Source organism: Solanum dulcamara, chromosome 3 (genome assembly GCF_947179165.1).
Source record: "Solanum dulcamara chromosome 3, daSolDulc1.2, whole genome shotgun sequence".
Classification (NCBI taxonomy): Eukaryota; Viridiplantae; Streptophyta; class Magnoliopsida; order Solanales; family Solanaceae; genus Solanum; species Solanum dulcamara.
The window spans coordinates 61,663,226-61,735,314 of record NC_077239.1 but is presented as its reverse complement, the minus strand read 5'-3'; the positions used below and the strand labels follow the sequence as shown (position 1 = coordinate 61,735,314).

The 72,089-nt window shown below is 35.1% G+C and overlaps 2 protein-coding genes and 1 pseudogene across 2 annotated transcripts in view; 2 read left to right on the top strand and 1 right to left on the bottom strand.

Annotated features, from left to right (window-relative positions):
• Positions 1-4,985: 4,985 nt before the first annotated feature.
• On the bottom strand, positions 4,986-8,585 carry LOC129882670 (vesicle-associated membrane protein 722). The gene is made up of 5 exons (XM_055957067.1): positions 8,279-8,585; positions 6,393-6,534; positions 6,190-6,310; positions 6,007-6,069; positions 4,986-5,345 (listed from the first exon to the last, which is right to left on the bottom strand). The coding sequence occupies exons 1-5, from the start codon at positions 8,466-8,468 to the stop codon at positions 5,199-5,201; spliced, it is 663 nt and encodes a 220-aa protein (XP_055813042.1). The 5' UTR covers positions 8,469-8,585; the 3' UTR covers positions 4,986-5,198.
• A 12,199-nt stretch (positions 8,586-20,784) lies between these two features.
• Positions 20,785-43,511, top strand: LOC129881672 (uncharacterized; annotated as a pseudogene).
• A 27,453-nt stretch (positions 43,512-70,964) lies between these two features.
• LOC129883597 (uncharacterized) overlaps positions 70,965-72,089 on the top strand; it is a 4,500-nt gene continuing 3,375 nt past the window's right edge. The window contains exon 1 of the mRNA XM_055958226.1: positions 70,965-72,021. Within this exon, the coding sequence (XP_055814201.1) occupies positions 70,965-72,021 (1,057 nt within the window). The remainder of the gene's footprint in view (positions 72,022-72,089) is intronic.

The window sequence follows — 72,089 nt, the reverse complement described above, 5'->3', positions numbered from 1 at the left end:
CATACAAAAAGAAGAAAATTATTAAAACATAGCAATTGACATTAGAATAAAGGCTATAAATAAATATTGTATCTCAAATATGTTATTGTCTATTGTAACATAAATTTAAGCTTTGATTATCCTAAAATTAAAGTTAAGTGCTAATTCTGATTGCTAAAAATATTGGAATCGAAATAATAAGCATGTCACCCTGATTATTCTATAGGCTGTCATGCGCAAGCTAACGAATATGAAAATTGACGACCATAAATTAAATGACAGAAAATTATAATAACAGAAAGATAATATTTAATATAATCTGACCAAGTGACTTTTATATTAAAAAAATAATATTAAAAATACAAAATCTATTGAAAGAATAATCTCCCCTCTAAGCAAAATTTTTAACACTACACTATAGATGTGATTCTATTATTTATAGAAAAAAATCCAAAAAAAACTTTTCTACCAAGAAAGTTAATTTTAATTATGATGAAAAGTTAGAATAAACCCTAACAAAAAGACTCCTAAACTTCAAAACAATTAATTGACCTAAGTCTAAACTTGGAAACCATTAATAAAGGACCTACGTCTAAGTTTCATCCGTAACAAAAAAACTCCTTTTAATTAAATAGTTGTAGCCTAAGTCACAAAGGTAACAATTAAATGACTTTTATTAATTATTAAAAACTGATTAAATTTTTTTTTATAGAAAATAGGAAAAGACATTTTGTTTAAAGAATGGTTTTTTAATGAAGGACAAAAAGTTCAATCAACATTTTAACGGTTTTCATTCTTTTAATATAGTATAGATAGATGAATATGATGATGTTGCTTTATTTGCTTTATTATCTTGCTATTTTGCTTTTATTATTTGGCTTTGATTATAATTCTATTAAGCCAACGATCTGTCAGAAATATTGTCCCTACCCCACAGCAATAACGTCGATAATATCACGATCCGATTCTTCAGGTCATGATGGCACCTACTATAATCCACCAATAGGTAAGCCAACCCATAAATCTAGAACTCCAAGTAATGAGTTTGAGGGAAGAAACTAAACAAGAGTGGCAAATTATAAAAGTAAGCAGAATGAATAGGCAGAAGTAACCCAAAATATGATATAAACAACTAAAGATCCCTCCCAGAATCTGAAAGACATAAGTACAAAGCTGCTATAAAGTAAAAGACGAGTACAAGTCCTAAAAGTGGACCAAAAATATTTACAACAACTGGCTAGTCTCAAAAAGGTAAAAGACGGGTCATCCATACTGAAGGAGACATAAGTGATCCAAAATGCCAAGTGCTCACCCTGGTATTCGAAGCTGACTACAACAGGCACGATCTATCTACTGTGGTAGCTGATGCTCGATCCTGCATCACGAAAGTAGATGCAGAGTGTAGTATGAGTACCAAGACAATAGGTACCCACTAGGCATCATAGGCTGACTGAGCAGAAAAAGTGAAAACAATATGAAAAAGAGGAATAAACCTAAATAGAAATCAACATAAACATCTAAAGTGAAAAGAGTACTATCTACGAGAACTACAGCTAACTATACCCAATTGGGCCCCCATAAGTCCAGTAGGGACATTTGTGCGTAAGTTAAATAAAAACTTGGACGAACCCCCATAAGCCCGCTAAGTACACAGAAGAGCTATAACTACCAAGACTTGGAATGTAGAATCTGTGATGTCAGGAACCAAAGAACTGCATCATTTACAAACCCAAAATCTCCAAGAGACAGTGAACTAGGGGTGCTTTAGGGGTCAAGGCCGAGACTGGGACTCATATAATTGCCCGAATGTCCAACATGGCCAAGGTCGGGACTGGGTATCCAGATATTTGCCATAATACATCGGTGCGGTCGAGACTGAGACAGGGTACCCAGATGCTCGCCGTAACACATCGATATGATTGAGGTCAGGACTAGGTACCCGGATGCTCGTCATACTAGCAAGCCAGCAGAGGCCGGGACTGGATACCCGGATGCTCTCCAATAATTCAAAACGGAGGTCGGGACTAGGTACCCGGATGCTCGCAGATGACTTATACCATGGTTCCGAATATTCTCCTTTCCAACTAAACAACAACAGTACCGAGAATCTCCTTTTCAATGCGCCAACTGATATGCTGTCAAAACTTGAACCGAAGCCGAAGCCAAATGGTCACGAAATCTAGTACTGCTTTCGCATCCCGAAGTCATGATCATATGAGTTATGGATGAGGGTGTTATTAAGAGCAAGGGTGTCACCTAGATAAGGCCAATTATCAAGCACTAGCCCACTACTCCATTCTACAAGGATCTAAGTCCGTCGGAGCGACACCGGAGAAACTAAAACAGGTATACAACCTATACTAAGGCCAACATACTCTACAATATCAAAAATATTCTCATTCAACTCTCCTTACAATACTAACAGATAAAGACAAGATACACATGCTTTAAAATACTCGAGAAATCCGATAAAAAGCCCTAGGCATGATTTCTAATACCTAAGATATACAGATAAGCTATCCAACCCTAATTTCATCGATCTCAACATAATTTCACACATTCCGGCTCAATCTAAAGAAAGGAAAGTCGTAGCCTACCTATAGGCTGAACACGATAGCTCTAAATCACAATGTCGGAGCCTTTTCTTTTCGAGCGATCTCAGAACGTTGTCACACCGTCAAAAATAGAATCACAACGTCGATACGATCGTTTAGACATTAATTTTATAATTTTGGGAGATAGACCAATTTCGTGGTCCAAAATAGAAAATATGGGACCCACATCTAAAAATTCGTATTTGATCCCAAAAATAAGTTCTAAACGTCACACCACACTCACAAATCAATTTGATAATAAATACAGAGTTGGAAAACTACGCAAAACGAGCATGCAACAAAAATTCACAAAATTTGAACTAACAGATAAAAATGACAGTTTCTTGATCAGAGAATCCTGAAAAACCTAGACTCTCCCAATCCAAATAAATTATATCATGACGTTTCTTGCGAAAAACCCCACAATCTAGCCTCAAAAATCACTAAAATGGAGTTCAAATGATCAAAATAAAATCTTCCAAAATTCCACACAATTTCAATCAGAAAATGGACAAAACAGTAGCTAGATTCGTAAATTTACCTCACACGAAGCCTCCCCACAAGATTTTGAGTTTACTAGCGGATTTTTCACGAAATTCTCTTGAACTTAGACCCTTGAATCGTCAAAATCTGATTTATATAGACTAAGAAATAAATTCTTAAACTTCTTCAAAAATTAATTTCGAAAATGGACATTGCAGCAACTAGAATCAAGATTTTACCTTAATCGAATGCCCCAAATCAATTTTTGAGCTCCCCAATGCGTTCTCCTCAAAAACTCTCACAAGTTTACCTTTTGAAACACCCAATTTGGATCTCTATAGCCCAAGATATGGGGTTTTAAAGTTGAGAGCAAATCTAAAAAAGGGTCTGCACTAGATTGCTGGAAAATCTGATTTTGGAAAAATCTAAAATCTCCGACGGGGTACTCGAAATTCGTTCAGAATTCGATAAAAATAAATCAGATATTCTACGCCACTATATTCGACGTTTCGGACTCAATGGTGCATTCAAAATTCCCATACGAGGTCATTTTAATGAAAAGTGGATCTCACACCCAAGTATCATTTTAAGACACATTCCACAACGGACCTCGAGATTAGATCGAAAACCTCAAAAAGAGAACGAAGGGTCGTTCTAGACCAAAATCGACATTACAAAACTAACTGCGCTGTCAGAATTTTCATCCGAGCGTGTATTCCATGAATGTTGACCAAAGTCAACCATAGGCTAACTTTCAAAGTTAAAAGAGTCAAATGGCCCCAAACTCGTATTGATTGCCTCGATACTTGTGCCAACCATGTCTAGAATAATTTGTTTATTTCAGAGCTGATGGAACTATTAAAATTTGAATTTGAGGTCTACTTGACTCGAAACTCAAAAAGTCGCAACTAAACCAACTTACGCCTTCAAAATACTAAAACGAGGCTCGGAACCATTAAAAATTCAACCAACACTTCTTCTAGACCAATAACCATCCCCCGAATCCAACGGAGTCGTCGGAATTCCATTTCGAGCATCGGAACTCTTAAAGTTGACCAAAGTCAAAACTTGGCCTAAAATTCCTCAAATTCTCAACTCAAGACCTCAAATCTTGGTTACAACTCCAAAACTGATTCCGTAAACTCTCCAAGGCCAATTTCAACATTTCGGAGCTGCTGGAATTGACGGAATTCTGTTCTGAGATCGTAGTTCCGATTGGCCCCAAAAACCACTTTTGAACACTTAAAGTTTATGAAAACTCAAAATTTTCAAAGACTTAACTTTTCATAGAATTTCTAAAAACCAACACTCGGTGCCAATCAGAAATGACTTGGGGAAACTAAAGTGACGGTTAAAATGATCATTTTACAAAATTCCAAAAATAACCTTCAAGGTCATTAGAGATAAAGATAAAATTTACCTACATCCTACCCTCACGAGACCCCACTCATAGGATTTGACAACGTTTGTTGTTGTTGTATTGGTTCAAGGATCATCATAAGAACATATTATTTCACCTAATTTAAAAGCTTAACGCAAATTGATTGTATTAACCTTTAATATTCGCAAGTAGATTGTATTAACCTCTAATATTTTGTAGATTCTTCACTCTATGGTACTTTCTTTACACTACCTATGTATCCTAACCTATTTATTTTCATCATTATATAAATGGGAAAAACGACACTCTTTCAGCCATTATGAATTTAGCACAAGAAACCCCACATTGTCCCAGCTTTTAAAATTCAATTATAGCACAAGGATTACAGTAGTGCACATATGAAGGTGCGCAAGAATAAATAGTTAGCAGAAAAAATGAAGCCCTTCCAACATAGAGGCAGAAAAGAAAGATGGAGTAAACACTTTGCCAGTATCTTTTTCCATCCAATTTTGAACCAATCAACCAACTATATCAAGTATGTGGTCTAGTGAACTAGAAGGGTGACTCTTTCAATAATATACTCAAAAGAATTCAGCATTATAAGCTATACAGGAAGTGTCTCATGATACAGAGAGGTTAGAGCAAAAGACATCACAATAAAAGAAGAAAAGAATTATAAGGAACTGACACGCCAGAGCTACAAAGATTTAGGTGTCACAATTTTCAATCAACATCCAGCCTGGTAAGGATGAGGAACCGCACTAATGACAATTGAAACCACCACATACTGACAAAACTATGATCAGAATCAAGGCAATAATAATCCCCAAAACTATAAGCTTGATCTTCATATTCTGCAACCACATCTTCCTCCTCATTGTTGTTCCTTGTGTCCTGAAGTCCTGTGCCTGCGATAAAACAACAATTTCACTTCCATATTTCATGTTCAGATGGAACAAAAGAGGAAAACAATAATACAAGTACAAGTTCAGAAAGTAGGTAGCAGAAAAAGGAAACAAGTAGGTGTGTAGTGATGAAATAACAGGTCACGGGGTCCAGCCCACTGGAGCAAATAAGCCTTTACTTAAAGTTGCCAACAAAGTTAAAGACACTAACCTTTAGGTGTCTAATGGATGGTACGGAAAGTATAGTTATCACTAACCTTTAGGTGTGTAATGGAACCAGAAGTACAATTATCTAAGCAATTGCAAAATATAAACTGTAACACAACATAGACAAATGACTGCTCAATAGTAGTTTCCCGGCTACAATTTTTTACTAATGGCCTGCGCTTAACCATTAGAAATATCTTGCAACAGAAAATATGCAGCAAAATCATTAAACCTTCAAGTTCACTAAGGAAGTAAATTAATTCAAACCACTTTGAATTTGCTGAAACTAGTAGTACATAGTACTCATCATGTGCTACCAGTCAAAAGAGGCGAAAAAAGATGAATCTTCCTGACTGTGGCCCCTATTCATATAACTTGGAATAGAGATTCATCCATCTACGGCTCAAGACTCAAATATTTTAGAAACAGGACATTGAATGAGCATTGCATTACAAACCTGTGAGCGAAGATTCTCAGTCTTATCCACCAAAAGTTCAATCTTCTCCCCACGATCAAGAACCTACAAGGACACAGTTCTCATCAACAAATTAAATCCACTTCCAGATTCTCAATCTTTTTCCAAGACCACAACATAAATATGTCCTCTAGAACAGTACATTCCAATAAATATCTTTTCTACCTTTTCAATGTTTTCCATCATCACACCTTTAACTTCTGAAACCTGAGCCTTCACCTTTGCAAGCTTACTGATTTCCTCTGGATGATCTACACAGTACTGCATCTGCTCCTTCAGTTTGGGCCTGTAAATTATAATTTTGAATGAAGGCATCTATCACTTTCAGCATTACCAATAAAAGAGAATGAAAAGAAAATGAAATTTACCCAAACTCCCTGTTTAAGCTGTTGGCAACAGCTGTAGCAGCCTTGCCTCCACCATATTTCTTGGTAAACTCTTCCTTGGTTCTCTCCAAAAACGCAATTGGGATCTGTCTTCCAACAGATTCCACAGCAACAACACAGTATGCTGTTTGTACAGAGGATATAACAATGTCAGCATTAAAAAAGACACAGAAGAAACGGAGCATTTCATATTATTTGCCAGATAATCAATCATCATCTAATTGGACATAAACAACAACAACAACCACCCAGTGGAATCCCACAAGTGGGGTCTGAGGGAGGGTAGGATGTATACTACTACCTCATGGACATAAAGAGCATAGAAAATTACAAATCAGAGTCTGAAGAAAACAAAAAAATTATATCACAGGCAGAAAGATGTGCAAAAATAGAGGGGGGAGAGTGCACAAACTTCTTCTAGAAACAGGAATAACGATTCAAATCAGATTTGCTTTTCACTTCAATTTGAATAAATATAAATCACTGCTTGAATTTGTTATGTTGAAATGCACCGTACATTTAAATCACTAAGTTGGTAATCCTTTAGTGCTTATTAAGGCATTCCGTAAAAGTTATGCATTTCTCTTCAATGTGCGGAAGTCTTAACAAAGCAGCTTGACAAGTACTTAAGCCTGGAAACCTAGTCAGCATACTACAATAACAGAGAAAATCTAAAAGCAGTGTTTAGTTGCTTCACAATGCAAATGAAAATCCATAAATGAGCAAAATCAGTATTTTACCTTATCAAATTACAATTTATTTAAAGGTACAGTGTCATTTAATCTTGTTAATAAAAAGACTGAAGAAACTATAGGCTCTATTGAAGACACTATCATGATACATCCATAACACAGATGTACAAGAAATTTACACAAAAAAACGAGATCTTCCAAAAGTCTATATCTTCTTTCTCTGCTAATTACAGGGAAATTTTCGCATCTTACTTAAGTTAAAATGACAGTGGTGTGCCGACCAGCTTGAGTGCACCTCAATGCCTGTAGTCCATACCTTCTCCTCTGCTAATTACAGGGAAATGTTCATATCTTACAAAGGTAGGTGTTCTTTTTCAGAATGACAGTGGTGTCCCAAACAGCTGGAGTGCACTCCTACCTGATCAAGTATATGTCCACCAAGGCCTAGGTAGATGGAAAGTGTGTGTTTCTACATGTAAATGAAATCAAACCGATCTAAAGCAAAATTAAGCACTAACTAAACCAATTACCAATATAATACTACTTATCAGCATTCTACTAAGATCTAGACTGCACTATTCAGAAATCAAACACAACCAACAGAACAACAACAACAAAAATACCCAGTGTATGCATACCTTACCCCTACCCTTTGTGGGGTAGAGAGGTTGCTTCTGATAGACAAAACCACCAGGACAAGGAGGAAAGAGGAAGAACAAGCCAAAGATGGAAAAACTTGGCAAAAAAATGAAAGAGATCCAGAGCAAAATTCCTCATTAGCTAAACTAATTACCACGAAAATTAATTGTTACGCAATAAGTATTATATTTAACAAAGATCTATGGTCTAGACTGACTATCCCGAAGTCGAACACATCAACAGAACAAGGAGAATAAGGAAAAAGATGAAATGATAACCGAAATGAGTGGGATCCAAGGGAAAATTCTGTATTAACTAAACTAATTAGCACGAAATTTATCATTACTACCCGGTATTCTAATAAGATCTAGACAGCATCAAACAATCAACAGAACAATGAGAGTAAGCAAAACGAAGAAACGAAAATCGAAGTAAAACAGCCGCGCAACAAGAAAAACAATATTAGATGGATGGATGAGGAAAATGAATTAGCAAAAATATGAGAAGTTGGAGAAAGAGAGAAGGAAAATGACTTACTGAAGCCTTCTTCGACGAGATAGTTGAAAGTATGACCATCGCAGTTATAGGTGAACTTGTTATTGGAAGCAGGAAGTTTCTGGAGGCACTGTGAGGCTATACTTGTGAAATTACCGGTGAACTCAGTGTATTCGGCGAGAATAACAGTTCCTCGTGCAACGAAACTGTAGATCAGCGATTGTTGCCCCATTTTTCTCAAAACCCTAGCTAGTATAGTAAGTAGTAGAGAATTTAAGAGAGAGAGAGAAATAGAAATGCGTATGAAGAGGCAACTGAAAAAGATAAAAAGGGAAGCGTGACGACGATGAATTTTAATTTTTGAGAACGCGGGGCGGGTTACGGCTGCCTCGGTGTGGGCGAAATTTCCTTTCCTAGTAGGCTAGTACTAATATGTTATAGGTTTTACGCCTCCTTTTTAATTTGTTTTGAAATTTTTTTTGTCAATTAAGTATTATTTATTAATCACCAAAATAGAGAATTACATATCAATAACTTGTTACTATTCATCAAACTATATCTCAAATATAAGAAAAACACAATTATAAGCTACCTAAGACTATTGTTGCTGGAAATACATAGCTACGAATAACAGTTTGCAGTTGGATTGGAGCTCTAACACATACCACATATACAATCTTTTTTGCTATTGCTTCGTGTGTGTGACTTTTCTTCTTAAATATTCTACTATTCTTTTCCTTCCACATTGCATGTATAACTTCAGGGTATACCATTTTGAACAATTGAGCTTGAGGAGTTTTGCCTTTGGATAGTTTAATAACCCATTGCAAATGGTGATCCCAATTGATCAAATCATATTGCGTTCATTGCATTCATTTCAGCACTTTATCCCACATAGCTTTAGTGAAAGAACACAGAACAAACAAATATTCTCTAGTCTTATTATGTAGTTGACATAGGCTTCACTTCTCTGTCTCCAAACCCCATTTCAGAAGTCTGTCAACCGTTAATAGTTTCCCTTGTAATTGTAACCATGTATTAAATCTTGCCTGTGATCTTTTTTGGTTGGAATACATTAAATCTTTTCATATTACCTTCGGGTAATCTCCAAGTAGGTGACAGTATACCTCCCTTATAGTATCTTTAACTTGTCTAGATTCTTGTACTTGTGTAGCATAAGCTCTTACTTCTATGATCCTCCTAATCATCCAACAGGCTTGTTTTGGCACCTGCGCATTGCTTACTTGCTGATCTTTTATGTAATAAGTGTGCACTCATCTAATCCACATTTTGTCTGCCTTATGTTCCAAGTTCCAATATTTCTTTATTATAGCAGCTTTATTCTATAGGTTTATGTTGGTAATATTAAGCCCTTCCATATATTTTGGAGTACATACTTTCTCTCAAGCAACTAATGCTTTCCTTGTAATAGTGTTACAGATCAAAGAAAACTTCTACAATATGCTTCAATTAGCTTTACTACTTTTGAAGATAGCATGAATAGTTGAATTTGTTTTGATTTATTTTTTAAAAGAATGATTTTTTTCAATCAACTTTTTAAATTTTAATTTTTTACATAATATATTTAAAATTATAAAATTAAATATTTTAAGATATTTAAATTTAAAATCATAAAACTTTTTTAAAATAATTTTAATTTTATATCAAGCAAATTAAAACCGACAGAGAGTACTTTTTATTTTTCCTTGTGAAGGAAAAAAGAGCGTTGCTTTTGTAGGGGCTGAAACTGAATTGTAGTTTTAACACATCCACTTGCGTGGCCCCATGCATAACCAAAAAAAAGTATTAGAAACAAATAATTATTTTTTTATTTTAATTGAAAGAAGCGGCAAATGAGTTGTTTTTAATGTTATTTTTATATTTAATTTAATTATTTTTTTATATGTAATTTTCTATTTTTATTCTTATAAGTAATTAAAAAAGAGACTTTTTATAATTTTATAAAGAATTAAGAAAATTAGGGTGCAAATTATTAAAAACGACAAAGATGTAAGTCATGAAAAAATATATACACTAAGGATGTACATCGAAAATTACTCTTAAAAATAATAGGATAATATGTAAATCACATTTTAGGGATGCACATGGCAAATTAGTCTATTTAATTTTGTTGCAAAAGTTTGAAACGAAATTCTTTGATATTGATTACACGGCATGTCGTAATTAATTATAATTAAAAGAAGGAAATAGCATTTAATAAATATTATAATCCTACTTTTTCTTCACATTTGTCATTTCCCCACCTTTTCTTCCCGTGGGGAAAAATGAAAAAAATGAGAGCTACTAGAAGATTGGTAGTCAAATATATTGGGATTATTTGTCAAATTTTATAGAGGGAAAAGTATTACTAGTATACTTTTATGTATATTTTCTAGAAGCGTTGTTATTTTCTTCATTGTATTGTTCAACAGTCAATGCCAAATATATACATTTTCATCAAATTATCATTAATTAAATAGTAGTAATAATTTATAATTTTTTGATTACGTAAAACTTACTTATTTAAATAAAGATATATTTGAGAAAACAATTACTTATTTTGTTATATCAAACCAATGTCAAACAACCAACATGGATTGTGATACAGTAGTGAAACTACTTTATACTTAATCAGAGGTCTCGAATTCGAGTCATGGATATGGAAAAAAAATCTTGTTGGGAGCGTCACTCCCAAATGGGCCCTGCAATGAGCTATTCAAATTTAGTCGGAGCTCCGTATACTACCAAAAAATTGGTTCAGATGGTTGTTTTTTCTAAGGAAATTTGGCTATACGTCATTGGAAAGTCAATTTTTCAGAAATATACATTAAAAAAATATAGTTATTTGGAATCGAATTAGATTTTCTTTAACTTTAAATAATTCTACTACTCAACCAAATATGTTTTTTGATGCTAAAGGCAAATCAAGAAAAGCTCAGATTTCAAGATGACATAATACATATATGTAGTGGGTCCATATACTATGTCGATTGAAAATTATAGATCTCAATAATCCCAACAGAGTAGTAATAATTTGTAGGTTAGCATGTAATAGAGTTGTCTTTTTAATTCTCATGCAGGTAGTCATAGTATTAATCTTATTTTTTTATGTTCTGTGATTTTTTTTTATTACTATCTATTATTTTTTTATACATTAATTATATATCATATTATTTTATTGTATTTATTGTTCAACATGCTTTGTTATGCTTTAACATCTATTACTCTTTTTAATCTGGATTGATTTATTTTTTCCTGAGTCGAGAGTTTATAAAAACTAACTTTTTAACCTCTGAAGTAGGGACAAGATTTGCATACACTCTACATTCTCCAAACCCTCACTGTGTGGACTACACTGAATATGTTGTTATCGTTATTGTTCTCTCTCTCCCCGCTTCATATTATATAACATTTTAAACTTTTATATTTAATTATGTTTTCTTGTCTAGTCCTCAGGTCCTCATTTTTCATAGTCACTAATTGTCTGGCTTAGCTTTGGACGAAATGTATAGCTTTAAGAGCATTTTTAACATTTTTTTTTCATTTTTTGTTATACTTAATTTATATTCATTTAATATCAATCTGGTAAGCCAAAAGAAAAAGTTCTCTCTAGAACAGTAACTGCACATTCCACCCCTATGAACCCAACATGAACAATCAATTCCCACCTCTCAAGCCTCCAGATCCTCGGGAGTCGCCGAATACTGAAATTTCAATGGAGGAGGACAGATCAAGGGGGGCCTCATTCAAAGAAACCTCTTAAACAAAGGGAAAGAGCTCAATCTATCATATCTAGACTACGAAGGTCAAAATGACCGTGAGATGGACTCTCCAACTAGCCCCGTCATACTAACAGAAGAGGAAAAACAAGGCTCTACCTTACCTGAAAAAATGCTCTCATTGTCAAGCTATTTGGAAGGAAATTGGCCCACAACTACTTGAAAAATAAATTATCTGACTTGTGGAAGACAACTGAACCCCTAAACCTCATTGATTTGGGTTGAGACTTCTACATAGCCAAATTTAATCAAACGGAAAATATGCAAGACGTTCTTCATGGAGGCCCTTGGTTCGTAGCAGGCAGCTTTCTCTCAGTGAAAAAATAGGAATCCAACTTCTTTCCAGAGGTAGCTACCATAACTCACACTGTAATTTGGATTAAGCTACCCCAACTGCCAACTGAATTCTATGACAGGATGATAATAGAGCGAATTGGGAAAAAACTAAGCAAAGTCTTAAAAATTGATTCATGCACATCCTCGACCCTTCAAGGAAGATATGAAAGAATATGTGTCCTATAAAATCCCCTGAACTTGATAGCCTTCATCCTATATTCTATCAAAAATATTGGGATCTCGTAGGAATCAAAACCAATGAGTTCTGCAGGCTCATCTTTACTAACCATTTTATCCCTGAGCATATTAATGACACTTTGATTTGCCTCATTCCCAAGTGTCAAAATGCTGACACTCTCAAGAAATTCAGGCCTATTGAGCTATGTAACATTGCTTGCAAGCTTGTCACCAAAATCATTGTCAATAGAATCAAACCCTTCCTCCCTATCATCATTGGCCCTACCCAAGCTAACTTCCTGGCCAAGAAAAAGAATTGTTGACAATGCAATTATTGTCCAGGAGTACCTCTCCCACTTCAGAAAGATGAGAGGAAGAAAAACTTGTATGATCCTCAAAATTGACCTTGAAAAGGCCTTTGACAAGATTGAATGGTCTTACATTAGGTCTACCCTCCTCTTTTTCAACTTTCCCCGTGGCCTGACCAAACTTATCGTGTCCTGTGTCAGTATTTCTATCATTTCCATCCTGATTAATAGGGAGAAAACAGAGTTCTTCAAGCCCTCCAGAGGCATAGGAGGGGGGGCTTATCCCCCTACCTCTTCATCCTCTACATGAAAAAACTTTTCAGAAAGATTGACCATGCAGTAGCAATGAAGCATTGGACTCCCATTAGAATTTCTACCTTTGGGCCCAAGCTTTTCCATCTCTTCTTTGTTGATGACCTTATCCTCTTTTCCAAGTCTAACCATATCAACTGCAATATCATCAACTCCACCCTCAATTATTTCTACATAAAATTGAGCCAAAGAATTAATCACAAGTTCAAAGTCATCTTCTCTCTCAACTGTCCCAATTAAATTCCTGCCAGTTGATCTAATCATCTTAACATCAATGCTAGAACTGCTTTTTGCAAATACTTGGGATTCCCTATGTTTGAGAGGAAACCTACCAACAGAGACTTCCATCCCATCATTGATAACATGAATAATAGAGTTACTGGTTGAAAAATCAAATTCCTTAACATGACAGGTAGAATTGCCCTTGCTAAGGCCACTCTCAACAACATTTCCTCTCACATAATGCATTTCATCAAGATTCCTTGCAAAGTTACCAACACTATCAATAAATCCAAAGAGACTTTATATGGGGTTCCACCAATGAAAGGAAAAAAAATTCATCTCCTGAACTAGGACCATTACCACTCCTAAAAGGAATGGGGGTCTTGCTCTTTTGAAGAGTGAAACCAGAAATAGAGTCCTCCATTCTAGTTTAGCCTGGAGACTGTATCACCAGTAGAAAATTCTCTGGAGCAAAGTTCTAATGGGGAAACATTTCAAGCCTCGTAAAAAATGGAGAGAAAACTCATTTTCTAGAATCTGAAAATGTGTAGTTGATGGTTGAAAGGACTGTGAAGAAGGCTATAGATGGTCCATCTTCAATGGCACTAAAGTAGACTTCTTCAATAGGTGGATACTTAACCATAGCTCTGTAAGAAATATGATTCATGGTCCCTTAATAAAGAAGAAGAGAATCAATAGATTATTGAGCAATGGGAGGTGGAAACTAGACAAAATCTCCTTCCACTTACTTGATAATCTGCAGGCAGCCATTAAGTCTATCAATCCTTGCCAAGATGACCAAAGAGATGACAAGTTGTTCTGGTGCCCTTCTAGCTCTGAAAAATTCAGCACTGTCAGTGTTTTCTCCCTTATCCACAACTCCAACCCTTCCAAATACACTGAGGATGCCAATAAGAGCTTTAACTAGATTTGGAATTTGGCTTGCCCCAATAAGTTTAAAACTCCCATCTAGCTCATCCACCATGGCAGACTCCAAACTGCCAAATACCTCCACCATTTAGGAACTGGTCGCAGTCAGCATTGCAACTTATGCACCCACATGGAGGAGGACATCAACCACATCTTTTTTGATTTTACCATTTCCAAATCCTTCTGGCACACTGTTCAATTGAATATCACTTTTAATCCTTCTAACGTCTCTTATGAGTCTTGGGACCAACTTTGGAAGATCACAAAAGGAAAGAGTTACAACTCCCTCATTCCTTAGGAGGTTATGCTCTCTTTCTGCATCTAGAACATTTGGATCCAAAGAAATAACAACCGCTTCAATGCTAAAACTGACCACATTCCTTTCTTCCTAGTATTCAGTTAAGGCACTGAATTTCACATAATCATTAGTCTCCACAACAACGTCAATAAAAGTACTATCACTTCTACCACTAAATGGGAACCACTAGCTAGAGGGAGCTTCAAGCTTAATACTGATGGAGCTACTGATACCACGAACAATGCTGGAGGTCAGGGTGGTGTCATTAGGGACCATTCTGGCAACAGGATAATTGAATTCACTTTCAAAACTCCCCATACCAATCCTGTGCTGGTGGAGCTCCTAGCACTCAGGATGGGTCTCCATGGCGCAAATTGAAGGCATAAATTTATAGGGCATAAGTCTTAGAATTTGGATCGTAAGCCCAAAGAGTAAAAACATAAGTCCTGGACATAAAAATTTACGCCGCGAGTGTTAATTATTTTCTATTGATTTTTAAACCATTTTTTCTTTAAATTATATTTTTTATTATTGGTGTAATGATATTTATATTTTATGTTATCATATTTTTTCAGGTTGTAGTGTTTTTTTTAAAATGTATAAATAAACTCTAACACAAAATGACATTGCTATAAATAATTTTTTAGATAATCGTGTCTAAAATTGATAGGATAGAGCTTTCATAGCATTTGTTCCTGAAATAACTTTATTTATTTTTTGTCATTACTCCTACACTTTTTATCATTCTTCTTCTTTAAAATATATAAATAATAATCAATGCAAATATTAATTGAGGATGGGAAGGACTAGTAAATGTGAAGATGGATGATGATTTCATTTTAAAGATTGTTTTGGCAATATCATTTTTGTATTGTTAGTTGTTACCTTTCTCAAATAGTAATTATAATATTTTTTAATATATTATTGGTTATTAATATCTTTCTCAAATAATTATTATAATATTTTTATCTGTATTATTGGTTATTTATTAAAATTTATTTGTAAAGTCATTGAAAGTTTCTTAGTAATAAAATTATAAGATTGAATATATATGAGATGTAAGCTCCGTAAATCCATGAGACTTACGTACGCCCCCTGTCTAGAGAATTACATCTCGCCTTGCGCCCCCGCCCTTTAAAACACTGACTTGAAAAATCTGATTTAATTTTGAAGGGCACATATTTTTATTTTCTTTCTTGCCCATTGCGTGAAGCCATATCTAATGAACATTAAACTTATATCTCAAACCGGCTAATGTCAAATCAGGTCTAATATCAAATCAACGTCAATATTAAAGTTTAAATTTAAATTTGAGTTATGTATACTGCAGTATAAAATACTTTTACGTTATCAATACAATTTAATTAACTAGTTATAACTTGTTTAGTCTAATTTTTTGGTTATCGTATTAAATGTGCAATGGTTTTTTTTATTGCAGGTAAACATAATTGAATGACGTAAAAGTTTATTTACTGCCAATGCATAGATCATAAACTCGTAATATTTTTTTGTCTTTAGTAAAAAATCTTTGAGTATGATACTTGCATATATTTAGAATAGAGATTAGATGATTCGTAAATGAATGGTATAAATTTTTTGACACAATCAATGTAACAACTCCAGTTTCACAATAGAAACATTCAAATATTATAATCACTAAACTCAAAGTTAAAACGAAAAAATGAAACTAACTAGAAACTGTAGAACAATAATGGAATAGTAAAACAAAGAACTGATTGAAGAAAATAATTAGAAGAGAGATAAGAAGTTTAGACTCAAAGAAAGAGGATGAAAGGACTAGATATTTTTCTCAACAATTTATCTAACTGTTCTTTCTCATCTATCAGGGTTCCAAATCAAATTTTGTAAAAGCCTTCCAATTTTATTACTTTTAATTTTTGATCCAATAACTAATTTTGTGACATTCGTATAGATATCGATATTGAGCCGAGGCTAGTTCATAACAATCAACATCATTATCTCTAACTATCCGATGATGCCCGTTGTCCTTGTTTTTGTCTGCTAAAATAAAATAGTCTTGGCATTCATTTTGACTTCAAATCTGTATAGGCCAGGAGGCATTAATCACGAGGTATATGCGGCAGTGAGTTTATTTTAGTAGTTAATAGTTGTGGAGCGATCATAAAAATCTTATTCCGTTTCTTCTATTTTAGGTGTCATATTTTTCTTTCACACGTCCTCAAGAAATTATAAATAAAAAGTTTTTTTAAAAAATTAATTTATCTTTAAATATTGTATACTTAAAAAACAATTAATTTAAAGGCAAAATAGGAAAAAGTTAATTTTTTAAATTAATATGTATTTTGGGATGAATACTTTTAATAATGTTGACAACTAACATGGATGAAAGAAAATATGTATTTAATTATATGTACTGCAGTTCGAGAGAAAGACGTAGATGGGATCACGGTTGTTTTTGAAATTGTGCCATGGATATGTGTATTAGGTACTTTAAGATCAATCACAAATTGAGAATTTGATGATCATAGGTTTTGAGTTGGAGATTTTACCTTATTCCATTTCATTTATTAAATTCTAAATTTGTTATTTATAAATATTTAATAAATTCTTTTAACATATTTCAAGGTCTGAATAAAGTTATGGACTCTCCACAAACTTGCAAGTTTTATGCTAAGTCTGCCCCAGTTCATTAGTATTGAAACTCTATGAAGCTCATTAATTCTTTTTTCTAAAAAAATCTATAATAGTGACATTCCGATTAGTTTATACCCACATCGATTATTTCACCAAGAAATTAAAGATATTTAATCATCATGTTCCAGTCCTCATTTCCCTGTATTAAAGTTATTATAATCAGCAATTTGATGCTTACTTTCCTAAAAGTTGTGGTATATGGCCCAATTTGCATCAGAAAAAGGTGTGAAGTTTGATTTGATAAAAAGTATTATTTGGTGCAACCACAATGCATGTAACTGCTGAATTGACATATGCTAATTTGATCCTCAAATAACTCCCCCACACCAAAAAAATGACTTAACTTTTAAGTCAAAGAGATATATAGCAAATGAATGTTGATAACTATGGATTAACTAAGGACTGCATGCCTACCTGCACAATTTGGAATTTGGTCCACATTCTTGTACTAATATTATTATTACAATTGTTTTTTCGATGGGAAATACTAGCCGACTTGCTTGACTAAATAATAATCAGCAATTTTCGTTGGGTATGGACACCCATTTAATTATTGGTCTCACTAATAGAATTATAACAAAGGAAAATTACTAGAAAAAATATTTTTTAATAAATAATTACTGATTTTAGCGATATTTTTTATTTATTATCATTTATAGCAATATATAGCAATATTATGATATATCTACTATGTATTAAAAGTGAATTATGCATGCAATATAAATGTATTATAAATGTTTTAAAATATATTATACTTGTTTGGTAAGAAATTGACACAATGTATTATAAGTGGATTAAAGTATGTGATAAATATATTATCCATGAATAAAACTTGTATTATATGAGTTTTATAAATTATTCTCGCTAATATGTATTAAAATTGTATTATAATTATATTATAAGTGTTTAGTGAAAAAAAATATTATTGCTATAAATGGTAAATATTTTCTTAATGTAGTACATTTATGTAAATTTTCCTATAACAAATTTAGACTTTCGTCTTTTTGTTTTTCCTTCTCCTCCGTCTTCCTCTTCCCCCATAAATCCAACCCATTATTTAATTGATGAAAATTGTAGAAGTCATTGTTGGGTTGAGTACTATTACTATTAGGGGTATTCACGGGTTGGTTTGAGTCGATTATTAGTGAAGTCAAAATCAAATCAATTTAATCAGTTTTAAAATTATTAAAACTAAATCAAACCAATTAAAATATACATTCATCGGTTTGGTTGTTATCGATTTTTATTTGATTTGCTTCGATTATTTGGTTATTAACCATACAAAAAAAATAAAAAAACAATTAATTCAAATACAATAATTCATTTTTTTAAAAAAGTCTTTGTGCCATTTTGGATCTTATAATTTTTATACCAGAACTTTAATTATGTTTAATTTTCTGCTTATATTGTTAGCTAATCCAATGTACTAAACAACATAAACTTACTGAATAATGGATAAGCTAATGATATGGTTGTACAAATAAAAGATGTATTACCTTACTATTTTAAATTAGTGTGTTGTATTTTTTGCATAAAAAATTATTCATAAAAAATAATATATTATGTATATATAATTATAAAAGATATGTATATAATTTCTCGGTTCGGTTCGGTTATTTCTTCGGTTTTTTTGAAAAAAATCAAAACCAAACCAAATATTATCGATTTTTAAAAATATAAAACCAAACTAAACCAAATCAAATAAAAATCGATTTATTTAATCGATTGGACTTGGTTTTTCGGTTTGAATCAGTTTTAATTCAAACCGTGAACACCCCTAACTACTATTATCGCTTTTCATGAAATAATAAGTTTATAATGATTGCAAAATTATAATTGAAAATAAATGGATGTTGTTGAAAAAGTTTGAATACAATGTGAAATCATAATGGTACAAAATGAATTTGTTAGAGTTACCGTTGTTTTGATAGATTAATGATTGATGTTTGTTCTTTATAATATGTGAAACTTATGTTTCAAATTTAAACTTATTCGAGGTAGATTTGAATGTTGAATCATGAGTTTGATTGCTGAAATTCAAAATATATATATATTTTTTAAAAATATTGTTTCACCTGAACTTCATGCGTAAAATATGAAATTTAACAATTTTACCAAATATATACCTTGAACCTACCAAATCCCGCTTGAGAGTTAATTGCAAGAGTGAGTAAGTAAGAGATTGAAACGAGGATCATTGGACCTCGCTCTCGGGCCCAAAGGCTGAGGAAAGAAAGTCCTAGATCTTTGCTTGTTTCGTGGATGGACCAAAGCAAGGGTTCTGTTGCTATCTACACCTACTCAATTAATCAAAAGTATAATCGATCGAGACCGAAGCTTATGCAATATTATGAAATTCCGTTTAAATAGAGAGCGTTTTGATAAGTTTAAGATCAGTCATAAGCTATAGAAAAAGATAGTAGAACATCATAAAAAATTTCTATAGTTGCATAAAGGGACATTGGAAACATTCTAGCAGATAGTACGTAATATTCATATCAAAAGGAGCCATACAACAAATAGTTAATTGGATTTTGTGTTACTACAATCTAGTCCAAGATGCATGTGAATTAAACAGCCTGTTGGCTTTTCTCCTACATAGCATGTATGAACACATGCAGGTATCCCAATAGTTTACAAGCCCGATCACTACTAATTAGCCATCAGCCCGAAATCTCATTAGCCACTTTACCAATATTTCCCCTAGAGGATAAATTCACCATATCACTACCCCTCTTGACATTTGACTAGGGGTGTACATGAACCGAGTTGGTTCGGATTTTTTACAAACCAAATCAATAAAAGTCGGGTTTTTCGATATTAATTTTTCTCGGGTTTTTCGGGTTTTTCCGGGTTTCTCGGGTTTTTCATAATATCTAATAAAAAGAACAGAACAATGCTTCTTAAAAAGAATTCTAGTACACAATATCAACATATAAGATGGAGGCAGAATACTGTTTGAAGTTTTAACTTTATAATATAACTTTATAAAATGAGCTTTTTTTGTATATTATTTAGATGGACTTCTCAAGTCCAAATCTAAATGTAAGAAAGAAAACAAAAATTATGAAAAATTTTAAAAAAATATTTATAAATTACATTTTAATAAATATTTTTATGTATAACATAATTTAAAAGTACTATATCTATAATCGGGTCGGTTTGAGTTCGATTTGACTTTTTTTTAGTTAAAACCAAACCAACCCTATAATGGTCGTTTTTTTTTTCAAACACCAAACCAAATCAAACCAAACCACTAGTCGGGTTTTTTTTCCGATTTAGTTCGTTTTGTCGGTTTGGTGCGGTTTACCTGTACAACCCTACATTTGACATCAAACTTTTTCCTTAGGCCTGAATTTAGTGGGCTTATATAACTGGGCCAATCTAAAAAATCCATGTCATTGATCCACATCCATTTTCTCTTCTTCCTTAATCAATACAACCACAAAACCGTATAACAAATGGCGGGAGAAAAATCTGAAATATTTTTTTACTAAATTAGAGCAAAAAATGGAAAACCCAAGTCAAAATGATGTTGATTCTCTTCGCAGGTCCCTTAGTGTTTTTTTTCTTTCTCAATTTCAATTGATAGGCTTATTTTAGTATTATTTTTTTAATTTATGTTTGTTGCTTTTGAATATGGTAATAATAGGAAAATTCAAGAGCTTCGTGATATTCAAACAAGTGTCGAAGACCCAGAAACATTTGGTTTAGAATTGAAGAAATTACTGGATGGTTGTACACTTCAATTTGAGATGAAAAAATAATAATTAAATTGTTGAACTTTGCGGTTTTCCTAATTTTAGTTTAAAAAATGCTCGACTAGTGTTTGTTTTATTTAGCTCTAGAAGTTGGACAAGTTAACTTGAGCACACTCGTTTATCATTTTGATATGGAAAAATTATACTAGTCGTAGTTTCTTACCAAAATATTTTCCATGAAGGAAAATGGATTAATTGCTTTCAGTTGTGTGGAGGAAAATGTTTTCTGTGTTTTTGGATTATCTCGGAGTATTTTTTTTAAAATCACAAGGAATCCGCAATTGCTATCCTAAACCTCCACTCAAGTGTAATAGCTCGCAAACCACACACTAGAGTTAACTGCACTAGGCAAGTCTTGTGCGATAGAGCTTGACTGAGCAGTTGTTAAGGTTGGATATACTTTTGAGTAGTTAAGGTTGAAAGCAATGTCACAAGTAAAATGAGTTCTTTCATTAGATAAAGAAGCCATTTTCCCCTTGTAGGCGGGAATTTTTTTCATTGAAGAGAGCATTTTCACTTTAAGATAATCAAACAACGATAAATGAGTTCATCATAGAATAACATTTTTACCAATTCCAAACAAGTTAGCTCTGGAAATGGTCAAATTGACGCCTGGTTAGGGACAAGGAATAAACAAATTGAATGGATCATTTCACGTTTCCTTTGACGGCTTGTCATGTTCACTATATTTTTCTTTCAAAGTCGAGTTTGTTCACTGGGTATGGTTTTGCAGAGCAAAGTAGAACAGATATTATGTGATGCTTCAGAAATCAGCTTCTCGTCTGATCAGGATTTAGGTAGAAGAAAAGCTGTTCATTTCTTCTTTAACCCACCATGTGTGTGTGTCTGCGTATAACACATGCACACAAACACACATAGGTTCGAGGGGGAGCTTTACATAGACACACACGAGCGCACACATATATGCCTGTAAAGGAACTTTATCTGCCATTTAAATTCTCGTTTTTGTCTCTTCAGATGAATTTTGGAAATATTTGAAGAATGAGCTAAGCGCAGAGGGAATGCAAAAATATCAGATGAAATTGAGAGGCTTTCAAGGGGATATGTTGAAGGTGTTGGGTTTAATTGATAGGTTGAATGGGAAATTGAGGGAAAAAGAAGTGGAGAGGAAATGATATGTTCTCTCTTGCTTTATTAAATAAGCTTTGGTCCCACATAGGTGGTGGAAATGAAAAGTCTCCTACTTAAAAGTAGAAGCACTCCTTCATGTTGCTAAAGGGTCAAGAAGAGGGTCTTCCCTCGCGCCGTCGTCGTCGTCGCTCGCTCGGCTCCGGCTCCGATTGATAATCTTCGGATTCGGCTACGGATTTGGATTTGGATTTGGTCAATTGATATGATTGATTGATAATCTTTTTGGACCAAATTATCTTTAAATTTTTAATTAATTAATATTATTTATTTATTTAATTAATTAAGTGGAAAAAAAAAAATCCTGACCCGCGACCCGTTTCTTTCCCGGATTAATTTAAAATTTCCCTCCGTTTTTTTCAACGAATTTTTGAAAGGTTGCAACCTTGTCCGAAAAGTTGCAAACCTTCTCAACAGGCAAACCTTTTCCCAACAGGTGCCTTTTCTGAAAAGGTGTAAACAGTCTATATATATCTGTTAATCTTCAGAATGTTCAATACGAAATTCTAAACATACCATCTTCTTCTTCTTCTTTCTGCACTTCCTAAAATCGTGTGATATACATCCTTCAAGTAGTTCGCAGTCATCAAAGATTTGCAGTACCTCTACTTTGGTGAGTAAAGCGTTCTATCCTAGGAGGAAAGATTCCAAAACCTCGGGTACTTTGAGGGGAATAATTTCCTTAACCTTAAGGACACACTGTGCATTCAGTGGGCTCGATTCTGTTTCTGCATTAATTTTTCAGATTCTGTGTTTTATTACCTTTACTTGTTGTTACTGGTTTTAATATTTACAATACAGTTTACTAACAATCTTAAGGAAATTATTATTATTATTGTTTTCTAACCAAACTGTATTCTGTCTTTGGAGACTAAAATCTGTGTGGTTTTCTACTCCGTATGAAATAAATATTCTGATTTGAAGAGTATAAAAACTTCATTGGAATATTAAAGTTCATACTTGTACAATGATTTGAAGAGTATAAAAACTTCGTCGTTGTTTTTGTAAAAGGTCTGATATTCTGAAATATTAAGACAATTTGTCTATTTTGACAGTGAAAAGAAATGACAAGTGATACTGCTACTACTTCTGCGACTATTGCTGCAACAAGCCGCACTTCTGTGCCACCGGCAGAAAAACCAGGAAAATTTTCTGGAGCCAACTTCAAAGGATGGCAGCAAAGGGTGTTCTTTTGGCTTACCACTCTTGGTATGCAGAAGTTCACTAACGAAGATCCTCCTGTGCCCGCTGCTGATATGCCGGCCAATGAAAAATTTATGATTACTGAGGCATGGACACAAACAAATTTTCTATGCAAGGGCTACATCCTAAGTGCTTTGGATGATGATTTGTACAATGTCTATAGTGCTGTGAAAACTTCTAAAGAATTATGGGATGCACTTGAGAAGAAGTACAAGACTGAAGACGCATGCTTGAAAAAATTTGTGGTTGCTAAGTTCCTAGACTATAAAATGATAGATAGCAGAACTGTTGGAACCCAAGTTCAAGAACTACAACTTATTTTTCATGACCTTATTGCTGAAGGCATGGTAGTTAATGAAGCATTTCAAGTGGCTGCGATGATAGAAAAATTGCCTCTTTCGTGGAGAGATTTCAAAAATTATCTAAAGCACAAGCGTAAGGAAATGAAGTTGGAAGATCTTGTGATTCGTCTCAAGATTGAGGAAGATAACAAAACAGCAGAAAAGAAGTTGCGTGAAAATTCAGCAATTATGGGAGCGAACATCGTTGAAGATGCTGCTCCAAAGAATAAGAAAAGGAAGCAACCTTTTGGAAAGAATCAGGAGCAGAACAAGAAAAAGTTCAAGGGCAATTGTTATAATTGTGGGAAAGTTGGACACAAAGCTCCAGATTGTCGTCTTCCAAAAAAGGACAAGAGAAAGGGACAAGCCAATATGGTGGAAAATAAAGAAGGTATTGATGATCTGTGTGCAATGCTATCAGAATGCAACCTAGTAGGTAATCCCAAAGAATGGTGGCTTGATTCGGGAGCTACTTCGCATGTGTGTGCAATCCGAGAAGCCTTCTCTACTTATTCCCCTGCAGCACCTGATGCGACGATCTATATGGGAAATTCTGCAACTGCAAAGATTGAAGGATATGGGAGAGTATTTCTGAAAATGACATCCGGCAAGGTGGTGACGCTGAACAAAGTGTATCATGTTCCATAAATGCGAAAGAATTTGGTGTCTGCCGGCCTTCTTATCAAGAATGGATTCAAGTGTGTTCTAGTTTCAGACAAAGTAGTTGTCAGTAAGAATGAAATGTATCTAGGAAAAGGCTACCTCACTGAGGGTCTTTTCAAACTAAATGTAATGATTGTTGATGATAATAAAGTTCAAGCTTCTTCTTACTTACTTGAGTCAAATAATTTATGGCATTCACGTTTAGGACATGTCAATCATAAAACCTTGCAAAAACTGATTAATTTAAATATATTGCCTAACTTTGATTGCAATAAATCAAAATGTCAAGTATGTGTTGAATCTAAGTATGCTAAGCATCCTTATAAATCTATTGAACGGAATTCTAGTCCCTTAGAATTGATTCACACAGACATTTGTGATATGAAGTCTACACCAACTCGTGGTGGAAAGAAGTATTTTATAATTTTTATTGACGATTGCACTCGATATTGTTATGTATATTTGCTTAATAGTAAGGATGAAGCAATTGATGCATTTAAGCAATACAAGAACGAAGTAGAAAATCAATTGAATAAAAAGATAAAAATGATTAGAAGTGATAGGGGTGGAGAATACGAATCTCCTTTTGAAAAGATATGTTTAGAATATAGAATTATTCATCAAACTACTGCCCCCTACACACCTCAATCAAATGGAGTTGCGGAAAGGAAAAACCAAACATTAAAAGAAATGATGAATGCTTTATTAATAAGTTCCGGTTTACCGCAGAACTTGTAGGGGGAAGCTATCCTTACAGCTAATCGAATACTCAACAGAGTACCCCACAGCAAAACACAAACTATTCTATATGAACTATGGAAAAGAAGAAAACCCAACTTGAAATACTTCAAAGTGTGGGGGTGTTTAGCAAAGGTCCAAGTTCCTTTGCCCAAAAGGGTAAAAATCGGACCAAAGACCGTGGATTGTGTTTTTATTGGCTATGCTACAAACAGCAAAGCTTGTCGATTTTTGGTTCACAAATCGGACAATCCTGAAATTAATGTTAATACGGTAATTGAATCAGATAATGCTGAATTTTTTGAAAATATTTATCCGTATAAAACGAAAAGTGAATCCTCAAGTGAAAGATCTAAACGACCAAGAGAAGTTCAAAAGGAAAGTAAACCATCCGAAGAGGATCCAAGGCGTAGCAAACGTCAAAAGATATCTACTTCCTTTGCACCAGATTTTGTGACATTCTTGCTTGAAAATGAGCCTCAAACATTTAAAACTGCAATGTCTTCTTCTTGATTCAGCATTTTGGAAAGAGGCAATCAATAGTGAGATTCAATCAATTTTGAATAACCATACATGGGAATTGGTTGATCTTCCTCCTGGAAATAAACCTTTAGGATCAAAATGGATATTTAAAAGGAAAATGAAAGCTGATGGCACTATTGATAAATATAAGGCAAGACTTGTGGTCAAAGATTATAGACAAAAAGAAGGTCTTGATTACTTTGACACATACTCGCCGGTAACAAAAATAACATCTATTTGGGTGTTAGTGGCACTTGCAGCTGTATATGGTCTTGAAATTAATCAAATGGATGTTAAGACGGCTTTCTTAAATGGAGAATTGGAGGAAGAAATTTACATGGAACAACCTGAGGGTTTCATAGTTCCAGGTAAAGAAAGGAAAGTGTGCAAACTTGTTAAGTCACTTTATGGACTTAAACAAGCACATAAACAATGGCATGCAAAATTTGACCAAACAATGTTGGCAAATGGATTTAAGATTAATGAGTGTGACAAATGTGTTTACATTAAAAATACTCCAAATCATGAAGTCATTGTTTGTTTATATGTTGATGACATGTTGATAATGAGTAAAGACATTGCCAATATAAATGCTACGAAGCGTATGCTTGCTAGCAAATTTGACATGAAAGACTTAGGGGTTGCTGACTTAATCTTAAGAATTAGGATCCATAAAACTCCACAAGGTCTAGCATTATCACAATCACATTATATTGAAAATATACTTGATAAGTTTAAATATTTAAATTTCAATGTTGCAAAAACTCCAATTGATGTAAGTTTTGCACTTCAAAAAAATGAAGGTAAAAGTGACTCACAATTGGACTATGCACGAGTTTTAGGAAGTTTGATGTATATTATGAATTGTACACGACCAGATATAGCATGTGCTATTAGCAAGTTGAGTCGATTCACGAATAATCCTAATCAAACTCATTGGATGGCAATGAAACGAGTCTTGGGGTATTTGAAACACACCCAAAACTATGCTTTGCATTATAATAAATATCCCACAGTAATTGAGGGATATAGTGATGCAAACTAGATCACCGGATCATCTAAAGTTAAATCCACAAGTGGATATGTTTTCACCATTGGTGGAGGAGCAGTGTCTTGGAAATCATCAAAACAGACATGCATCGCCCGCTCTACAATGGAGTCTGAATTTATAGCTTTAGACAAGGCTGGTGAAGAAGCTGAATGGCTTCGAAATTTTTTGGAAGATATTCCATTTTGGCCCAAACCTTTGGCACCCATATGTATACATTGTGATAGCCAAGCGGTAATAGGGAGGGCAGGAAATGTTATGTATAATGGAAAATCGCGTTACATTCGACGGCGACACAATACTGTTAGACAACTACTCTCTAGTGGTGTTATCACTATTGACTACGTAAAGTCAAGAGATAATATATCGGATCCACTAACAAAAGGCTTATCTAGAGAGGCTGTTGAAAGATCATCGAGGGGAATGGGGTTAAGGCCTAGGACAAGTCAACATGGCGGTAACTCTACCTAGTAGACTGGAGATCCCAAGAACTAGGTTCAAAGAGATCAAACAAAGTTATGATTGACGGTTCAACATTGTCAAATAACTCAACCCATTCTCGTGATGATGACAATGTTCAGAAACAAAGGATAAAACCTTAAGGATTTTAATGAGTTAATAAAGCTTTAAAGGTTTTTTAATGATTATCTAAATTTGATGGAAAATAACTAGATAGTGTGTCTATAGGACTACACGTTTAGAAATCACCTATGTGAATGTGAAATATAAGCCGCTTCAAGGGGAATGACAGTAAAGGCCCATTCTCTATGCATTCACGAAACCAGGCGGTGTTCATGGCTGAAACAAACACAACCGTGAGAACCATAGATGGTTGATGATTGATTGTGTGACTTATGTTGTCTAGTTATACAACAAAGTTCGACGGTTCAAAGATATCGCATCTACCGATTGATCGAGTATATCCTATATAAGTTCACTATGGAAAGTTCAAAGGGAAACCTACTTATCCAGATGCAATTAATCTTTGCTTGTATATCACACACTTATCCGTGCATTCCTTTATCTTGTAGACATTCCCCATTCATGTGGGGGATTGTTGGGTTTAATTGATAGGTTGAATGGGAAATTGAGGGAAAAAGAAGTGGAGAGGAAATGATATGTTCTCTCTTGCTTTATTAAATAAGCTTTGGTCCCACATAGGTGGTGGAAATGAAAAGTCTCCTACTTAAAAGTAGAAGCACTCCTTCATGTTGCTAAAGGGTCAAAAAGAGGGTCTCCCCTCGCACCGTCGTCGTCGTCGCTCGCTCGGCTCGGCTCGGCTCGGCTTCGGCTTCGGCTTTGGCTACGGCTACGGCTACGGCTACGGCTTCGGCTTCGGCTTCGGATTTGGATTTGGATTTGGATTTGGATTTGGATTTGGATTTGGATTTGGTCAATTGATATAATTGATTGATAATCTTTTTGGACCAAATTATCTTTAAATTTTTAATTAATTAATATTATTTATTTATTTAATTAATTAAGTGAAAAAAAAAAATCCTGACCCGCGACCCGTTTCTTTCCCGGATTAATTTAAAATTTCCCTCCGTTTTTTCCAACGGATTTTTGAAAGGTTGCAACCTTGTCCGAAAAGTTGCAAACCTTCTCAACAGGCAAACCTTTTCCCAACAGGTGCCTTTTCTGAAAAGGTGTAAACAGTCTATATATATCTATTAATCTTCAGAATGTTCAATACGAAATTCTAAACATACCATCTTCTTCTTCTTCTTCTTTCTGCACTTCCTAAAATCGTGTGATATACATCCTTCAAGTGGTTCGCAGTCATCAAAGATTTGCAGTACCTCTACTTAGGTGAGTAAATCGTTCTATTCTAGGAGGAAAGATTCCAAAACCTCGGATACTTTGAGGGGAATAATTTCCTTAACCTTAAGGACACACTGTGCATTCAGTGGGCTCGATTCTATTTCTGCATTAATTTTTCAGATTCTGTGTTTTATTACCTTTACTTGTTGTTACTGGTTTTAATATTTACAATACAGTTTACTAACAGAAGGTGCTGGGAATTCCTGATGGTTTTGGAAAATTCAGATTTATGTGGGTCTGTGACATATGCTTGACCTCTGATTTTGAAACGTTTGATTTTTTCTGTAGGTTATAGCAAATTGGTGAATGAGATTGAAGGCCTTAGTTGTTCTTTGGAGCTCATTGAAACACTGGCTTGTTTCTATTCATCCGCTGATTCTACTTGACTATAAACTAAGTTTGTTGATCAGGGTAGGGTGGAAGGGGATTCCTTGCAGGTCTAGCAAACACGTTTACTTTTTGGTTCCTTAAGAAATTGGACATGCTGTAGTTTAATGGTATATGGTTGCTGAACAAACTAAAGTGTTAATGTGAAATATCAAATAAACTGCATGTGGGTGGAAGAATGTCCAACGACAACATACCCAGTGAAATCCCATAAAGTCGGGTCTGGGAGGTAGAGTGTACGCAGACCTTACTACTACCTCGTGAAGATAGAGAGATTGTTTCCGAAAGACACTCAGTTCAAGTGTATCAAACCCAAGAAAAGAAGAAGAAAACAATGGCGAAAGCATAAGAGACAAAACTGTAGCAACAACAAAATAATATGATAATCGAAATGCAATAAAAAATATATGGCAAGACCTATAAGGGCACGACTAGTCCTATGACAAATACTATACCTCTACATAGCAAGACAACACTCTACCCTTACTAGCCTTCTACCCTAATACGTGACCTCCGCTTCTTCCTATCTAAAGTCATGTGCTCGGTAATATGAAGTTGTGCCATGTCATGTCTAATCACTTCTCCCTAATGCTTTTTCGACTTACTCCTACCCCGCCGAGTACCCCCTACATCCAACCTATCGCACCTCCTCACTAGAGCGTCGATGCACCTACTCTGCACGTGTCCAAATCATTTTAGTCTAGCTTCCCTCATCTTGTCCGCCACCGAAGTCACTCTTACCTTCTCCCAGATAACCTTATTCCTAATCTTGTCAAGCTTATTATGCCCACACATCCATCTCAATATTCTCATCTCCGCAACATACATCTTCTGAATATGTGAGTTCTTGACTTGCCAACACTCCACCCCATACAATAAGGACGGTCTAACCACCATTCCGTAGAACTTACCTTTAAGTTTAGGTGGTACCTTTTTAACACATAGGACTCCAGGGCAAGCTTCCATTTCATTCATACAGCCCTAATGCGACGTGTGACCTCATCATTGATGTTCCCACTACTTTGGATGACGGATCCGAGATATTTAAAATTTTTGCTCTTGGGAATAATTTGTGTGGCAAGCCTCACTTCCACGTCCGCTTTTGCCAATGCAACACTGAATTTGCACTCCAAATATTCTGTTTTGGTCTTGCTCAATCTAAACCCCTAGGACTCCAGAGTTTGTTTCCAAACCTCCAACCTATCATTAACTCTGTCTCGAATCTCATCAATTAGTACTTTGTCCTCTGCAAATCTATACTGAAGCTGTTACTATTTGTGCTAGTGCATAAGTTTTTACAATATTTCAAGCTTGTTTAGCAGTAATGGATATCACTTCTGTTGCACCTTTACCATATCATCCATATATAGGAGAACATAAGTGTTGAAGTTTTCATGAATTTTCTTCCATGAATATACAAAGTGGGATCATCATGTTCTTATTTGGTGACATATCGGAAAATTTGGTAGTTTCATTGATAAGAAAGACATGTTAAAGATGGATGATACTTAGAAATGAATAAATTACTTCCTCACTAGTCTCCAGAAAATTCTATGAAATATGGGAAGAAGTCTGAAAACATAGGAAGGTGTTGTGGAAGATGTCACGTGTTATGTTTTTGGAACATTTTTCTCAGCATGAATAATAGTGATGAATGGATTGTGGAACAAACATTAAGAAGCAGGGACTTCTAAATTCTTAGCTTTTCCTTCCCCTTGATTTTGCTTAATACCGCTTAGTTTGGCTGGATGTAAGTTAAAACGTTGTGTATCTTTTCTTAAGAAAATGAGGGAAAATGGAAGGCTGTGATTTTTTGCTAGTGAGTTGACTCTATAATTTCAGGATCTATGTGAAGAATATTGTGGCAAGAACTTAAAATTTGATCAGCACCTAATGAGTTACATAATCGAAATTTGTGTCTTCTTTATGGGGTTCGGAAGGGACAATTCATTAGCTTTATAGTGTAATCGAGCTCCTCAGCGGCACCTGCAACTCGAAGAAATCCTGCTCTTGATAACGATCCTCCATGAAAGAAGTGTTAGGAATGCGTTGCCCTCAGTAGCAATCATTACATAATTTTTCTGTCTGGTCTTTATATTTGAAAAAGAGTTAATGGTAAAAAATACACCTAAAGTATTCCCGTTTTTTAAATTTTTTACCTATAGGGGCGGAGCTACGTGGAAGTGAGGGGGTTCACTTGAACCCCCTCAATCGAAAAAATTACGTTGTATATAGAAGGTTAAATTTGAATAGTAATAATAATAATAATAATGAACAAATATTAATATAGAATGATAAAAATATAGTTGAAAAGAACACTCTATGTAACTCCATAAATAAAAATGTGTTAATATTAAAAATCAATTAGAAATTATAGAAATCTAGCTAGGGCTTTAAACTAGTATGCGAGCATGATTTTTCATTCCAATTACATAAAAAAAAATTGTATACACTACTACTACTACTACTACTACTACTACTATTACTATTATTATTATGTGACATGTGTGAAATAAATAAATATATTTGTGTTTTTCAAGATTATTACTACTATGTTTATAATAGGGTAAAAAATACAAAAATGTATCTCCCTATGTTTTTTACTAAGATACCAGACCCTTGGGGTAAAAAATTAATAGATACCTATAATTTCGGTACGCTGATACATTAGGGAAAAGAATAACCAATTTAAAAGATAAACTAAGTACATGGTGTGCAGACGCTATACTAGCAAAGGCAACTAAAGGATTGAGAAAGAAAATAAGTCTATGTTGTGATAACCCAAAAATGCCAATAATGATTGGATGTGAAAGTCCCTATTATTACTATTACTATTACTATTATTACTATTATTATTATTATTATTACTATTATTATTATTATTATTATTATTATTATTATTATTATTATTATTATTATTATTATTATTACTACTACTACTACTACTACTACTACTATTGCTACTACTATTACTATTAGTATTACTATTATTATTATTATTATTATTATTACTATTACTATTACAATTATTATTACTACTATTATTATTACTATTATTATTATTATTATTACTATTACTATTATTATTATTATTACTATTATTACTATTATTATTATTACTATTATTACTACTATTATTATTACTATTACTATTATTATTATTACTATTATTACTACTATTATTATTACTATTACTATTACTATTACTACTATTATTACTATTATTACTATTATTACTATTATTATTATTATTATTATTATTATTATTATTATTATTATTATTATTATTATTACTATTATTTATTTCTTTACTTGTTCATATGTTGAACGCCTGAATTGAAATTCTGCCTCCGCCACTGCTTACCTACTAGTTTAATAGCTGAACTATCACATACTATTTTACAAAACACACCTCAACTATCAGTTGTTCACTTTTTCTATCTAAAATATCACTATTGTCCAGGTAGGTTGTCCCTAATAATAATGGTAAGTTGTCAATTATAGAATCTTTTCAGTGGAAGATTAGCAAGGCTACTTTTGTTATACTGCTGAACTAGTTGAATTTGATCAAATTACCTTAAAGAAAAGTACACTTTGATTAGAAGCTGAAGTTTTCTTGCTAGGGGAACAGTTTCTTACATTTTTTCTATCTTTTTCCCTCTTCTATTTGTCCAAGTCTAATGCATCAATCTTATCATGCTTCCTCAGAATCTTAGAACGCCTAACTTTGTTCAAATACTTGTTATTGTTATACTTGTTGTATCTCACCTTATATTTTAGGGACTTGAACAAGAAAGAGTACTGGTAAATTTTGCGTGTTCTACACCTGGAGAAGATAAAGAAAACTTGATAAGTGCACCTGCAGAATATAACTTTAAGGTTCTTACATCTGATCTTTTCAATATTGCAAGACAACTTAGAGTAGCTTGATATCATTAGCTAAATGCAAATTTTTCCGTCAATTGCTGATGCATCAACAATTTTTTAGTCTACTGGCGAACAATGGTAGTCTCAGTTATCACATTGCATAACAATCTTTCTACTGGTGAACTGCCAAAGCATATTAGGCTGTTCTGTTATTTCTTTAAAAAAAATTAAGGATACCCCTTTTGTGTTATTGTTTTACCCCTTTTGTATGTAGATCTTAGAATTAGGTAATCAGCTTGAGAAGGGCAAATTGAATTTGAAGTTGTTGGAAGATCTTGAGAGTACTTTCAACAGGTATTTTTGAAAATAAACTTTGCATAGTTCTCTGTATTCTCTCGTCTAACTACAGTGCATTTAATTTCTTAACATAATCAGGTTTGAGGCTACAGAGGGGATTGAAGAAGCATTTTCTGGTCTTAAGATAGTGGAATTTGAGCGGAACCGCATCATATTATCTTTGAGAACTTTTATCTCAAACATGAAAAACTTGCTCCACAACCAAACAATAGATGTTGCTGAACCACCAGAGCAAAATCACGAGTTGTTAATGGAACTGATGGATGGAACCATAGAGCTAAAACTTGTTGAGGTATGGTTTTTTAGAAGTTTGCGACAAGAAAAATAGGAATAACTGCATTTTCGGTACCTAAGTTATTGGTAAGTTATGTTTTTTGGTCCTTGTGATATATGACTCAATATATATATATATATATATATATATATATATATATATATATATTAATTGTGTAATTTTGGTCTCCTTGGTTAGAGAATACATTATATTTGATTATTATAAATTTATATTACCATCCGATGTGAATTAGCAATACAAAGCTAACATAACACATGAGTAATTAAGTGGTGAAACAATTAATAATTGTGGCAAATTCATGAAAATTCCCAAGCAAAAGGATTAAAGGTGTACAATTTAACTAATTGGAGGTTTAATGTGCTTAGGTAGATATCATAGGAATTTAGGGACTAAAATTAGAATCTATCATTAATTGGAGGGACCAAAGGTGCTATTAGTCCTAAATATTATGAACAGATCATTATTCATTCCAATGATAAGATGATATTTCAAAAGAGAATGTGGCATAACATTGTAAGAAATGTGAGACAGCCACAAATAACAAATCTAAAATAGACTTAATTTTCTCCAAACGGGGACATTGGCTCAAAGTGGGTTTATTAGCCTTCTTTATATCTATCAGATATTGAAATAACTACCCACTTTTGATACATTGGCAACAGACATTCTCCGCAGAAAGCAATCAAAGTACCTGTGAGAAATATAGAGAAAAATATTTGACTTTGAGACTCTAATTATAGACAATATACTATAATTTTTTTCCAAAGAGAATTCTATATTCTATTCTTGTTTCTATTCCTATCCTAATCTCCCCCTCAAGCGGGTACATACAAGTCATATGTATTGAGCTTGTTACAAAATGTAATTGATACGAGGAGAAGTGAGGGGCTTGGTGAAGATATCTGCAAGTTGATCACTCGACTTCACAAATTTTGTAACAAGATCTCTTTAGAGTATCTTTTCTCTGACAAAGTGACGTCAATTTCAATGTACTTAGTCCTCTCATGAAATATTATATTTGATGCGAAATGAAAGACCGCTTGATTATCACACACAAGTTTTATTTGACCGATTTCTCCAAATTTTAATTCTCTCCACAACTGTTTGATCCAAACTAGCTTATAAGTTGCTACAACTATTGCTCAATATTCTGTTTCTGAACTAGATCAAACAACCACACTCTGTTTCTTACTCTTTTCGGACACCAAATTATCTCCTACTAAAATATAATATCTTGAATGTAGAACGTCTATCAAAGGGTGATCCCGCCCAATCAACGTTTGTATATCCAATGATATGCTCATGGCCTTGATTCTCGAAGAGTAGTCCTTTATTTGGAGCTAACTTTATATATCTCATAATATAACTACATCCCAATAACTATCACATGGAGAAGTCATAAATTGACTTACAATACTCACAGAAAGAAAGATGTCATATTTAGTCACCGTGAGATAATTCAACTTTCCAACAAGCTGCCTATCCGTTCTAGGATCACTAAGTGGTTCCTTCTATCATGGCAGGAATTTCGCATTCGGATACATAGGAGTGACAATGGGTCTATATCCCATCATTCATGCTCTTCAAAAATGTCCAAGGCATACTTGCGTTGAGAAATAACAATATCTGATTTGGATTGATCAACCTCAATACCTACAAAATACTTTAATTTGTCAAGGTCTTTAGTCTGAAAATGCTGAAGGCAATGTTTCTTCAAATTTGTGATACCATCTTGATCATTGCCAGTGATGATGTATCATTAATGTAAACCACCAATTAAATACACAGTCTAGATCATCTCTACTATGAGTCATGCCAAACTCCTGAATTACTATGCTAGACATTTCAAACTAGGCTCGAGGAGACAATTTCAGACCATAAAGTGACCTGTGCAATCGACATACAAGGCTACTAGACTCCCTCGAGCAACAAAATCAGGTGGTTTCTCCATATAGACTTCTTTCTTAAGATCACCATACAGAAAAGCATCTTTAATGTCCAACTGATGAAGAGGCCAATGGAGAATGACAATCATAGATAGAAAAAGATGGACGTATGCTATTTTTGCCACAGGAGAGAAAGTATCACTATAATCCAACCTAAATATCTAATGTATACCCTTTGGAAACAAGGAAAGCCTTAAGTTGATCAACCTAACCGTCTGGACCAACTTTGACCGCATAAACCCAATAGAAATCAATAGTAGATTTACCTGCAAGAAGGAAAATAAGATCCCAACTACTACTCGCATGTAAAGTAGACATCTCGCCAATCATAGTCTACTTCCATCCCGGATAGAAAGGTACTTTACCTATAGTTTTAGGGATGAAAATAGAGGACAAAGATGATACGAATGCATAATCGGTGATGATAGACGGTGATAAATTAAGAAAGTATAATGGGGCTTAGCATTACGAGTGAATCGTATATCATTTTTAAGTGCAATTAGTTGGCTACGAGGAGGAAAGTGCATAGTAGAAAAAAGGTCTAATGGATGACATGAATCATCTGAGCCTAATGCTGAACACGAGTGACGATGATAAGTTAGGAGTGGTGGCATTATATCTGGAGATGTAGAAGTAACCAGAGATTCTTTAAAAGTCAGTATAGGTAAGACCTGAGATATGGGTAAGACCTCAGAGATATTAGGATGATCTGAAGATGTATAGTAAGATTGAGATTCAAAAAATGCGACAAACGTTGACATAAGGTATCAATGAAGATAGGGTGAATGCGAGAATACCCTTTTTGAACTCGAGAGTAACCAAGATAGACATATTTGAGAGCATGATGAGCTAATTTATCCTTTTATGGGGCTAAGTGATGAGCAAAATGTGTGCTCCCCAAAACATGAAGGTGGATATTGTAGAGATGTGACTAAGGAAACAATATAGTATAGGAAATCTGATTCTAAAGGGATGATGAGGTCATTCTATTAATTAAATAGCAAGATGCGAGTACTGCATCGCCCCGAAAAATGCAGTGGAACATGAGATTCAATAAGAAGAGTGCGAGCAATCTTAATGAGATGTATATCCTTCTTTTCTACTACCCCCTTTCTATTGAGGGGTGTATGGGCAAGATGCTTGGTGAATAATTCCTTGGTGAGCCATAAACTCCTAAAATTGGGAGGATAGGTATTCCAAGGTATTATCACTATGAAAAGTATGATTAGAAACACCAATTTGATTGTGTTTCATCACAATAACTTTTAAATATAGAAAATAACTCAAAATGATATTTCATCAAGAAATTCTAAGTACATCTTGAATAATCATTAATGAAACTTAGAAAATAATGAAATTCTAAGGTTGAACTGACTCCATTTGGACCTTAAATATCATAATGAACTAATGAAAAAATAGACTTTGAACAACCCTCAACAATACGTGAAAATGTAGTGTGGGTGTGTTTCTCAAGTTGACATGACTCATAATCTAATGTGGATAGACTAGACAAACTAGGCACCATTTCCTGTAGCTTAGATAGACTCGGATATCCCAAATGTTTTTAAATTAGGTCTGGAGAATCTATAATTGAGCATGTTGTGGAGGAATTTGAAGAGGTAAAATAGTAAAGGCCTTGTGCTTCATGTCCTGTGCCAATCGTTTGTCCAATATTGTGGGCCTACATGAAAAATATTTAACAATGTAGAGCACACATCAAACACTAACAAATACAAGATTAAAAGGACAACCAGGGACATAAAGAACAAAGTTTAAAGTGATAGAAGATAGGGGTTTGGCTTGTCTAACTCCTTTTGGTTTTGTCTGGATCCCATTGGCTAAAGTAATAACGGGAAGAGATTATGAATAAAAAATATCAGTTAAAAGTGATTTGTTACTAGAAATATGATCAGAAGCGCCTTAGTCCACGACCCATGATTTGAGAGTACTTGATTGTGAAACACAAGCAAAAGAATTACCAGCAACCAAAATATCAGGCTGAGAAACAAAGGCTACTTGTGGAGATGTCTTCTTACTTACTCGATACTGAAGGAACTCATTATATTCTATATGAGCAATATGAGCATTATTGGATGGTCGATTAGCTGAGCGATAGAGGCTGCTTGTGGAGATGTTTTCTTACTTGCTCAATTCTAAAGAAACTCACTATATTCCTTTTGAGCTAGGATCATTATTGGGTGGTCGACCATGCAGAGTATAACATATGTCACGAGTGTGTTCAAGCCTCTGTCAATATCTATCATTAGGCCGAGATCATCCAAAACAACCTCGTCCTCGTCGATTCTTCATAGATTAAGATGTTTATTTTTCTATGATTTGAGATGTGAGAATAGAGGAGTCAATGGTGGGTGATAAAACCACTTTGTGACTGAGAGGCACGACATGGCGAAGTAGATGAGAGAATAATTTATCAATCGTAGGAACTGTAGGATTAACTAAAATTTGATCACACACTGAATTATGGTCAGTAGAAAATCTAGCGAGTATAAAAACTAAAAGCAACATTTGTATGTGCTTTTGTTGTTTTTTCATATTTTTAGTGACTAACATTAACATTTCAAATTCCTCCATGACTGCTTGTACTTGTCCCAAGATAGTAGACATATCGTATTTTTGTTTCTTTATGTTGGTCATTCGAGATATCACATCATAAAAATGAGATATATCATTAGTGTATAAAGCATGAGCCTTTATCCAATCTGAATAACATGCTTGAAATTGTCGAAAATAGTGATGAAGTCGTTGAAACTTGAAGAAAATGTATGATTGGGGTCGGAACTGGTAGCCGACATGTTTGGAAAAAAAAGTCTTGAAAAGTGGCCAGAAAGAGGCTCTCTCACTCGGCGCATGGCACCACCGAAGAAGGCTTCTTCTGACTATGTGTGGGGGCTCGTGGAAGATTTTCTACTGATGGAATTTTCTTGGTTATGGTTACGAGAGATTGGGGGACCCCATGGTGGTGTTGATTTTTCCACACATTGAAGGATATGGGGTTGACCCAAAACATCCCTAGAAAATCACCTAAATTTGATGCACGACAACTATTTTGACCTAATTTTCTTTCACCATGTATTTTTCACCAATGCTCTGATACCATATGAGAAATATATGAGAAAAATATTATGGAATTGTGTTTCTACATTATTACACTGAGACCCTATCTATAGACACTATATTACAATCATTTCCCAATTAGGATTCTATATACTATTCATGTTCCTATTCCTATTCTAACAATAACTAAAATATGCCTGACGTTAAAGTATCAAAATAACTTAGACTAAGACAATTGATTTTGTGCTTACAGAGAGTGTGTTAAATGAGATAAAACAAGCCATATGTAGAAATTAAAAAATCTGCCGTTCTATGTTATCCAGTATATTGGTTGCTTATAAGTTATAACCGACTGAATCATTGGTTTATCTGCAAGCTGCTTTGATTTTCTTCCTTTGTTGAATTAACTGCTTGCTTTCCTTAGTTTTTACCAATCATAAAGATGTAATGCCGTCATTCATGATCTATTGTACTTTAATATACTTTTTGGTGATGCTCTTCAGATTTTCCCACATGATGTATTTATAAGTGAAATAACCGATATTGCAAAATCCTTTACGTATGTTTTATTTTCATTTTTCTCTTACACTCTACTGGTCTCACTAAGTTTTGGCTTGTCTAAATCTATATAGAAGCACCGAATATTTGTTTGTTTGATGCTTGAGCATAAATGATGATACTTTATTATTTAAAGTCAAATTTGTTGCGAAGTTTGAGTTGATTTTTGTAGCGTAATTGGTATTTAACTTCCTATTTGGAAGTAATTTGCAACATGATCTATCTATGATTCAATTCTCATTCTGCTATATGAAAATTCACATAGTGCCGCTGATTCTAGACAAGTCTATTTCTTCGTGGGAGTTCTTGAAAATAGATTTTCTTTGGAATGGTTCATTAAAAGGGTGCAATATCGGATTGTTCTTTGCATATTAAGGCGATTTCTAGTGAAGAGAGCAAATAGTGCTAGGTTAGTCCTTATTTTGTACTTTATACATGCAATTTGAGTTAAGATCATTTTGCAGAGGTGTTATTGTACTTTTATTTCTTATCGTGTCAATCATGGTTTTACCCCTTCATTTATCAATTTATGGTGCTTTATTCATGTAGTTACACATAAATTAGAAAAATCCCTCTCATAGATGTTTTATGTGTACCTTAGGATGTCCTGCTTGTATGCTACTAGAGGAGAGCTATTTTTTTTGGCTTCCAGAGGACAAAATTAAGGTGTGTGAAATGGGGCCTATCTTAAGAATTACAAGTGTTAAAATATGAATAGGTATGCATAATCCTACTCAAAATAGGATTAGGAACAAAAATAGTATATAGTATCCTACTTGATAAAGAATTCTATTATATTGTCTATAGATAGGGTTCTCTATATAATAATGTACACACAATCCAATAATATTCTTCTCCTATATTTTTCACCTGATATCAGAGCCTCTACGATCTTGGTAGAGAATCAAAGAGCTTTCGATGTCTGCATGCGGCTATATATTACCTATATATGCTGCCCGTCCAGTGAATGGTTATGTTAACAAAATAGGGCCAATGATATATGCATGAACCCTATATTCAGGGAAAGAAAACTCAGTCAGATAGGTCACCATGCGTCAATTTCCAGTTACTTTCTAGAGTTGGTTTATATCAACCTCATATCCGTCAGTGTTTGTGTAGCACCGTGTCATCTTTTCAGTGATTACTTTTTTCATATTTAATTTGTATAGCACTGTATCATCTTTTCGGTGACTACTTTCTCATATTCGATTTTTATAGCATTGTGCATCCCTCCGAACTACTTTTCATATTCAATCTGCATAGTACCATGAATTTTTTTGAACTACTTTCTCATATATGAGTTGCATAGGACTATGTGTCTTTTTGGTAACTCCTCAGATTTGATTTATGTAGTTCCATGCGTCTTTCCAGTGACTCTTCAAATCTGATTTGTGTAGGATCGTGCCATCATTCGGACCCTACCCATATAATTCTCTTTTTCAGTAGGAACCCTATCCATATAATTCTCTTTCTCAGTAGGGTTGTGCCATCATTCTGACCCTACCCATATAATTTATTTCTCAAATTGTGACCACTTTCAGCCGTCAAATCTAATAATCTGGCGCATGAGCATGTTTCGACTAGTATTATAGTGACTTTTTTTATTTAAGATCTACTCATTTCTTGATTTTGAGATGATTCATATATTTTTGTACCAAAATTCAAGCACTTTCCAACGACCATAGAATTTTTTCAGACAAATCTAAGTTTTCATGCAGTGTTTTTTTCTGTTTCAGTTTTATTTTTGCCAAAATAAAGAAAAAAAGAGAGAGAAAGTATACTCAGATATTTGAGTTGGATTATAGTGATATTTTTTCTCCCTTGGCTAAAATAGCATATGTTCACCTTTTCCTATCTATGATTGTCGTTCTCCATTATTAAGAATGTTTTTCTCCATGATGATCTCGAGAAAGAAGTCTTTATGCAGTAGCCACTTGATTTTGTTGCTCAGGAGGAGTCTGACTGTCTAGTAGCGTTGTATGTCGATTGTGTAAGACACTCTATGGTCTAAAACTGTCTTCTCAAGCTTGGTTTGGGAAGTTCAACACTGCAATTCAAGAATTTATCACTCTGTGTTTTATCGATATTATGCATCAAATCTAGTATTTAATGAGAAGACTAAGCATATTGAGATTGATTGTCAATTTTGTGAAGTTGAGTGATCAACTTGCAGATATCTTCACCAACTCCCTCACAAGTTTTCGTATTAATTACATTTGTAACAAGTTAGGTATAAATGATTTGTATGCCCGATCTTGAGGAGGAGTGTTAGAATATGAATAGGTATACACAATCCTACTCAGAATAGGAATAGGAACAAGAATAGTATATAGTATCTTACTTGATAAAGGATTGTATTATAGTCTCTATAAATAAGATTTTCTGTGTAATAATATAAACACACAATTTAATAATATTTTTTCTCCTATATTTCTCAAAACAACTATTAATATGAGCTCCACATGTTGCAACTTGATAATCACACACCAAAATAGCTCCATTTATTTCATCCAACTAAGTCACATAAATAAATCTTAATACTTTATAAAAAACTCATATAAATAATCTCAAGACTAGTAAGAAAATCTGCTCTACTAAGAAGAGTGTTAAAGTTAGTGACCCTGGTATGTGACGGATCTGTGAAGAAGTAAGGGATAAGTTTTTATCAGGAGCATTTTATTGAGGGATTTATATCGTTGGAGCAGTGCTGAAATATTGTGTTGAATAACTGATTTATTAAGTGGGCTATTGAGATAAATAAAACAGTTAGGAGTTCAAATTGGAGTTAGTAACTATGACTTAACTATGTAATGGAATCTGAAGTGGTGGATGAAGAAAGGTGATCACAGTCTATATTTACATTGATATCATCGATCGATCCTTAATTTAACTAATAGATCAGATTACGGAGTAACATAATCCTATTCTATAGTTCTGGGAGTCATTCTTCCTATCATTGAGGAATCTTTTGAAATTAAGTGAGTAAAAGAAGATGTATTAAACTGTATGAATTTGATGAAAGAAGGAGAAGCTTTGTAAATTTAATAAGAGTGGACTGAATATTTAAAATTCCAGTCCTCACTTTACAAGGGACCAGAAAATTATGCAGAAGGTGGAGAAAGAGGATCAAATTATATACATACAAAGTGGCTTTAAGTGTTCTTTCTCTTGACCTCAAATGTTGCATTTATTTGACGTTTTTTTGAGTTATGTTCTTGTATCTACTCAAATCAAACAGTCATTCATTTAATTACGTTGATAGAGAAGACACAATAGTAGCTCATATGGTTGATGGAATTGATGCTTTCATGAAACTACCTCAAGATTAGCCACTAACCAGCACTGGTTTAACCCTGATGTCTGTCAAGAGCTCAAGTCAGTACTCACTAGAGATATCTTTGGCCCTCCTTTGCAAGGTTGCGGTAAGTTGTTTATTCATAGCATTGTTATAGATTATAGCTGTTTAATATCAGTGTTGTACAGTTTGTGACTTTGTGTAGAAGTCCTATTGGGATTGGATTGTTAACCAAATATAGATGTAATATTTACATTGTGAATGATAGTATGACTCAAACTTGCATGGTGTATAACGGTCAAGGAGAAATACAAAAAAAGACTAAAATTTCTCATGCTCTCTAAGAATGAAAAAGATGGAAACAATGAGGTATTGTGCACCATGAAGCGTTAGTTTTGAAGGGAAAATTGAGTTCACACACGACTTTTGTTCATATATAGATGTGTTGCTGTTGTCATGCTCGATTCCAACGCCTGTGTTGAGCTAGTTTATAAACTATTAGTTTGAAAGAATGTTTACTCTTTCTTTCCTTGTAATATGTCTATAACAACACCGACTTCCAGTAAGATTATTAAGCATGCGATGAAAGAAAAAATAAATTATGAGTTTTCACATGAAAAAGTCACCTCAGTTGAATGATTGTGCAGTAGTTATGCTTCCTTATTCTGATTGGGACCTATCATGCGATAAAAGAAAATTAAATTCAGATTTTTCACATGAAAGGTCATTTTAGTTAATGTGATTTTGATACATTGTGCTGATTGGGGCCTAGCTAGCCCATCAAATTCCAAAATTTCTTATATTAGTTATTTCCTGCAAAAACAAATAGGGTAAACTATTCAAATCGTGTGGTGCCAATTTGTAGGAAAAAAGTTGGGATAGGTCAATTATTGGCTTTGTATGAATGCAAAAGTTTCATGTTAATGCGGTTGTTCTTGTGGAAAGAAAGGAAACGTTCGCCTATTGTCTCTCTGATGTTATGAGTCTAGTACAACCATAAAGTTAGAAAACTTTTTGACAGTTTAGATGCTCTCCTAGTTTTTTTCCTTACAATCTTTAGTTCATTTCATCTTTCAGGAAGTGGAGAACTCGTTGGATACGAATGCACGGCAGACTACTCAGGCTTGTAGGATAGCGTTGAAGAAATACTTATGCAACAAATGAGTGCAGTAACTTCAACTTGAAAAATATTCCAAAATTTGACTGCTTCCCTACTCTATGATGCTCTGTACTTATTCTGGTAAGATTTATCTATGATGCTCTGCACTTATTCTGGTAAGATTTATCTATGATGCTCTCTACTTATTCTGGTAAGATTTATCAATGTCATATTATAACTATAATTGTTCCCATTCAATAGTATCGATGCCAACTGCTAGTCATCGGATGTACTCATTTCAGATGCACAAATGTTCTTGTAGCGAATTAGCATTGTGTTGATGTAGGTTTCTCACTAATGTATCAAAATGTCACTTGATCGAAACCTTAAAATATTTTTTTCCCAGATAAGGTAAAAATTTCATTAAAATGCACCTAGTGGGTGCGTATATGTATAGCAAAAAAAGGACTTCATCCTTCCTCACTTTAAACTTGCAGGAGAGTATGAAATCTGTAATACATGCTACATAAAGATCAACAGACAATAAACACCAAGAATTCAACAATGTAAACATCTACATCTCAAAATAAAAAGTGACTATATGTTTATGCTCAAAACATCTGTAATTTCTTTATTTCCAGACACCCCAAAAAATGCAAGCAGGTACCTAAGACACCTTATTCTATGAAGTATTCTAGTAATTCTCTCGCGGCCGTCTCTGTTTGGTCCAAATTAGAGGGGAGCAACAAATGATTATTCTTCTTATTTGTTTTTGGGGGAAATTAGACAATGTCCATATGATTAAAATTTCTTTCCCAAAATAACAAATTATCATTTAATAACCAAAAATGGCCAATTCGGCCCAATTTCGTGCCACTGAACTGCAATTTCACTGCCTTCGTCTTCTTCTTCCTTCCTTCTTCCATGTTTAGTGGGTGTTAGGATTAGTAGTGGGTGGGTGTTTGTGTTTGAGAAACACAAAAAAATGCTTAAACAACTAGAATGAAAAAGCACACACAAAAAGAAGAAGAAGAAAAAGCCAAAGTCAAAAGTTGGACATTCCAACTTGGCTTTTAGTTTTTAGCTTATAAGTCACTTAAAAAATATCAATCCAAACACTCCTTTAGCCATTAAAATTTATTTATAATTAGTTTGGGGTATTAATTGCAAGGGGATATCCTTATTTAGGTGAATTTTTTAATTGTAGGTAAAAATTAAATAAATTTCAATAAGGTCGTTAAGATCATGACACATGTCCCTTCATCAATCCAAAAGCTATATACATCCCAAAAGTTAGATGGTAAGCTCATCGGAATCCTAAAAGTATAACATATGATATTTAGATACCATCTACAATAATTTGGGGTATATTTATCCTTTTTTCATTTCTTAAATTCTATTTATCGATACTTATTCTTATTTATAAAAATATTAGAATTTTTTTCAATTATTTTCTTTTTGGTTAATTTCAGTTAGCACTAATTTTCGTCTCAATTATTTGAATATAGATAAAAAAATATTAATTTATTTTATAGACAATTCTTTTTGTTAATCATTTATAGTTTTCTTATACTTGATATATAATTTTATTAATATTTCTTAGCATAATCTATTAATACATTTAAATGCAGATGAAATATTGCATACACAAATAAATTAAGAAAAAATTACTTAACTACACAACCTCTTTTACCATATTCTCTAAAATTCTCTACCATTTGAAAAAATTATAAAAATCTCTTTTTCCCTCACCCTCTCTCCTATTATCGGATGCATGACTATTACTCTTACCACTTCACGCTTTTCTTCTCCAATTTCAAGCCTAAAATCACGCACATGTATCAATAATGTAATGAACCTGGAGGTCATTTTTATAAGTTTTTGTAAAATAACCTTTTTACCCGTTTCGATAGTTAACTCGAATTATATTTGATCAGTTTGTGAGGTTAGTTTTGGAAATTCTTTGAAAAATTGTGATTTTTGGAAGTTTTGAATTTTAAGAAGCTTAAGTTGTGAAATAGTGATTTTTGGAGTCTTAGAGTTTGGAGTTTAGGAATGAAATTCAGTCGATTCCATCAGCTTTGAAATGATGAAATTTGTCTAGGAGAGTTGTTGGTTTCAGAATTTATCATGGATTTGAGGTCCTAAATTGATTTTTTTTGAGTTTTTGGCCTTAAAGTTGACTTTGATCAACATTTGGAGTTGGAAAATTCAAAATGGATTTTCAATGATTCCACCGGATTCGAAGGTGATTTTAGGCCTAGGTGAGGTCTTGACTGAGTTTTCTAAGGTCCCGAGCTTGTTTTGGTGTTTTTGAACCTTTAATTAGTTTAGTTGCGACTAAATGAGTTCCGGATCAAGGAGAACTTTTAATTGAATACTGACAGTTTCATTGAGCCTGAAACATCGAACGTAGTGAGGTAGCATATATAATTTGTGTGTACGGAATTTCGAACGAATTTTGAGGGTCCATTTTGTGATTTTTTTTTACGTTAAGTATGTGCTGTGTTCTGGTGCCAAGCCTCATGATCGTGATAGCTGGTCGCGAAAGCAACCCGCACCTTAGAGGAGGTCCTGTCGTGAAAGCAAAGGGCTCCAACTTTACGGGCTTAAGCAGCCAATAGATCGCTTAAGCAAAGGTTGCGAAAGTGACTCCTGGTTGCAAACACGACATCAAAGGGGTTATTGGGACATATTTCAGGGTTAAACCTGATTTTTATTATTTTTAAGTTTTGGAACACCTATTGGGTTGATTTGCGACGGGGATGTTTTTGTGAATCGATTGGGTAAGTTTCTTTGACTCTAAAAATTCAATTTTCCACTATCAAACGTGATTTTAACATCAAAAATTGAGATTTTGATTGTCAAATTGAAGGTTTTCAAGAACTTGGGGTTTCAAATGAAAAATGGTGATTATGAGTTGAATTCAAATCCTTTTTTGAAGTGGTTTTCTCAATTGGATTTCAGTTGCTTTAAAGAACATTTTAATTCAAAAGTTTCCCCTATTTATGTTAGTATGATATAGAATTCTCTATATCCTTTTGTTATCTACCCCTTTTCAATTTGACTATGTCTCTTTGTTATAACTATCTTGAATAGGTTTAGGTTTTTGTTTCTCTTTTCTTACTTTGTAAGGGGAGAGTCTCCCTTCTTTATGTTTTCCTAGTTATTTTGTATCGAGAGGAGTCCTCTCCTTAGGCACATTAGTAATAGGTGTATATTTCATAGTGTGGGGATAAGTTGACAGACTTTAGTAGGTTAGTCGATATATGTACCATCTTAGGATTAGAGGTAAGGTTTATGCCCCCCTCTTTGTACTCTTATTATGTTATTTTATTTATGTTAAGGCTTGGGGGTATTTTTCAGCCCCTAATCCCCCAAGGGTCGTTAAAATAAAATAAAATATTTAAAAGTTTCCAAAATTGAATCTCGTTTTCAAAATCGAAATCTTGAGCCGTTTTGACCCTTTTGCCTGAATTTTGTAATTTTGGTGTTGTTAGTTCCAGAATCTTAATGTGAGTCATTATTTGACTAGATAGTGGGTGTTTCAGATCTATTTGGAAGGGGAAGGCTCCAGTGGTTGATTTGATCATGATTTGACTAAGGCAAGTGAACTTCTAAGACTTCGTTAAATCTTGTAGAATTTCCGAATATCCTTTCTTTTGTGTGTTGGAGAGTAACGAGAATGAAGTTGTAAGTTGTCTTCTTACATGAATGAACCTAAATTAAAAGGCGGGGTTAACAAAAAACTAATATGTGCTAATCTTGTGATATGAAAGTGTGAAATGTCGTGATTGTGATATGGATGTATATTTTTGAAATGCTTTGATAGTTTCATTGTGTCACGCTCCGAGAGGGTATTCTAGGTGTGGTCGGCACTTGAAGACCGTTGCTGGTCGCCAAACGAATTACTTGGTCCAATCACACATTCATTCATTCAGTGGAAGACTTAAAACAACAGAAAAGGAAGCAATCAAGTGGGCTAATCAAATCATCAACTCAAGAAATAACAACAACAACATCAACCCAGTGAAATCCCACAACGTGGGTCTAAGGAGAGTAAATTGTACGCAGACCTTACTCCTACCAAGGTAGGAAGGCTGTTTGCGGGAGACCCTTGGCTCAATAAAATATAAAAAGACGTTAGATAAGGATAAGAAGTTAAGAGGTTAATAAGTTCAAAGTGATATGAAAAGGAAAATAATGGGAGCGCTACAAATAAAATAGAGTAATCAAAGTACGGAAAGTAAGAAAAGTACGGAAAGTAATAAATAATAGCAGACATCAGAGAACAAGAAATTATAGTGTGCTAAAGCATCTACTAATACGATAGACTACCGTGACTTGTACTAGCCTTCTACCCCAATGTAGGTCCTCCACACCCTCCTATCTAAGGTCATGTCCTCGGTCAGCTGCAGCTGCGCCATGTCCTGTGTAATCTTTGGCCTACCCCTACCTCTTATAAAACTATCCATGGCCAACCTCTCACACCTCCGCATTGGGACATCTGGGTCTCTCCTCTTCACATGTCCAAACCATCTCAATCACATTTCCCGCATCTTGTCTTCCACCGAGGACACTCCTACCTTGTCCCGAATAGCCTCATTCCTAATTTTGTCTCTCTTGGTATGCCCACACATCCATCTCAACATTCTCATCTTGTCAACTTTCATCTTTTGAACATGGAAGACCTTAATTGGCCAACACTCCTCCCCATATAACATAACCGGTCTAACCACCACTTTGTAGAACTTGCCCTTAAGTTGTGGTGGCACCCTCTTGTCACATAGCACACCAGAAGCGAGCCTCCATTTCATCCACCCTATCGCAATATGGTGTGTGACATCCTTGTCAATCTTCCCGCTGCCTTGAATGATAGACCCAAGGTACTTGAAACTACTTTTCTTTTGGATGGCCTGGTCTCCAAGCCTAACTTCCGCGCCAACCTCCTGAGGTGTCTCACTAAACTTGCACTCTAAGTACTCTGTCTTGGTCCTACTCAGCTTAAACTCTTTAGACTCCAAGGTATGTCTCTAATCCTCCATTTTAGAGTTAACTCCACTACGAGTCTCATCGATCAGGACTATGTGGTCCACAAAAAGCATTTACTATGGCACCTCACTTTGAATTTGTCGCGTCAATTCATCCATCATCAAGGCAAATAAAAATGGACTGAGAGCTGATTCTTGATGCAATACAATCACAACTGAAAAGTTCTCTTAGTCCCCTCCTACTGTCCTTACCCTGGTTTTGGCATCCTTATACATGTCCTTGATCACCCTAATATACGCCACCAGTACATCTTTAACGTCCAGACATCTCTACAGTATCTCTCGTGGTACTTTATCGTAAGCCTTTTCTAGGTCAATGAATACCATATGCAAGTCCCACTTCCTCTCCCTATACTGCTCCACTAGTCTTCTCATAAGATGGATGACTTCTGTAGTTGAGTGTCTCGGCATAAATCCGAACTGGTTCTCTGAAATAGACACTCCTCTCCTCACCCTCATCTCCACTACTCTTTCCCACACTTTTATAGTATGGCTTAGAAGCTTAATACCTCTATAATTGTCGCAGTTCTAGATCTCTCCTTTGTTCTTATATAGGGGGATCATTACGCTCGACCTCTATTATTCGGGCATCATTATCGTCTTAAGGATGACATTAAATAGCCTAGTCAACCACTCTAAACCTACCGAGCTCGTGCTCCTCCAAATTTCCACAGGAACCTCATCAGGTCTGGTCGCTCTTCCCCAACGCATCCTACGAACAACACCCTTAACCTCCTCGACCGTAATACTCCTGCAACTCCTAAAATCGCGACACCTCCCTATATGTTCCAAATCTCCTAATACAATCTCTTTGTCCTCTTCTTCATTCAAGAGTTTATGGAAGTAGGACTACCATCTCTATTTAATGACGGTCTCGTCTACCAATACTTTTCCATGCTCGTCCTTAATGCACTTCACTTGATCCACATCGCGTACCCTTCTCTCCCACACCTTGGCTAGCCTGAACAATTTTCTATCCCCGCCTTTCTCTTCTAGTTCAGCATAAAGGCATTCAAAAGCTGCCGTTTTTGCCATCGAAACTGCCGACTTCGCCTCCTTCCTCGCTATCTTATAAATTTCCCCATTCGTACATTTATCCACCTCATTATTGCTTTCTATGAACTTCGCATACGCCATCTTCTTTGCTTCCACCTTCCCTTGCACTTTTTCATTCCACCACCAGTCCCCTCGATGCCGACTACGACTACTTGTCGAGACTCCCAACACTTCTCTTGCTATAGCCCTAATACAACTAGCCATCCTAACCCACATACAGGTCGCATCCCCACTACTATCCCAGGCCTCCATATCCTTCAATTTCTCTCCCATTTCTAGGTCACTAGTCATGGTCAAACTCCCCCATATGATCCTAGGTCGGTCATCCCCAACCCTCTTCTTCCTCATCATCAACTCAAGAAAGAATAACATATTTAAACCAAATCTCAACTCAACTCCATGTCAAAGAATAGTTTTGAAAACCAAATCAAATAACTCAACACTATCACTATCTGTCTGTAAAGCCTCTAATACTATCAAAACGTTGCCAATGAAAAGTCCATGGCTACGTAAAAAGGAAATACTCAAAGACGGATGAAAATAAATATGATCTCTCCGACAATCAAGGAGGTCTCACCATTATTAGAAAAGAAAAAAATCTTCAATGAAGTACTTGTTGATGATCTCTAGCACCTGTATCTGCATCATGAAATGATGCAGGCCAAAAGGCATAAATACATGAAATGTACGAATATGTAAAATAGCAGGATAGGAATGCTGTAATGACTCTCCAGGTTATTTTTGAAATAAAGCATTCGGTTCATTATTTAGAGCATTCCTGTAGCGACCCTAAGTCCTTTATTACTTGCTGACACTGACTGTTTGATCGCTTGGTCGTTTGTTTGGATTTAGAGTCATTTACCTATTTTGGAGCTTTTGTAACTTAAAAAGTTTACTTTGATCATGTCATAAATTTAGGTAAATGACCTCGGAATAGGATTCTGACGGTTCCATTAGGTTTAAAATAGCCAAATTAGGCTAGTAGAATGATCGGCATGAGTATCGAGATAATCGGTACGACTTTGGGGTCATTTGATGCTCAAGCCTTGAAAACTGGCCAATAGTTGACTTTGGTCAATTTTTTTGGAAAACGTTCTCGAATGGGAATTCTAACAGTGTAGTTAGCTTTGAAATATTGAGTTTTAGTTTAGTTTAGAACAATCTTTCGTATGTGTCCCGAGGCATCTGGTCTCATTTTGAGCCATTTTGTGGATTTTAGCTTAAAATGGTGCTTGGGCGTAGGATCCACTTTTTATCGAGATGAATTCCGTTGGTAATTTTGATTGCGTGGGTGAGTCCAAAATGCTAAATTCAATAGGGGTAGCATAGTTTGTTTGTGCGCGTGGGGTTTTGAACGAATCGTGAGCACCCCATCTGAGACTTTAAAATGGGAATGATCTGCTGGTGCGCTGGTGCACTGTATCTGGTGCACCCTACCTCTCTAATGGTAGCCATTTCAGCCCTCAATATGAAATATAGTGAAAGTCTTTGAAAATAATAGCTAACTCGATAACTAGTCCCCGATAAATGAGGACTCACCACGAACACCACTTGATAGGAAATCTTAACTAGCTACGTAGATGTGTGTAATCTTCAACCTCAACCTCTACATTATGAGACAATGTAGGCAAAACGTATGCATTAATATGTTGGAATGTACTAAGTATGTAGGCAATGCAATGCATAGAAAACCATGTTTGTATAGATGACCATTTCAAATAGCATGATTGGAGAAGTAGTAAAAATCATAAGTAGTCTTTAAGAAAGATCAATGCATAATAAACTATAAGAGTATCATATAAAGTAAAGGATATGATTAGTCATTTAGAACATAAAAAGGACCATACATATGTGGGATAAGAACCATAACCGGCAATAAGACCATGCGAGCTATAATATGGAATCCCGTTGTCTCCCCATACAATGAAGAAAAAGGGGAATCTACTTGCCAAGATAGACTCTACCCCTCTAGGCAGGTCATACATACACTATATATGGATCCAATAGCTAGGCCAGACAACCTACGGTGGCATGTAGTTTATGAGATATGAGGTTGCTACTAGGGCTTTTGATAGGGCCCCCACCTCAAGTCCACTCGGTGCTAAGTCAAATTCCACAGAATACATACATAACATAACATCATAATTTCATATATCATAGTCATGATCATAGATTTGAAATCATAGAGTAACTCAATTTCATAACATTCTTGTAATGTGAGAATTGCCCTTTCATAATTACAATCATATTTGCATAATTCATATCGTTAGGCCTTAAGGCACCACATAGGGCCCTAAGTCACCTTACTTCATAACTTGCATGGAAAATAATTTGAAACATACTTATAATTCATGATCATAATGGAAATACATAGTCATAATTCATACTTTGAAAATTCATGACCATAGCTTGTACTTGAAATTAGGGTGAAACATGAATGCATGATCAATTGATTTGAAAATCATGAAATTGACTTGAAAACATGCATGATCTTAAACTTTATATCAGCCCATATATAATTCATATAGATAATATCATTAGAAGTATAATTAAAAATACTCATATTTTACATCATGAACCTTAGAAATCAAGGTAGGAAAATTAATACAAAAACTCTTCAATTTAATGCAACAACCATAAATTTATATTAAAATAGACTTAAATAATAATTTGAATCATAATTCATGCAATTGGAGTAGAAATCATAAGACCCATAAAATACCATACTTTAATTTGATAGAAAATTTAAAAAATTGAATGGGCTTCATGGATGAAAGAATCCATGAATCAATACCTACATACCTTAAGTGAGAATACCAATTAATTTGGAAGAACTTGAGAGTTTTGATGGAGATCTTGAGTGAATTTACTTGAAGTCTTCAATGGAGTCCTTGAGAGTCTTTTGTAGAGAGAGAAATATTTGAGTAGGTGAATTATAGAAGAATGAATAGAATTAGGGGTTTAGGTTAATTTATAGAGTTGAATTAGGTCCTAAAAACGTCTAGGTTCATTAGCTAACAATTTAGGAAAAAGTTTAAAGTGCCCTTACTAAAAACTCAATTCGGCCAAAAATACATTGCCAGGTCCACGATGCGAAGGCAAGCAAGTCCGCAATGCGGACTTGTTGCAGACCTTACTGGTTTCTGCAGTTCCTTAAAAATCTATCTTTTGATCTACGGGTCCAAAAAATTCGCCGAGACTATTTTCCTGCAGGTTTTGACTCCCTGATCGATGTTCCGAACTCGAATTTTCCAAAAAGATTAAGGATAATGTATTACTTGAGTGGCCTATTCCCAAGGCATTCTTAAGGAACTTATGAGCATTTTGAGAGGTGTTACAAATACTCAACTAGGGTTTATGAGAATGAAGGCATGAATGGGTATCTCAATTACTCAACTCTTTGACATCAGTAAGATATAATCAACAATTTTGTATATGCAAAGACTCATTAGGAGCATAAATATATCAAGAAAACTCAAATCATAGGAACATTCGAATTAGGAACATTTGAATTATACTCTAGGATCAATTCAATTCAAAGAAGATGTAGGGCACGTGGAAGAACATAGCCCCATATTCTGTTAAGCCTTACATGCCTGAAACTCGAAGAAAAATCAAAACTTGAAAGATGGAAGTGAACACTTAAACCCTAGTCTCTTTATCCTCTCCAATCCTTGCTCTCAAATAATTCTAAGTGTTAATGAGAGTCTAGGTATTCAAAGTACTGATAAAGGACTCAAAATAGTCCCAAAATGTTAGGATTTTGATTTGGAAAGGGTTGCAAAAGACCAAGCTACCCTTCATTTAAATTGTCTCTAGGCCTTCTACGGGCCGTTCTACGAGTCGTAGAGTCTTTTACGAGTCATAGAAGACCTTTTATAGAAGCATGAATCCAAAACTTGGGCTTACTAGAATCTGATCTTCTGCCCTATGAGTCAAGTCTATGAATCGTAGACATGTCTATGGCTTGTAGAAATGACTCGTATAAGGACTTCACATGTGACCAAATATTAGAACTTAGGACTAAGTCTATTCCACAACTTGTAAATATTCATACAATTCGTCCTATTGAATTATTACAAAAGTACTGAGGCTTGTATTTTTTAGCAATCAAACAATGACTTTACGACTCATTTCTATGAGTTGTCAACTTTCGTACAAGTCGTAAGGTGAATCGTAGACCTTCTCACACTAAGCTAAAATTTTCCCCTTTTTAGTGACGACCCTACGAGTCAACTTTCTCAAGAAAAAAGCCAATCTGATTTCGGGGGGCATGTAGGCGGAGAAAGGCTGGGAAACTATAAGGTCTCGTAGGAAAAAGACAAAACGTAGGTAGGCTGCCACGCGGAGTGAAGATCCTACGATCTGTAGAGTCCTCTACATGTCATAGGTCGACTCATAACAATTGGCATAGTCTATTTTTCTCATGATCCTCGAACTTAGTCTAGGCTAGAATAACACGGGGTATTATATATTGTTATTGTGAACATCTTGAACTTTTATTTTTCTATTATTATGTGAAACACCGATTGTATTTTATTCGTGAACACTTTGGTGAGACGGATATATTCTGATGCCGAGGTCATTTTCAGCGAGATTATGAGACTGGGGTCATTTTCGATAAGATTATGATGCTGAGGTGATTTTCAGCGAGAGTGTGATGCGAAAGTGATTTTCAGCGAGAGTGATGTCGAGCTCATTTTCAGTGAGAGTATAATGCTGAGGTCTTTTCGAGTAAGAGCTTGTGATGCCGAGATCATTTATGATGATAGTTTGATGCAGAGTTATTGCCAGCGGATGTGACTGATGCTCGATTATTAACTGTGTATGAGCATCCTTGTATATTTATGTGTGTTGTATTGACTTTTGTATATGATTAGTGTGATACTTGTGATTCTTTCTTATGATGGCTTATCTATGATTGTGGAACTCATATGAATTGTGTATTGTGAACTCTAGGTTTGGCTGATTTTTTGTGCTGGTTTTAGTTATGGATGTTCGATTGGGAATTTCTGAATTTTATTAGATTTGCCTAGTTTTATTAGTTGACTTATTGAGTACCGTGTTATTTTGTACTCAATCCATGCTTCTACACTTGTTTAGGTTCTGATCCCAGACAGTGAGTTTGAGTTATCCCTTATCCTCTGAGGTTTCGAGGTGATTTTGTGTCACGCCCCGAAAGAATATTCTAGGCATGGCGGGTACTCGAAGACCATTGCTAGCCCCAAGAGAATCACTTGGTCAGATCACTTATTGAATCACTCAACAGAAGACTCAATTTAAGGGTATAAGGACCAAAATGGGCAACTCAAGCATCACCGTCAACAAATAAATAATAAGGTTAAAATACTCAAGGTATAATGTGACTCAATATCATAACTCAACAACATGATTATGTTTAAAAACAAACTCTGAAAAGACTATTTATCTCAACTCTGACTCTATCTACGAAGCCTCTATCAACTATCCAGAAGATGCCGAGACAAGCCCACAGCTACCTCAAAAGAACTACTCAAAACAACGAATGAAATGAAAATGATTACTCCGAAAGAAAGGAGGTCTCACAACTATCAACAAGGGAATAAATCTTCAATGGAGCGCCTGTTGATGATCTCTAGCACCTATATCTATATCATAAAATAATGCAGGACAAATGATGTCAGTACACCGAATGTACGAGTATGTAAAATAGCTGGAAAGGGATACTATTAGCAATACTCTACCTCATGTAACTCCATTCAAATGACTCACTCTGAAATGACTCAACTCAGTAAGCATGGAAGTTTAAAAGTAATAAGTAACACTTTGAAAATAGACTCAATGACATGAAACTCGATTAACTCAAAGCATTTATTTTAGGGAGTTTCTCTAACCGACAACTACCATTTATGAGCTAGCGATGATTAGCATTACGTTGTTGTTTCCGCAACCATCCAATACCTTGCCATGATATGGGACGATCAACCTCATTGGATCCACAATCAATCAAAGTCTATTATTTTGGGACTAGAGAGTTTTTGGGGTTCGAGTTATTATTTACTCTTACCATAATCAGTGCTCAATACTACTCCCAAAGACTCAATATTCTCATATGTTCAATCAAATCAATTCATTCAAATCGTCTCATTTGGTCATATTGGACTCTCATCAAACTCAATCTTATTAAAATCATCAATTCTTTCATTTAAAACATGCTTTCAAACTCATTCATAACTCCTCAAAACTCTATCTCAAGACAATCATTTAACTCGATACTAAAATTTATTTAAAATCAATGCTCATGAACTTTCAAAACTAAATTAATTATGCATAGACTCAATTTAAAATCATACTTCATTTGATGTATAGAAAACCCTTCTCATCAACTCAAAATAAATGCAGATTAATACAAAAATTATCAACTCAATTGGGGTTCATGGAATAACACCACGAACAACTATTCAAGAACTCAAATCATAAGAATTATCACAATATACTCATATGTATAAGGAACTTACTAAGGATTACATAGATAACTCAACAACTCAATTAAACGGGATCAAAACTCAAACTCAAACTCAATCTTGACTAAATGAAGATTTAGGGAACGAGGATGAACTCAGTCCAACATTGTGATTAACCTTACATACTTAGAACGAAGATTATCTCGTTGAAAATCAAAGACCTCACTTGAAAACCTTGAAACACAACTATCTTTTCTCTTCTAATCACTTCTCTCAACAGTTTTACACGTTAATGAGAGGAAAAACTCTTTTGGGTATGATAAGGGACTGATTTTTGGTCCCTCAATATTGAGGGCTTAATTGGGAACAAATGGGAAAAGACTGGAATGTCCCTCATTAAAATTGGGCAGAGCAGGTTCACGAGAGGCTCTTCACGGGCCGTATAGCTCTTCCCATTCCTGAAGGGGTCCATGAATAGGAACTAGACAAGGTTCTCTAAGGTTCAGGTCCATAAAACCCTTCCACAGCTCATGGAGGGTTTTGTGAAGGTGAGGGGAAGTTGACTCCTGAAGTCTTGGAAAGGGGAGAGGTTCACGGTTCAACTCTATAACGCATGGAAGTCACCACGGTCCATGTACCCTTCCTTGGAAATTTTCCAACTAGGCCTCAACTCCACGACCTCTTTCACAGCTCGTGGTGCCCACCACGATCTGTGAAGGGTCTCATGAAAGGGCCCTGGTTTGAAAACTTCAATTTTTCTTATCTTTTTTAGAATTAGATTAGTCTAGGAACTTCAGGGGTGTTACAGTATATCTCTCTTGGGATCATTCTTCCTCGAATGATGGCCAAACTAGGAACTCATTCAAGGCATGAATGCAAATCAAGAACTTAGATACACAAATATTTAAAAAATAATATACTCGGACTCAAGAATACATATCATATATTCAACTCGGAATGAGCATCAACTCAAAGATAGGAAAAAGGAACATTACCATCAATATCATCATTAGAAGGCACAAATAGATGGGGGTATTTAGCCTTCACATCTTTTTCAGCTTCCCATGTATCCTCCTCAACAATGTGGTTTCTCCAAAGAACTTTGACTAAATCGACCTCTTTGGTTCTTAGTTTACAAACCTGATGATTAAGAATCTGAACAGGAACCTCCTCATAGGACAAGCTATCTTTCACACCAATATTTTTCGTAGGAATAATGAGTGAAGGATCTCCCAAGCACTTCTTAAGCATGGAGATATGGAACAATAGATGAACAACATCAAAATCTAGTAGGAGCTCTAATACATAGGTAACATTGTCAATCTTCTTCATAATCTGGTATGGACCAACGTAACACGGATTCAACTTTTCTTTCTTACCAAACCTCATAACTCTCTTCATGGGTGAAACTTCCAGATACACCCAATCGTTTACCTCAAACTCCAAGTCTCTTCTCCTAACATCAGTATAGGGTTTTTGTCGACTTTGCTCAGTTTTCAACCTTTGTTGAATGAAATTTACCTTCTACATAGCATAATGCACCAAGTCTGGCCCTATCAACTTAGCTTCACTAACCTCGAACCAACCAATTGGCGACCTACATCTCCTTCCATAAAGAGCCTCATATGGAGCCATCTGATTACTTGATGGAAATTATTGTTATATGCAAACTTAATAAGCAGCAAATAGTCATCCCAATTCTCCTTGAAATCAATGACGCAAGCCCTCAACATGTCTAAAAGAGTACCATCTATCTGGGGTGGAAAATGGTACTAAGATTCACTTTTAAACCCAAACCTTTTTGAAATGTATTCCAAAATTGCACAGTGAATTGGGTACCTATTTCTAAGATGATACACAAGGTAACTCCATGTAATCTAAATCTCTTGAATGTACAATCGCGTGTAATCATTTACTGAATTTGTAGTCTTACCGGGTAAGAAGTGGGCCGAGTTGGTCATCCTATCCAATTACCCAAATCAAATCATACTATTTGTGAGATCGCGGTAAATCTGTGATAAAGTCCATTTTGTTCATCTCCCACTTCCATTCTAGAATCTCAATGTTCTAAGACGCACCACAAGGCCTTTGATGCTCAACTTTGACCTATTGGCAGTTCGGGCACTTGGACACAAACTCTGCTATATCTCTCTTTATTCCATTCCACCAATATACTTCTCTTAAGTCATGGTACATCTTTGTAGAGCTCAGATGGATTTAATATCTAGAGTTGTGTGCCTTTACCATAATCTTATCTCGAAGACCATCTATAATCGGAATGCATAATATGCCTTGGAACCTCAACACTCCATATCCCCCTTTGGCAAAAGCCATGACCTTCTGCTTATGAACATCATCTTTCAATAAAGTAGAAGGAGTTCTTGGTCTTTCTTTTCCTTCACCTCAACAACTAGATATGATTCAGCCCCATTCTGAATAATAGCACCACCTTCACTAAAGTCAATAAGCTGAACTCCCAAATGTGCAATTCTATGCACCTCTTTAGCCAACTCCCTCCTTCCTTTCTCTACATGGCTAGTGCTCCTCATAGATAACCTGCTAAAAGCATCATCAACCACATTATCTTTACATGAGTGATAGAGAATACTCATGTCATAATCCTTAAGTAACTCAAGCAATCTCCTATCCCGCAGGTTCAACTTTTTTTGGATTAACAGATACTACAAGCTCTTGTGATCGGTAAACACATCAACATGCACACCATAGATATAGTGAAGCCAAATCTTGAGAGTAAATACTATGGATGCCAACTCAAGGTCATGAGTCGGGTAGTTTCTCTCATGAATATTAAGTTTCTTGAAAGCATAAGCAATGACCTTACCCTTCTACATCAATGCACAATCTAAACCAACTCTGGAGGAATCACAAAAGATAACAAAACCATTTTTTCCCTCGGGTAGGGACAAAACTAGAGCAGTAGTCAACCTCATTTTTGGCTCTTGAAAACTTTTCTCACAAGCATCAGACTATTGAAATTTAGCCTTCTTTTGAGATAGCTTAATCAATGGAGATGATATATATGAAAACCCCTCAACAAACCTTCGATAATAGCCAGCAAACCCAAGAAACTCCTTTTATTAGTCAGAGATGTGGGCCTAGGCTAGTTCTTTACTGCCTCAATCTTCTTCAATCAGCTCGAATACCTTCATCAGATACAATATGGTCTAAGAACACCATAGAAGAAGCCAAAATTCACACTTTCGAAACTTAGCATACAACTCTCTATTTTTGAGATTCTAAAGAACAATTTTGAGATGGTTGGCATGCTCCTCCTCATATCTAAAGTAGATTAATATATCATCGATAAACACAATCAAAAACATATCCAAATACTGTTTGAATACCCGATTTATCAAATCCATAAATACTGCAGAAGTGTTAGTCAAACCAAAAGACATAACAAGAAACTCAAAGTGACCATATTGAGTTTGGAAAGTGGTTTATGGGATGTCACACTCTCTCCCTTTCAACTAATGATAACTTGATCTAAGGTCTATCTTGGATAAATAAGTGGCACCCCAAAGTTGATCAAATAAGTTATTTATTCTGAGAAGAGGATACTTATTCTTAATGTTGACCATGTTCAACTGACGATAGTCAATAAACATCCAGAGAGAGCCATCTTTCTTTAGCATGAAAAAGATAGGAGTGCCCCAAGGTGAGACACTCGGCCTAATGAATCGCTTATCTAAGAGATCTTTCAGCTGCTCTTTTAACTCTTTCAACTCAACAGGAGCCATTCTATACGGTGGAATAGAGATAGGCTGTGTATCAAAAGGAACATCAATACCAAAGTCGATCTTTCTATCAGGAGGGACTCCCGGTAGATCATCAGGAAAACAATTGGGAAATTCATTAACAAAGGGAACAGACTCAAGGGATGGAGTCTCTACACTATCATCTCTAACTCAAACTATGTGGTAGAAACATCCCTTGGAGATTAATTTTCTGGACCTAAGGTATGAAATGAATTTATCCCTAGGCAGTGCTGGACTACCCTTCCACTCTATGAAAATTTCATTAGGACATTGGAACTTGAGAATTCAGGTTCTACAATCCACTGAGGTATAATAGGCAGAAAGCCAATCCATACTAAGAATAACATCAAGATCAATCATAACTCGACTAAGTTATCCATGGTATCTCTGTGGTAGATGGACATATGACAATCTCTATAGACCCTGTCATCTAGAATAGACTTACTAATAGAAGTAGAAATACTGAAGGGTTCAAGAAGATGTAGGGTACCCTAGGTGTGGGTACCCTTAGGATTCTTGAACTCTGTGCTTTGATACCCTTGGTCCAGAAATGGTCTCTAAGTGCCGCCCACACCTAGGTTACCCTCTTAGGGCATGAAACACCTGGTATCAAAGCATAGAGTTCAAGAGTCCCAAGGTGACAAACCTTGGGACTCTTGAACTCTATGCTTTGATACCAAGTGTTTTATGCCCTGAGAGGATACCCTAGGCGTGGACGGCACTCAAAAACCATTTTTTGCTCAAATCAAACCACTTAGTTGGATCACTCATTCAACCACTCAACGGAAGACTCAATTTAAGGGTATAAGAACCAAAGTGGGCAACTCAAGCATCATCATTAATAAATAAATAATAAGGTTAAAATACTCAAGGTATAATGTAACTCAATATCATAACTCAGTGACATGATTATGTTTAAAGACAGACTCTAAAAAGACTATTTATCTCAACTTTGACTCTATCTATGAAGCCTCTATCAACTATCAAGAAGATGCCGAGACAAGCCCACGACAACCTCAAAAGAACTACTCAAAACAACAAATGAAATAAAAATGATTACTCCAAAAGAAAGGAGGTCTCACAACTATCAGCAAGGGAATAAATCTTCAATGGAGCACCTGTTGATAATCTCTAGCACCTATATCTGGATCATAAAACAATGCAGGCCAAATGATGTCAGTACACCGAATGTACGAGTATGTAAAATAGCTAGAAAGGGATACTATTAGCAATACTCTACCTCATGTAACTCAATTCAAAGGACTCACTCCGAAATGACTCAACTTAATAAGCATGCAAGTTTAAAAGTAATAAGCAACACTTTGAAAATAAACTCAATGACATGAAACTCAATCAAATCAAACTATTCATTTTAGGAAGTTTCTATAATCGGCCACCACCACTTATGAGCTAGTGATAATATAATGCTTTGAGCTGCCATTGCTGCAGTCGTCTAATACCTTACCAGGGTAAGGGATAATCAACCTCATTAGATCCATAATTAATCAAAGTCCATCATTTTGGGACTACAGAGGCATAGCCTCTATTCTACGCTGGCTACGTAGTTTATAGGGTTTGAGTTGTTATTTTACTCTTATCTAAATCAGTGCTCAATACTACTTCCAAAATACTCAATGTGCTCATATGCTCAATGAAATTAATTCATTCAAATCTTCTCGTGACTCTCATTAAACTCAATCTCATTTCAATCATCAGTTCTTTGATTTAAAACTTGCTTTCAGTTTCGTTCATAACTTCTCAAAACTCTATCTCAAAATAATCATTTAACTCAATAGTTAAATTCATTTAAACTCAATGCTCATGCTCTTCCAAAACTAAATCAATTATGCATAGACTCATATCATACTTTATTTAATGCATAGAAAACCCTTCTCATCAACTCAAAATAAATGCAGATTAATATAAAAATCACCATCTCAATTGGGGTTCATGGGAATAACATCATGAGCAGAAATTCAAGAACTCAAAACATAAGAATTATCACAATATACTCATATGTATAAGGAACTCAGTAAGGAATTACATAGATAACTCAACAACTCAATTAAACGAGATCAAAACTCAAACTGAAACTCAATCTTGACTGAATGAAGATGAAGGGCACGAGGACGAACTCAGTCCAATATTTTTATTAACCTTACATATCTGGAACAAAGATTATCTCGCTGAAAATCAAAGACCTCTCTTGAAAACCTTGAACCCTAGTGCTCTTCTCTCCTCTAATTGCTTCTCTCAATAGTTTTATGCATTAATAAGAGGGAAAATCCTTTTTGGTATGATAAGGGACTGATTTTTAGTCCCTAAATGTGAAGGGTTCAGTTGGAAAAAGATAGAAAAAGACTGGAATAACCCTCATTAAAACTGAGTGGAGTAGGTTCACAAGGGGCTCTTCACGGTCCATAAAGGCATCCGTGAAGAGGCACTGGACAAGGGTTCTTGAGGTTCAGGTCCACAGAACACTCCCCTGGACACTTTCATGGCTCGTGGAGGGTTCCGTGAAGGTGAGGGGAACTTGACTCCTGAAGGCCTGGAAATGGGGGAGGTTCATGGGTCAACTCCATGACTTGTGAAAGTCACCACTGTCCGTGGACCCTCCATTGGAATTTTTCCAACTGGGTCTCAACTCCACGACCTCCTTCACGGATCATGGTGACCACCACGGTCCGTGAAGGGTCTCGTGAAAGGGACCTGGTCTGAAAAATTCTTTTTTTCTTATCATTTTTAGAATTAGATTAGGCTAGAAGGTTTAGGGGTGTTACACTTTGAGAGGTAGTTGATTGATTTCCGCCGATCTCCCTTCTCTCTTTTTATACAACAACAACAACAACCCAGTGAAATCCCACAACATGGGGTCTGGGGAGGGTAGAATGTACGCAGACCTTACTCCTACCAAGGTAGGACGGCTGTTTCCTCCCTTGTCTCTTTTTATTTTAATCTTTATTTTATTTGAGATACAAAAGATATTTAAGACTTGTATTATCTTTTATTTTAAATTTATTAGTGTCTGGTGCACGTGATAATCAAATGTTAGAGGTTTTTCGAGTAGTTAAGACTTTTGCTTTTGCTTAATTGATATATTTAGTATTTTTCAATAGTTTTTTTTCATAATTATTGGGTTAGGTGGGATAGGATGAGTGACATCACACCAAGATTCGGACCATGACAAACAATTACCTCCACCTCACCATTTTTAATGGGACATTTTCAAATATATACCATAAACTAATTAGTTTACAATAAATATAGCCATATTTTATTTACATAAGAAATAGCCTAAATAATAAGTTATATACAATGACTATACAATATAGCTTTCAAAAGTCATAGAAAGTATACATTGACTATACAATATAGATTGATTATACATGAGCAATATACTGAATATACATTATGATACACTCAAAAATTGAACATAGCTTGACTATACATGAAATATACACTCACTATACATGCCTATACCTCGAATGTCCATTGTTTTGGTAATTACTTTTATTGAATGGCCATGTGACGTAATTATCCCTATTTTAATTACAATCACATTATCCTAGTCTTTTTCATCGATTTTAAGTTCTAATAAAAGAGGAACTATTTCTTCATCAATTTTTTTCTTTCGGTAGTTCAGATTTTTTTTTTTTTTCAATTTTAGGTTGTTCATCGTAATTTTCTGATATATATGAATTCTAGTCCATCGTCTAGTATTGGTCTTACCTAATTAGTTACATAAACTGAAGATCTAGTCCTTTGTGTTTTTGATTTAGATGATTGTGATTTTCATGAAAATAGATCCAAATAATGGAATGACCCATTAATCATGAAGAAATTGCAAGAGGAGAAGTCGAAGAAGAATGCATGTCCAAGTTCTAAATCGCCTGTTGAAAAGCTTCCAAAGGGGATGGGGGAGTCGAACATGTCACTACATTACACTCTTATTATGTACAATGTATCGTGTTCAAAATAAAGGTTTTGATACATAACCATATTTTATTGGAGATTGATTTGTATATATCACGTTCATTATATATGTATTTGAAACATGAATACTACAAATTGCCCATTTTATTATATATCAGTTGTTGCTATGTATTTGCAATCTTATTCAACTTACAAGGTTATTTGTAGACATTACCAAATTAATTTTTTATCGAGTCAAAATTGCTTACAAGTCAATGTATTCGTTCAAAGAGTCTTTCATCATCTCTAGATAAATAGAGGTAGTTGTTGACACCAAGCTTGATTTGATATTTTTACAGTTAATACTTTTAAGTTATTTGTTAAATAACATAAATTATACTAGAAGCCAATAAGTAAAATCCATGAAATTGATCTTCTTCTTTTTCCCACAAAATAAGATTAACACATGAAATATTTGTGCGGCGACAAGCTAATTTTGAAGATTAAGTTGTGTTTTTCTTGAGGGAATGAATCAGTCGTTTATGATACTTTATCGAATCACTCTTGTAACCATTCTGTTAGAGGCAAACTCTGCAAAAGTGTTGCGGTTGTTCAACTTCCATCTTCTTATGATCTGAAATTCTACTATCTGTTAGTTTCATTCCTTTTTTATTTTTTTTGATTTATCAATTTATTAGTTGAAACAAATCTCCTCTAATTCTTACAAATGGAGAATTTAGGATTTAAAAAAAAAATTAATTCTGTTTTTTTGTTGTTGTATAAATATGAATCATGATCTTTTAAAGTGGGGATAACATTACATGTGTAACAAACAGAGGCTAGAAGGGAATGCTAACAAACAAACAAAGGCTAGAAGCTGAAATTTATAGCCTATTTGGCCAAGTTTTTATAAAGTTAAATATCTTTTTTTATTTTAAAAAATGCTTATTTTAGAGAGTTGGAAACAAACAAATTCCTTCTTTAAAATCTAAGATCGATGAATTGCATCACGAGCTTTTGTGTGTTAGGTATATTTTATTATTTTGTGGCTTGATGCTTCTGGAAATATGCAAGTCATCACGCAACAACACCAACACATACATTAGAGGAACAATACAAACAAAAGAGATTAGAAAAAAATGTTGTTGGTTTTGAATCACATGTGTGGAGGGGCAATATTTGACATTGACATATTTATCCTCTTTAATAAAATGATTTTTTTCTATGTGTTTAGATGACTTAGATTTTGCTGGGACTCCCTTAGACATTTTCACTTAATTGTGTTCCAATTTCATATTCTTGTTAATAATATGAGACAAACGCAATAATATTAATATTATTCTATAAAAACTTATGTTATTTGACTCAACATACGTGTGTAATTCACGTATCGAGAAACTAGATATACTAAAATAATTCTTAGCAAACTTAGAACTTACTATCGTGGTGTGCCATATCAATTCCAGAACTTCCCCCCTCTTTTCTTCATTTTTGTAATATGTTTTCCAATTCCAGAACGTAACCATGTTACCTAATAATGTTACCCTATTTAGATCCTTTTAGACATGCCGTTAACGATTTGCCTTCCTATGCCATTTTTTGAACTATAAATATACTATATTTCAAAACTCTAAGAGAAAAGACATTATGTGACATATGATGTCTCGAATTTTCAAAAAGACATCTTAACTATGTGTGTGTCCTATTATCCCCCCAATAATTTTGAAATGATATTATTATATTATTTTAGTATAACTAGTTTCTAGGCATGTGCATGACATGTGTAGCAGAATCAAATAATGTACGATTTTATAATAATACTAGTAATATTATTTTGTTTGGACAAATTAATAAAAAGAATATAAAAGTGAAACACAATTAAGTGAAAAGTCTAATGGAGTCCTAACAAAAGCTACGTATCTAAAATTCATCTAAGTGAAAGAGAATTTTAACACCCTAAAAGTTGAAAAGTCAAAATGAAGGAAAATTTTAAGAGAAATGGATTGTCCCAGGGCCTACGAGTTGACCTATGAGACATAGGAACTCCCACGGGTCGTAGGAGTGACTCGTAGGGTTGACTTTGAGGGTTGGAAAACTTGTTAAGTATGGAAGTGGGTTCACGAGTCAAGGTTAAGACTCGTAGGGAAGATGACGACTCGTAGATTGAGTCGTGGATAAGATCTCTGATTTTGTAAAATTGACAAGGCTCAGTACTTTTGTTGCAACTCAACAAGACTAGTCATTGGAATGTTGACGAATAGTAGAATGGACTTGTAGGATTGGGTCCTGAGTTCTGATTTTTGCCTAAGTGAAGGGGGAAGTTGACGAGTTATTTGTATGACTCGTAAGGATGATTCATAGAAGCCAAAGATGATTTGCAGTAGCTATTGTTTTATGTGCTTGGGTTTGACAAATTGGGTCTACAATCCATAGAGGAAATGACGATCCATAGAGGGCCATCTGTAGGGTCATAACGGGTGATTATCAATTATGCATAGGTGTTAAGTTCAATTCTTCAGTTTGGGAATAGATTTGGAGAGGTTTTAAGGTCACAAGAATCCTCTAGTACAAAGTCGAGTTGAAAGCTTCTTTACCTATTGAGTTTTGGTAAAAGATTTTACTTGAGTCGACTTCAAATAATTATATATCCTAGAATATAAGGAATTAGGTTTCCCATGATCAATCAAATTAAAGTTCTTTGAGTCCTCTTTCCATCGCCACTGAGTTTGCCTTATTTTGAGTTTGGAGTAAAGTGTTATGACTGTTTTACTAGAGGCTGCCAGATCATAAAAAGATTATGACTCAACTCTATGACTAGTAGAGTTCTCTACGGGTCGTAGAAAAATCCTGCACATTTTTTAGGACTATTTTGGTCTTTTTCCAAGCCTTTTAACCCTATTCTAAGTCATTTTTTGATGTTTTGAAGGAATATATCATTCCACTAAATAATTTTCCTCTCATAATATCCACTCAAGATTCTCTTCGTTTCCTACAAGACTCCATTGAAGGATCAACTAGGGTTTTCAATTCTTCTATCAATTTTCAAGCTTCAATCAAGGAATCTACCCAAGGTATGTGAGAATTTATCCATGAGTTCCTTTAACCTATGGAGTCCCAAGGTTTTCCTCAAAAGATCTCTTCAATTTCAATTATTCTCTAACCCTAGATTGATGATATTGTATTGGGCTGTTTCAGTTACATTTTGACTTGACTCCAATGATTATTGTATGCATGATTCTACCTTAATTGCATAATTTCAAGTTGTTCTATAAGTGCCCATGCATAATGCTATTTTAAATGGTGATTTTAATGAACTATGATTAGTTTTAAAGGGTTTTTCAATGAAGGCTTTTATAAATGATGTTTGAGACTTATGGAGGATTGGTGAAGATTATAAATGATGATTTCAATAATTTTTTTATGAATTTCCTACATTGATCTTTAGGATTATGATATGGATTATGGGTACATTCAATATTTCTTCAAATTGATGTCATCTTCATGAAATATGTGTGGGTCGATAGAAAGTATATGGTCATGCCTGTTTTCAGTCAAATTCTATGATTTCCAAATCAATTGATCATGTATGCATGTTTTACCCAAATTTACAAGTATAAGCTATGATCTCGAATTTCAAGTTATATCCAACGAAAGCTTTATGAATGTTTCACAAGGCCTAAGAATGAGTTTAAAGATGCTTTATGAAAAGGAGGTTATGAATGATGTTTTTATGATGTTTCAAGCAAGTTAATAATAGGGTGAGTTAAGGCCCTAAAGGTGTCTTACGAATAAAGATATGTAATGATGAAAGGTCTATACTCTCATTACATGAGATAAGATTAAGGAGCTATTCTATGATTATGCTTTATGAATAATGGATGGGTAGTAGATATGGCGCCTCCCACATGATGATTGACTTTATGACTTATGATTTGTCTAGTCCGTGAAGAGCTTACCTAGTACCGAGTGGACCTTGGGATAGACACTCTCTCCCGCAGTTGAGGCAAGAGACCCATAGTAAGATCGCATTATCCCATGACTACGTGCCACCATAGGATAAAGGATCACCCATAGAAGAGGCTTGATTCCTTAGAGGGTCATCCGTAGTTGAGGCTCCATCCTTCTTCTAGCTTAGTGGATCTACTTAGGCATAACAGAGTCTACCTTGGCAAGTAGTCTCCCCCTTTCTTCCGGTTTAGGGGTAACATCGAGACTCCATGTTATAGCTCACATGGTTTATATCTATTAATGGTCACTCACACAAAGGTACAAGGTTCCTCTCTCAATGTTTAAGGTATTTCTTACTATAGCTAATGTGTATCTCACAAAGTAAAGTATGTTCTGGCACCCATGATTTTATGACTCTCAATATGATTTAAGATCCTTACTACTACTTATGAACTTGCAAAGTCTTTTATTGTAATGACCCGTTTGGTCATTTTAAGAATGAGTCATCTCTATTTCATAAAATACTCTCTCCGCAAAAAGAAAAAAAAATAATAATAATAAAAAAATAAAATTAGAAATTTGGACTATTCGATAATAATGGTTAATTAATGGAGGGGTAAATTTAGATAACCCACGTAATTAATGGACTGAAGTGATAATATATTTAACATCCTGTACCACTTATCCTATATTTATTAAATTAGAGTTAGTAGGTTTATAAAACTTTTAGTAATTAATTAATTAGAAAAAAAACAAACAAGAGAGGACGAAAAGACTTACGTGCGACGCCGAGGAAGAACGGCTGAAACTGCTTCAGGTAATGGAAAACTTCAGTCTCGTTCATATTAATTTTTAGGATATGCAATATATATATTAGTGTATTACTTATCAATTATTGGTGTTGGTTGAAACTAGGCTTGAATTTGGCCACAAAGTAGTTACAGTTAGGCATATAGGTGTAATCATTAAAAAAAAAAAAAACAATGGCCAATTATTCAATAGGTTGTAAGGTTATATCCTAGTTTGCATAGGTTTTATGTTTCTGCACATTCAGGGTACGTACTGCTTTGTACCAATTGAAAAATAAATCAGTTAATTATCATATTATAATTAAGTTTTCATATATTGAGATAGGTAATTAAATGTTAGGCATATTATGTTATATAGATTCCATTAAATTTATAATATTGGGAAAATTAAGCCATAACCCTAGGCCTGAAATTTAGAAAAAAATATAATATTTGATTTATTAATTGGCATCAAGATTTGGGAACTTGATTATAGACTTGTGTAAGTTTGGGGTCTAGGCTAGACATGAGTGTTGTTAGTTTTGAAATCTTATTATGGTTAATTATTTGTTTAGATCATACTTATTTGGAAACCCAGCGAAAAAGGAAGGCTCAGGTCTCAGAGTAATTGCGTGATTAATTAAGGCAAGTGAATTTCTAAACCTCAGTTTAAGCTTATAGATGCTTGTATTTCCGTGTCATATATACTAGGGAGTAATGAAAATTAGACTGGGTTATTGACTGTATGATTGACCTTAAAAAAAATGGAGATGAGGGTATAAAATGGTGATCTAATAACATGTATTGGTGGAATTGATATGTTGTGATTTTGGACATGTGAAATGACTATGTTGATGTGAGATATGAAAAATTATTGTGGTTGTCATGTTATTATTGTGAATTATACGAACATGAATTGATTGCACTGGTTCTGACATATTGTGTTGATACTGAAAATGATATGAAACAAAAGGGGTCGGGCCACACGCTCCGTGGCAGGTAATATGAACAAAGGGGTCGGGCCACACGCTCCGTGGCAGGTATTATGAAATAAAGGGGTCGGGCCACACGCTCCGTGGCAAGATATATATATTGAGGGGACGGGCCACACGCTCCGTGGCAGGTTACATGGACAGAAATGTCCCCCATGGGTTCCGGACTGTGATTCAGCGGATGTGTACCGATAGGACAGACATGCATCATTTCATTGCACCGCATTGCACCTTTCTGATATTTGTGACTTTGTGCTTACCCCCATATTGCTCTGTGTGCTGAACTTGACTTGATATGATTCATTGATGAGACTATTGATGAGTATTTGTGGACTGTATTACTGTTGTTATTGTACAAGTGTAGAGTTGGGCTGATTTTATGCAGGTTGTAGTTAAGGAGGTTCGGTTGGGAGGACAGGAGTACTTGTATCTATTAAGCTCTGCTTAGTTTTAGCTATCCACTTGCTGAGTACCGTGTTGTTTGGTACTCACCCCTTGCTTCCACACTTGTGTAGGTTGTGAGCCCGGACCTGCTTGATCTTCTAGCATTTTCTACTACATCCGAGGCCATCATTCCGAGTGTCGAGGTAGCTGTTACATCTATCTAGCGGACACCTCTTGCTCTCTTCTTATGTTTTAGTCCTATTCTAGAGACAAAGACATTATGACTGTATTTCTTGTCGTACTTCGATAATAAATTAGTGGCTTGTACACGTGACAACCAATCTTGGGGGATGTTGAGTTTCTTTTACGTGTTTTCGCTTAAGTTAAATTTTGATTTTTTTCTTTTTCTTCCGCATCTACTTTCGTTGGGTATTAGGCTGACTTATCTCGGTGGGTTGAGATGAGTGCCATCACACCCGGATTCGGGTCGTGACAAAGATGGTATCAGAGCCCCAGGTTCATAGGTCTCACGTGTATACAAGCCAAGTTTAAGTAGAGTCTTGCGGATTGGTACGGAGACGTCTGTACTTATCTTCGAGAGGCTATGAAGACTTTTAGGAAATTTTCCCTTTGTTCTTTCACTTTGTATCGTGCGTGTTGTGTTGGTACTGAATTTTTGCGTGTCCTTTCTGACAGATGGCCAGGACCAGAATTACGGTTAGAGGTAGAGGAAGGGAGGCACTTCCCGAGGTTGATGTTGGGACCCCAAATAGGGGTAAGGATAGAGGCCGAACTAGAGGCCGTGGTCGGGGTGTGGCGACAGGCAGAGGTCGTGCCCGAGGGGCGGCTCCAGCTAGAGGTCGTGCTAGAGAGGCTTCTCTTGAGCCACAGATTGATGGTAGAGAGGAACAGGTCCCTCAAGAGTCTGCTACTGCACCATTGCTTCAGGCCACTTTAATACGAGTATTGGATGCGCTCGAAGGATTTAATCAGAGTGTGAGGGTGAATGGTACACCTAAGGGTTCTCAGACTAGAGTAGGAGCTCAGACCCCACAGCAACATCAGATTCCAATTGTTCAGGGTCTGGTGGACTAGCCACCTACGGGCCCTAGAGCGGATGAGGATGGAATACAAGTAGGAGGAGCCCAGGTTGCACCTGTGCTCATGTTGACTGACGACGAGCAACGCCGATATGAGAGGTTCCGAAAAATGGACCCTCCACAATTTCAGGGTGGGAAGACTGAGGATGCACACGAGTTCTTGACCATGTGTCGAGAGTTGTTGGAGACAGTAGGGTTAGCTGAGACTCATGGAGTTCGTTATACTACACTACAGTTGTGTGGACCAGCCAGAGAGTGGTGGAGAGTGTATACGAGTTCCAGACCAGTTGGGTCACCCCAGATGACTTGGGATGAGTTTGCTAGTGCCTTTTATGACCGTTTCATCCCCTGGAGTGTGAAGGAAGAGAGCCGATTACGGTTTGAGAATTTGAGGCAGGAAGGACTTACAGTTGCTGAATATGAGACTCGTTTCTACCAGTTGTCCAGACATGCCATGGCTGTCCTTCCTAATGAGACAGAGCGGATTCGCAGATTTGTGCGAGGACTGAACTATACTATTCGTACAGCAGTTTTTCGACCGGCCCGTGAGGGCGCTTCTTTCCAGTCCATTGTGGGTGCTGCCAAGGAGGCGGAGTTGATAGAGAGAGAGGAGTTCGGGGACCCCAAGAGGGCCCGTGCTTCTGGTCAGTTTTCGGGTACCTCATCTGGAGGTAGAGGGTCCTATAGAGGAGGTGGTTCCTTTCAGCGTAGAGGACCAGTTCATGCATTTATGCCAGCTTCTGAGGATGGTCAGACACCTCGTGGTTCCTACAGTACAGGTCAGAGTTACCAGGGGTCACAACAGAGGCCGATGAGCCAGGGTAGTTATACAGGTTCTGCAGGTTCATCGCAGAGGTTTTCACACGGGAGAGTATGTTATACTTGTGGTGATCCAGATCATCTTTCATGGCAGTGTACATCTCAGGGTCAAGGAGGAAACCAGCCTAGTTCTTCAGTTTCAGTTAGAGGACCAGCGCCGCCGGTCAGAGGTCGAGGTAGAGCCCAGACTAGTAGAGGTGGTCGCACTCCTAGTAGGGGTGCTAGTGGTGCTATAGTCCCTCAGAGAGGAGGTAGAGGTGTTGGGCAGGTCGGAGGTGGTAGGGGAGCTCAGTGTTATGCTTTTCCAGGGAGACCCGAGGCTGAGGCTTCCAACGCCGTTATCACAGGTATTGTCCCAGTCTGTCATCGACCTGCATCTGTATTATTTGATCCAGGATCTACATTTTCCTATATG

Bases quoted from the DNA above. Each gene is read 5' to 3' on its own strand.
- LOC129882670 (XM_055957067.1), bottom strand. From the start codon at position 8,468: ATGGGGCAACAATCGCTGATCTACAGTTTCGTTGCACGAGGAACTGTT. The intron at 6,535-8,278 runs GTAAGTCATTTT...CTGTACAAACAG, and splicing joins TCTCGTCGAAGAAGGCTTCA to CATACTGTGTTGTTGCTGTG. The intron at 6,070-6,189 runs GTAGAAAAGATA...GTGTCCTTGTAG, and splicing joins TGATGGAAAACATTGAAAAG to GTTCTTGATCGTGGGGAGAA.